The sequence below is a fragment of the Tiliqua scincoides genome, chromosome 3 (assembly GCF_035046505.1).
Source record: "Tiliqua scincoides isolate rTilSci1 chromosome 3, rTilSci1.hap2, whole genome shotgun sequence".
Classification (NCBI taxonomy): Eukaryota; Metazoa; Chordata; class Lepidosauria; order Squamata; family Scincidae; genus Tiliqua; species Tiliqua scincoides.
In genome coordinates, this window is record NC_089823.1 from 178,844,839 (window position 1) to 178,916,927 (window position 72,089).

The following is a 72,089-nucleotide window of genomic DNA, read 5'->3' on the forward strand; positions in this document are numbered from 1 at the left end:
TAAAGGGTGACTCAGCAACTCAGAAAGTGCCCCCGTTATGACTCTTTTTCAAGTTGGGTTGCAGGGGGGTGGTGACTCTAGACTTGAGTCAAGCCCCACTGGATTTTCCCATCCCTGCTCCCAACCTCCAAAGGGAAAGGGACGGGGCACACAAAGCCACAGCAGTGAGTTTCCCACCTTCCAGGGAGGACTTGGAAGTGATGTCACAGCGTTGCATGATGTTGTGACATCACTGCCCTGGTTGCCAGGACGGTATGTTACACCTCTGGGAGCAGATATACACACATGTATGTGTGCATAGGAACCTGCTCCATATACTGCACATGCGTCTGGAATCCAGATTTCTTCCCTAATGTGCTCCAATGCGCTTGCATCTATGGACGAATAAGCCTCTGCTCTGCTTGGGTCCTTCACTCAGACAAAAGGGCTTTTGCTTTTACAAGTCAATTTTAGATCATTCCTTTCACTTCATAGAGTAGTGCCCATAGAAAGTAATAAATAAGCAGATAATGACTACCAGGGCTTAGAAACGGCGCAATAGAGCATTGTGACACTTTTATTAAGTTGGGCATCTGAGCCTTTGCATATAATTTGCCTTTTGTTAGCACGGTGTAAGAGTTTGCAGAACTTCTTCTCTCACAGTTTCGCTGCCACAGAAATTGAATCTGAGAATGAAAAAAAAAAAACACCATTAACGTACAACAGTTTTAATGTTGATTTTATATCACAATTCTGATTTTTACTGTGATGGAAGTTATAGCTTTTTATTTTTGCATCACAGAGTCTCAGAAAACATAAATGAACACTCACTTTCTTTGTATTTCTTATTTTTCTTTGATTTTGTATCATTATTTCACACAGTGGTGTTTCTCTTACATTAGTTCATCCCAGCGTAGAAGCAGTGTGATGTAGTGAATTTTGAACTTTAAACAGAAAGACTTGGGTTCAGATCTCACCCCATCCACCATAAAGCTTATTGGGTGACCTTGGGTCAGTTACTCTCTCTCAATTTTAACCTCCCTCACAGGTTTGTTGTGAAGGGAGGAACCAGGTACTCCCTTCAAGTGAGGATAGTATATTCAAGTGAAAAATATTATCCAGGGCTGTTTGCTGCTGTATTTTTTAATAAGTTTTAAAAAACAATTATGACCCTGTTTGGGACATAGAACCATCTTTTCTTTATTTCGCCACTTTGAGAACTTTTTGTTGAAAAGCAGTGTATCAATACTCTAAATATAATTGTTAGAAAGAGGTTGGTTAGCTTTCTTAAAATGATATTAAAAGAACATTCAGGGATTTGTGAACCAGTTTGGGTGGAAGAGGAGACTTTACCACCCTTAGCCCACGATTTCTTGGGTCGTGGAGATGTCTGAGAATTCTCACATTTAGCAATGCTTGCTCCCCTCCTTTCAAAGCTTAATCTGCACGTTCTGTTTACTCATGCAGATTTCCAAGGAAATCAACAGGGCTGTCCATGTCTGCTTTAACGCTTTCATCCTACTTCTCACAAAAAAACCACTTTCAAAGTGGATACAAATATCTGTTAAATTGCATCTAGAGTATTCAACAATCAAACTATCAATTTGTAACGGAACCTCCGAACTGTAGATAATTACCAAAAAAAAATCCTCTAATAATATTTCTTTAAAATACATATCTCAGAAGAGACTGGGACAAATAGGGGAATGCTTTTCTGGGAAGAAAGGAACAGCCTGGTGAGCTGGCCAGCCTGGTTTTCTTTTGGAGAGGACTCCTCAGGGATGCTGCCTCTACAAAGAAGGTCTTGGCTTGGATCACTGCTCACCAAGCTTCAGATGGCACAAACACTCAAAATAGTTCTGCTTCTGATGTTTCAAGGCACAGATTGTACATATGCCCTTTCTCTGCACAGAACAGTGAGCATGGGAGCATATGGTCTTATTCAACTCAGTAAACTGTACAGAGATGTAATTTTTTTGTGTGTTTTGGTAGTAAGTCCTACAGGTGCTTGCTGCCACAATCAGTCATTTATTTATTTAAGCAATATTTATCCTGCCTTTTGCTCTGAAAAATACCCTAACAGGTGCCTTGAAGCTCAGGAAAAAATGTTGGTATTTCATAAAGTGTGATAATTCCCCATTAAAAACTACTCTTCACATAATAAGTCTTTCAACTGAATTGCAAGCTTTGGTGCACTTATACAGTGGAATCATATCTTACACGGGGCGGGGGGGGTGAGATTCTGAAGTCAGTGCATAAGGTAAAAATCACATATAGACAATTACCCTTGAAAAGCCCTTAAATCTGAGAAGTATGTCGGAATCATACTATGAGAGGCATGCAGGAACTCTGACTGACTGAGGGAACAGCAGATTCACATCTTTGGTCTTACACTTGCTCTGGGGTATTAGACTCACTGTGGAATGGCAGGTGGAACTGCATTATTTTAAAACTGTGTTTTTCTCTCTCCCCTCCAACTTTATTTTTTTGTATTTGCAAAGTGCATATACTTGAATCCATGCAAGTTAAATGTGTGTATGATGTGATTCCACTGTATTGTCATTTATGTACTTCAAAGTATTTATTTATAAGATAATTTTAATATTAGGTGAAAAGATGTTAAAGAAGTATTCATAATGTGCTAAAACATCAGTATCTTTCTGTTCAAAGAAATGAGGAATGTTTTTAATAGCTCTGTAAAACTGCATTGCCTCCCTATTTAGTAAAACAAGATAGGTGTATATATAATATTATTGTATTGTAATAATTAAGACTTGGTGCTTTTAAAAATGTATACATACACGGTCCCATCTTCTCCATCTTGTACTGTAATCCTGGCTGCTCCCAGTTTGGGCAAAGTTGGGTTAATGATATTGTTGTTCCAAAGAAATTTAACCTTAGTAACTGTTCCAACATTAAGTTCTACATCAATTAATTCAGTATAAGTCTCATCAGGGTGAAGCTTCCCCCTTGGAAAGAAAACAAATTTATAATTTTTTGGGGGGTGACCTCTTTTGTTTCAATTAGTATACATACATATGTCCATCTTCTCCAGCTTGCACCAGAATCTTTGCTGCTCCCAGTTTGGGAAAGGTTGGGTTTATGACATCATTATTCCAAAGGAATTTAACTTTAGTAACTGTTCCAACATTAAGTTCTACATCAATTAATTCAGTATAAGTCTCATCAGGGTGGAGCTTCCCCCTTGGAAGAAAAAATATGATATAATTTGTTCTAAGTTCATGCATATATGATATATATGACATTTATTCTGCAACAGCCTGCTCTGCACCAGTCTGCTTTTGGTTTCAAATACACTAGAAATATGGAATAGTTTTATATTATTGAGAGTTTGAGATATATTTCAGCATCTACAGCAAATGCAATGACAGGCTGTACCGTGAGCATACTATTTTCATGTGCATATGTTTACTAGGAATAAGATGCATCCACCACCACTCACAGGTTTAACTTTAAAAATTGGAGCTGGGGTTGAAACCTGAAGAATGAGGACATCAGGAACTCACTCTGACATTTTTAATAATGCCCCCCCCCTCCCAGCAAAAATAGGGATAATACATAAGAACATAAGTAGAGTCTTGCTGGATCAGACCAAATTCGCCCATCAGATGCCTCAGGGAGCACACAAGACAACAAGATAGCTGCATCCTGGTACCACTCTCTTGCCTCTGGCACTCTGAGGTTTACTTCTACACAGTGATGCATCAGGGTTACATATGTACCAAAAAATAGGAACTGTTTGTTGTAAATGGGGATAAGTGGAGCACATAGGAACACGGGAGCTGCTTTATCCTGAGTCAGCCCATTGGTACATCAAACTCAAAAGTGCCTAATCTGACTGACAGCAGTTCGCCAAGACTGCAGACAAGACCCTGTCCCAATCCTACCAGCAGAAGCCAGGAACTGAACCAGGGGTCTTCTGCATGCCAAGGCCCTCTTATGTAGCTACGGCATGGATTTTCAACCTTGTTAATCTCAGAGCACACTGACAAGGTGCTAAAATTGCCAAGGCATAACATCAGCTTTTTGATAATTGACAAGGCACACCTGCTACTGGTGGGGGGGCTAACACCCTCCAATGGCCCTAATAATAAGTGACCCTCTTCTTAATTCCCACAGCACATCTGCAGACCATTTGTGGCACACCAGTGGTTACACCAGTGGCACACCAGGGGCCACAGCACACTGGCTGAAAATAGCTGAGCTCGGGTAATATCAAGGCCATGTTGCAGAAGCTCTCCATCCAAAGGCTTGTCAGGAATAAGAAGAGAGATATATAACTGTGCAAAGTGATGTACAGATTTGCATATTACTGTGTTTCAGGGTCTCTCCCCCCCTCCCATAATTCTGTTTGAGAGCCATAATACATTCAGCCTGGTTAAAAATGATTTAGTGTCAGAGTCCTGTAACAATTCCCTGCTATTAAAGCTACTTTCCAGCACTAAAACATGTTGCTGGCTGGACTAAATAAATAGCAGGCTGGAAGTGACATGTTTATACAGCTATAGTATAACAAGGCTTTTAGCTCAGGCAGTCTCTGCAAACAAAAAGTGGGAGCTGAAAATCACAACTGTTTGGAAAACAGAAGGCTTTCCCCTTGAAGCAGATGACATTTGAAAAGAGAGAGCTGCCAGCTTAAAAGGGTTGGTACTATGTGTTTATTTATGAGAGGCCATATGTGAGTGGGATAACATTTAAAAATTCCATGCAAGTCTTACCTTGAAACCAATGAAGCTGCACTAGATTTGAAGAGTGAAATCAGAATGCAGATCATATTATATTATTACCTAGAGCTAGAGTTCAACTCTTGCTTCCAAAATTGTCTACTCTTGTGGTGTTTTTAAGTGCTTAAGCAGAAGCACACAGAAAGCCTTGGTGCGATGGCAATTGCGGGCAAACCCTCCCTTGTTGGCAAACCGACAGGGATGCTAGTTCCCAGGCTGAAGTGTGACAATAGCTGATACAGCACTCTGTGAAGAAGCACCCATTGTTCTCACCCCTGTATGAGATTCTAATGTGGCTTTATCTGAGAACTGAATGTAGCTGTTAATGTTGCAAGTACAATAAAAACGCAGGAGGAGGCTAGTAGAATCAGCTTTTCTCTCTCTCTGCTTTGAATCTAAAAGTCTGTCTCTCGTCTCTTCCTTGGCTCCTTGATTCTTTCCTGCACTTATCCAGCAACCTAGCCCGGGGGCTTGGTTGCTCCCCCAAGGGTCACTGCAACATACTCTTTTTCCATGGCTGCATCCTTGTTAGGGCTATACTACTACATATAATATTCAATTCTATACCGGTTTAACCATCATGGTTTCCTCCAAAGGATCCGGGGAATTGTGGTTTGGTTGCAGCATTGAACATTATGTTAAGAGTTTTGTAGCATTCATCACAGAATTACAGTTCCTGCCAGGCCCAGTCTGAGCCCTGCTGCCACTTGAAGTGGGGCAAATTTCATGCCCCTTGTCACCTGCAGGAAAATGCTTTCTGTTTATATTCAAATAGAAGGAGGAAAAGGCAAAATGAAAGTAAGGGGGAAATCATCACACCTGCCCCCCTCTTGCCCCATCTGCTATTTTCTTAAGCAAGTAGGGGAGGGTGAGGGTAAAGAGGAGGAGATGGTGGCTTGATAAGCAGCAGGCTGGTAGGGGACAGGGCACACCCACCAGTTCAACACTCCCCCCCCCACCCCACTGCTCAATGCAATGTCAACACTTGCATCATGCACAAACCAGCCCTGGTTTCTCAGGTTCCCTAGGGAGAGGGAATGACTTTCTCCCTAGGGAAAGATCAGTCTGGTGTACATATGCCCTCAGAAAGGCAAAGAGATTTTTGTCAAAAATGTGTGCTCTGACATAATAGGGGTGATTCCTTGCATGCACATTCACACAATCACACAATTCTGAGTCACACACACTGCACTCTGCAACGTTAAGTTAATGCTGGCAAATGGAGATCAAGCATAAAGCAAGGGTATCAAGCAAAAGTATAAAGAAAAGCAACACAATAATTGGGAAAATGGGGTAAATGTCCCTAACACAGCTGTTGACCAACATCCAAAGACCCATGCAACCCATTCCATGTTCCCAAAGGGAGCATTGGTCTTGTGTTTACCAAACAGACTCTTATGCCACATGGCAAAACACTTTGGAAACTAAAGGGATGTGGGAACGTGTCCAATGAACACGTGTGTATAATTGGACATAATCCAGTGTGTGTAATTAGCTGGCATGCTCCCGTTTGCTTCTCCTATGCATCAGTTGTAAATGACAGAATGATGACTGGAGCATTGTAATGGGCATTTTTTTTTTACTGAGAATTATTAAGACATTGATTGAAAATGAACCACGGAGTATTGTAATTCCATTCTATAAATCTGTTGCTTAAGCATACTGAGAATACTGTACCAGTTCTGGTCAACCCATATTCAAAAAGAATACAACATCACCTTTGAGAATTGTAGGTGTGCTCAGGACAGTTTGATATTCTTTCTGAATATGAGGTGACCTGAACCACAATTTCCAAGTAGAAAAAGAAACAAAAAAAGGAAAAATACAAAAAAAAAAAATATTGAATAGAAACACACGTTTTAAAATGGGTAATTTTGCAAACACAGAATTTACCTGAAAATCTCATATTGCTTTGTGTTCCCTCCACTTCCGTACAGAGCAATATTTATGTATCCACGAATACTACTCTTTCCAGAGAGTGTGACTGACAATTTGTACCTCCATCCTATAAACCACAAATAGGGAGTTTGTTTTAAGTCAGGTGGTTTCCCATTGTTATTCAAAACTTATTGTTCCTACATGCACTTTATCATAGGTGCTGATACTTTTTTTCTATGAAGTCTTTAGACCACCTATAGATTAGGAATAGTATCAAATCAAACACATTGCAAAATATCTCTCTTCAGATTTATTCATTGCAATCATCCTGAGGCCAAGGGCCTAACTACCACTGATCTAGACATAGCTATATACACGAACTAAAACATAGAAAGTGACTATGATACAAGACAGTGTATATACATGAATGTTGCAGTGTGAATAGAGTGTATATGGCTCCAGAGGACACAATGAAATGTGGGTGTGTATTGAATGCTTATCTTTATGGATCTTCTTTCTGGATCAGTGTAGCTGTTGATGCAAAAAGTATAACCCATGGTAGTGCTCCAATGGATTTTGGAAGGATACTTCCTGACATGTGGCATACTTCTTGCTCCACATGCAATATGGAACTCCACCACAGTACAGAAAACTGTAACTTGCTTCAATTTCATGCAGTTCTCGGAGCTCTCAGTATCAGAAGTCAATCCTCAGTGTTTACTACAAACAAGACGTTTAAACATACACCGGAAACTTACTGCTAAAGTTCTTTGCATCTGCTGTGTTCAGATAAAGCTTCTGAAATTCAGAGGTGATCTTGTTTTTAAATTCAATGGCAAAGTGACCCATTTTAGGACATCCACCACTGGGACATGGAAAGCAGCTCTACGAAAACAGACACAGGAAAAACTCATACCTTTTCATTAGTGCAGTAATTTCTATCATGCACATTGCACCAATGGAAAAGCTGTACCTAAAAATGCTGCACAGCATAATTCCCCGCAACAATGACATTTTCTTTGTTTAAGAGCAGACTGGAGACCCCCTGTCATGTTATCAAGACAGTTTTAAAAAACTAATTATTAGGTTTCTACCAGTTTAGTTCTTAGGCAACCTTGAATACCCTCCCTTCTTTTGGGGTTCTATTGTCTTCAAATCTATTATGAAAGGTTTTTTTGGGGGGGTGGTTTTTTTTAAAGCAACATCATTACAGACTCTGTTATCTGAGCCTTGCTTCCACAATGCTCGGGATTTATATGAGTTAATTGTGTGTCTCCTTCACACATGTTCTTATGGAAACAGTGCTTGCGTGTCTTCTAATGGTCAATATTATCTGAAAGTTTTGCACGTTCTATAAGCCAGAAATATAAAGTTACATTGTACATGTTATGTACAATGCTCTTTGGGCAAAATCCTAACCAGGTCTACTCAGAAGTAAGTCCTACTTTGTTCAATGGGGCTTAATCTCAGGAAAGTATGGTTAGGATTGCAACCTTTGTCATGGAAAAATAATATCCTATAATTTGATTATTTTAAACTTTTATGTTCTTTGGTGGTAGGGTAGTTACACTACATATTTCAATTTTACAACAGTATAACCACCATGATTTCCAGAAATGATCCTGGAAATAGTCCCTAGAATGTATAGTCCTTTTTCCAAAGATAATGCCAAAATTAAGGTAAGTATTGAAAAACTATCTGCAGTATTCACAGGGTCTGCTCAGCATTATGACAGTGACCCTCCCCACAAGATTTCAGTAACCACTAATGGACTTGTCCAATCATATGAGTATCACTGCCTTTAAATGCCAGAACACACAGGATCAGTTCGCACATAATACTAAACCATGGTTTGACATTATATAATTGAGCCTTAGCTCACTCTTTTCCTTTCCCCTTGCATACTGCACTTAATTAGCCACTTCATGGTTTACCACAATATCAAAACCAGCAACCTACAGCTCGCACTTAACATGCAAACAAATGTCAAACTGTGACTTGCAATCAGGAAGCAAGCACAAACCATAGTTTGCTAGTTCAGAGGCAATAAACCGGGAAGTAACTATCTGGGGTATGTGAGCACTTGTCTCTCTATGGCAGGGGTGTCCAAACTTTTTAGCAGGAGGGCCACATCATCTCTCTGACACTGTGTTGGGGTCCGGGGGAAAAAGAATTAATTTACATTTCAAATTTGAATAAATTTACATAAATGAATATATTAGAGATGGATCATATGAATGAATGAAGGTCTTGCAATAGCCTATAAAAGGCCTTGCACAAATCAAGGCCAGCCTTTCCGTCACTGCCGCTGCTGCATCACAGACATGAAACCAAAGGCTCATTGGAGATTGGGGGCTCCCTGAGGGCCAGATTGGGAGTCCTCAAGGACCACAAATGGCCCCAGTGCCGGGGTTTGGGCACCCCTGCTCTATGCCAAATGATGATTTGGCGTTATACATGAACCAATCTTCAGTCTTATTTCTCAAACATACAGAACAGCAAAGGATCCTTGTGAATCCTTTATGTGGATAAAGAGGCAATAGCCCAGTATTTCCAGGACACCTAAATAACTTACTGTTTCAAATAAGTTGTATGCAGCACAGGGATAGCCCAAAAATCCATCCGGAAATATAATGCTGTCAGAATAATATTTGTAGCTGCGCAAATGGTTACAGGCCACAAAGTCACGGGTTCCTATGAAAAAGAAACAGATGCTATGTGTTGTAGATTATCTTTTGACTGTTTTCTTTGTATGATGTGGGTTGGCCAAGGCTATGCGCACACCATAAGGATCACTTTTCAGTTCTTGGACTGAATGGAATGGAATACTGTCTGATCGCTCATCATTATCACATGAAAAATTGACTTGAACTAAATCACTGCTTCCCATCCACTTGTGAGGTTGGGGTATGTATCAGCATTAAGGGATGAACAAAAATAAATTTGGAGAGAACTATGGCTAATAGCCTATTCTGGAGACTGCTGAGTCTTTAGACATGGGAAACATATTTATCTGAATTTAGAAATCTTCACACAGTGTTTTATTCATATTTTTGGTCATAAGAACATAAGAACAGCCCCACTGGATCAGACCATAGGCCCATCTAGTCCAGCTTCCTGTATCTCACAGCGGCCCACCAAATGCCCCAGGGAGCACACCAGATAACAAGAGACCTGCATCCTGCTGCCCTCCCTAGCATTGGCATTCTGACATAGCCCATTTCTAAAATCAGGAGGTTGCACGTACACGTCATGGCTTGTAACCCATAATGCATTTTTCCTCCAGAAACTTATCCAATCCCCTTTTAAAGGAATCCAGGCCAGATGCCGCCACCACATCCTGTGGCAAGGAGTTCCACAGACCGACCACACGCTGAGTAAAGAAATATTTTCTTTTGTCTGTCCTAACCCTCCCAACACTCAATTTTAGTGGTTGTCCCCTGCTTCTGGTGTTATGTGAGAGTGTAAAGAGCATCACTCTATCCACTTTATCGTTTCCATGCATAATTTTGTATGTCTCAATCATGTCCCCCCTCAGGCATTGCTTTTCTAGGCTGAAGAGGCCCAAATGCCTTAGCCTTTCCTCAGAAGGAAGGTGCCTCAGCCCAGTAATCATCTTAGTCGCTCTCTTTTGCACCTTTTCCATTTTCACTAAGTCTTTTTTGAGATGCAGCGACCAGAACTGGATACAATACTCCAGGTGTGGCCTTACCATTGATTTGTGCAACAGCATTATAATATTAGCTGTTTTGTTCTCAATACCTTTTCTAATGATCCCAAGCATAGAATTGGCCTTCTTCACTGCCGCCACACATTGAGTCGACACTTTCATCGACCTGTCCACCACCACCCCAAGATCTCTCTCCTGACCTGTCACAGACAGCTCAGAACCCATTAGCCTATACGTGAAGTTTTGATTTTTTGCCCCAATGTGCATGACTTTACACTTACTGACATTGAAATGCATCTGCCATTTTGCTGCCCATTCTGCCAGTTTGGAGAGATCCTTCTGGAGTGCCTCACAATCACGTCTGGTCTTCACCATTCAGAAAAGTTTGGTGTCGTCTGCAAACTTTGCCACCTCACTGCTCACCCCTGTCTCCAGGTCTTTTATAAAGAGGTTGAAAAGCACTGGTCCCAGGACAGATCCTTGGGGCACACCGCTTTTCACCTCTCTCCATTGTGAAAATTGCTCATTGACACCCACTCTCTGTTTCCTGGTCTTCAACCAGGTCTCAATCCATGAGAGGACCTGCCCTCTAATTCCCTGACTGTGGAATTTTTTCAGTAGCCTTTGGTGAGGGACTGTGTCGAACACCTTCTGAAAGTCCAGATATATAATGTCCACGGGTTCTCCCACATCCACATGCCTGTTGACCTTTTCAAAGAATTCTAAAAGTTTTGTGAGGCAAGACTTACCCTTACAGAAGCCATGCTGATTCTCCCTCAGCAAGGCCTGTTCGTCTATGTGTTTTGAGATTCTGGCTTTGATGAGGCATTCCACCATCTTACCTGGTATAGATGTTAGGCTGACCGGCCTATAGTTTCCCGGGTCCCCCCTCTTTCCCTTTTTAAAGATTGGTATGACATTTGCTGTCCTCCAATCTTCTGGCACTGTGGCCATTTTGAGGGACAAGCTGCATATTTCAGTCAGGAGATCAGCAACTTCATTCTTTAATTCCTTAATAACTCTTGGGTGGATGCCATCCGGGCCCGGTGACTTATTGATCTTTAATTTATCAATGAGGTCTGAAACCTCTTTACATACATAAATCAATAAATTTATGGTTAATAATGCAATTTCATAAGGCTCAATGAAACAATATTTGTTCATCAACTCACTAAACAATTACACTGAACAAACAGGCAAGTAGAGCGGAGTTGAAATAATTGTCATACCCCATACAGATCAAATTTGCAACAACAGGCATTCATACCTGGATGATGATAGTCAGCTATCTGATAGTATTTGAAATCTACTTTTGATGGTTGGTGTTTGGTAGCTGTATGTAGAGTGTGTCTTAAAAAAACCTACATACACTTTAATTCATTCATACTTCCTTGTAGAAAACCTGCAACACTTGAACATCTAAGGGTCACAATGGACAAGATGTGCAGAACCATCCCAGCCCATACATGTGGCTTAGTCACTGATGTCGGCCATGTATAGATGCCAGTGGAGAACATTTTTAAAGCTCTTTGTCTAACTTACTAAGGGCACAATCCTAAAAAGGAGATGGGCTGACAGAAGTTCCTTGCGCTAGCCCACCAGTGTTGTGAAAGTGCTGTAAAGTACTTTCACACCACTGGGAGAGGAGAGAAGCTGGCACAAGCTGGCACATGCCAGCCTCCCCACACCAATGGGGTAAGTTTGTGTTGCCTTAGCTGAACCAGTGCAGGGGTCTGGGGGGCAGGGGGAGGGTGGGGAAGGTGAGAGGGAGGTGTTTTGGGGCAGGGGAGGGCAGGCAGCGGGCATTCCCAGGGGCGAGAGGGAGGGGAGCAGGAGGCGGAGCCAGGACCTGGCTATTATGGCAGATCCTGACCCCGTTCCCAGGCGGACCAGGGCAGTCCCGGACTGCTCAGATTTGCACCACTTTTGAAGATGGCTTGGATCCAAGTAACCCCACTGGCTCTTCGTGGGGTAAGGGGAAACATTTATCCTTGCCCCTGGCTGAGCCTCTGTTTGCCTGAAAACGTGCACTGGATACAGCACAAGCACACTGGCCTACCTGCTCCAGTGCAAGTTAGGATTGGGCTGCCCCTAACTAACTAACTAACTAACTATGGGTCAAACATTTGTTTCTGTATACACCATAGGCAGTATGTACATAACATAAGAACATAAGAACATAAGAACAGCCCCACTGGATCAGGCCATAGGCCCATCTAGTCCAGCTTCCTGTATCTCACAGCGGCCCACCAAATGCCCCAGGGAGCACACCAGATAACAAGAGACCTCATCCTGGTGCTCTCCCCTACATCTGGCATTCTGACTTAACCCATTCCTAAAATCAGGAGGTTGCGCATACACATCATGGCTTGTACCCCATAATGGATTTTTCCTCCAGAAACCCGTCCAATCCCCTTTTAAAGGTGTCTAGGCTAGACGCCAGCACCACATCCTGTGGCAAGGAGTTCCACAGACCGACCACGCGCTGAGTAAAGAAATATTTTCTTTTGTCTGTCCTAACCCGCCCAACACTCAATTTTAGTGGATGTCCCCTGGTTCTGGTATTATGTGAGAGTGTAAAGAGCATCTCCCTATCCACTCTGTCCATCCCCTGCATAATTTTGTATGTCTCAATCATGTCCCCCCTCAAGCGTCTCTTTTCTAGGCTGAAGAGGCCCAAATGCCGTAGCCTTTCCTCATAAGGAAGGTGCCCCAGCCCCGTAATCATCTTAGTCGCTCTCTTTTGCACCTTTTCCATTTCCACTATGTCTTTTTTGAGATGCGGCGACCAGAACTGGACACAATACTCCAGGTGTGGCCTTACCATCGATTTGTACAACGGCATTATAATACTAACCGTTTTGTTCTCAATACCCTTCCTAATGATCCCAAGCATAGAATTGGCCTTCTTCACTGCCACCGCACATTGGGTCGACACTTTCATCGACCTGTCCACCACCACCCCAAGATCTCTCTCCTGATCTGTCACAGACAGCTCAGAACCCATCAGCCTATATCTAAAGTTTTGATTTTTTGCCCCAATGTGCATGTGTGTCAGTTATAGCATTATCAATTTGACACTATAAAGTGTGTGTACATTTTCTTGAGACACTCTGTATCTATCTCAGCCTGTTATTAATGTCACTATGGCTGCAATCCTAACCACATCCACATGAGAAAAAATTGAACAAAATAGGACTTACTTCTGAGTAGACCTGGTTAGGATTCTGCCCTATGATACTCAGTGAGGGCCCAATCCTATCCAGCTTTCCAGCACTGATGCAGCTGTACCAACAGGGTGTGCCCTGCATTCTGTGATGGGGGGACAGTCATGGAGTCCTCAAGGTAAGGGAAGACTTGTTCCCTTACCTTGAGGTTGCATTGCGGCTCCATCAGTGCTGGAAAATTGGATAGGATTGGGCCTTAAGTGATTTCCAGCACCTGACAGTGTTTTTTTCTACCTTTTGACATTCAGTGCTTGAAACTAAACCAGAGCTGAGTTCTTGTTCTGCAGCATTTGATACCCATACCAGAACTGGATGTCAGGGAAACTTCTTGTTAAAAGATGTAGAAACATTTGCACGCTAGAGTAGTTCCCTATATCTCTCTCAGTAGGCTGCACTCAATTGAAAATGCACACAACTTTCTGATCCGTTGGAATCAATACTAAGGAACTATCAGCAGTCAAATTTGCAAGTGAGGGGTGTACAATATCAAAAGTATAGGACCACTGATCTCTTTCAGTCCCATCTCACTGTGAGTACAATCCTAAAGGAGTGCTCCACCGGTGTAGCAGCTGCTGACACCAGCCTAGAGTGTCACAAAAGTGCTGTAAGGCATGTTTGCAACAACTTGAGAGTCAGCAGTGCTGGTACCAGATAGGATTTGCACAGACCAGCACAGGGACATGGAGAGGGTTGTGGGGAGGGGGTGCTTTGAGGGGGAGGGTAGAACAGGGTGGATTGGGCCCTGGAGGGTGAGGGATCAGCAAAGGCTTCCTCTCCGTATTCTGTCCTCCCTCCTGGGCTAGGCAAGCAGACACAGGGCCCGCTCAGATTTATGCCAGCTAAATAGCTGGCAGAAATCCAAGTAGCCCCATAGTGCAGGCTGGAGCATACTCAGGCTAAGGGGAAAAATATCCCCTTACCCCAAGGAGACCTCCACCTGGCTCCCAACTAGTGCTGGGTACAGCACAGGGCATGTGAACTGGCTGCACCAGTACAGGTTAGGATTGGGCTGCCCATCTGTTAGCAGAATTGAAAACACTTTGTTCTTTTTCAGTTCCATGATGACGAGTTAACTGCATAACAGAATATAATTATTTTAGCTGCCAATAACAGTAATTGCAAGTGCAATAACATAATCAAATATTAAGGTTATCCTTTCCCTCCATCCTACTGTTTCTGCCACAGATTTGACTGATTCAAGAGATTTGAATGATGTTCCTTCCTCAGTCTTCAAACTATTGGAACAGTTTAAGCAGTATTTACTTCCACCATTAATTGTCTGACAGCTTTTCTGGATGAGACACGCAATCAAATTCATTCCTGTTTGTTTCTATTCTGTAGGCTAATTGGAGAAAGCTTTGGATGCAATGGAACAACTATAATTAAGTTTGTTTCTTTTTTAGAAATCTGCCATCATGATGACATATCATTCAATGAAAATATGCTATGCCTATTAAGTTACTTTAAAAAAAAAGAGTTTCTGGTAAAACTGATCAGACAGGAGGCTCTGGGTTGGATGGAAATGATGCAGTCTGGAATATTTCAGTGACAAAATTCATAAGCACTCACTATATGCTTAGTATAACAACATCCTAATTTGTGGGGATGATGATAAAGCAGATGAGTAGTTCTATAACTGGATAGCCCTTAGCTATATTTGGTAGCTTTTTGTTTTCTAAAATTAAGTTAACAAAGATTAAAAACTGATTATATAATTTGAAATAAACTGACATGTTTAAGTAAGCTCCATAAGCTGCATTCTAGAGAACTCTCATAGAACTAAAACATTACATCAGAGTAAACCCATTCTTCCCTGTTCCTCATGAGGTTCTCTGAAGAAAACGTCTTTGTTAGAAATTGCATAGCAGACACACAGCACAGTCAGGCTTGGCCTATCCATGAGGCTAACAGGAGCAATCACCTCTGACCAGGATTACCCCTTCCCTGCATATAGAAACCTTCCCCCCCCCCCCCATCATTCTTACCTTGACAGAGTCTGAATGATCCATTAAGAAGTTCTGGAAGCAGCTGGTAGCTTTTGCAGCCAGTTCCCAGGCTCTGCTTAGCAGTGTACGTTTGCAGCATCACTACTGCAGTTATGACTGGGGAAGGCTATCATAATGGGCTCATAGGATAGGGTCATTAGTTGTTCCATTGGAATCAATTAGAATTGTCATATTCTAGTTCACAAAGTCCAGAGTAATTTGCATATAATGCAAATCAAATGCCAGTGGGGAAGGGGTTAAGTATCACCACAACATTCTCTTCCAAATTGGCCCCTCCCAGTGCTGCTCTGCAGCAAGGCAATGGGTCATTAAGCTTTTCTTGCATGCTGCTGCATGTACAATGTATTTGAAATCCACCTGGAGTGATGTATTCTGGGGTGACATTGATTGAAGGGAGGAGACACAGGAGACATCAAAACTCAGCAGTTTCACCATGTAAAGGTAGACTGAGCTATTTTCAGCTGTTTTCTTTCCCTACAATTTTTTAAGGGTGTCCCCAGTTTCTGCGGAACTGCAGATAACTGAAACTGTAGATAACAGGGTATGCCTATAAATGTTTTTAGGACTAAGGGTGCAATCCAAACTGCGCCCTATGCCAGGCTAGGATGGTTGCAAATGTACCGTAAAGCATGTTTGCGCCTCCTCAAGGGGAAGCCAGGCCAGAGCTCCAAGAAGCACCGGCCTGACATAAGTCTCTGCGCCGGCTTCCCCTCAGCCGCTTGTGTCTGCTCACCTGTGCTGCGCTGACACAAGCAGAAAAGGTAAGCATGGGGGGCGGGGAGGAGAAGGGAGGGAGGCGTTCCTGGGCAGGGGGAGGGCGGGCGATGGAGCGGGAGAGCGGACGGGCAGTTATGCTGGATCCCAACCCTGTTCCCAGGGGAACGGAGCGGCTTCAAGGCACTCTTCTCTCCTCGGATTTGTGCCACCTCCAGAGGTGGCGCAAGTCCAAGGAAACCCATTGTGGCCAGCAGTCCTTACCCAGGGGTAAGGGGAAACGTTTCCCCTTACCTCTGACTGAGCCACTTCTGGCCACAATCCTGTGCTAGATACAGCGCAAGCCTCCTGGCTTGCCTGTTCCAGCACAGGTTAGGATTGCATCCTAAGTGTTTTTAGGGTCTCTGAATGCAAGGGAGTGGCAACAAGATACAGGTATCTTGTTGTCTTGTGTGTTCCTGGAGGCATCTGGTGGGCCACTGTGAGATACAGAAAGCTGGAGTAGATGGGCCTTGGCTTGATCCAGCAGGGCTCTTCTTATGTTCTTATGACTACAGCCTCAGTCACTGGCATCTTTGCTATAGCTGTGTAAACACACCAGCTGAAGTTTTTCATCATGCTCTCTTGATACATACCTTCCCAGATTCCATCAATGTCCACTATTTGCGAAACTGGGTTTTTCTTACATCCAGGCATATATTCTCCTCCATTTGGATAAAAATCAAGGTGTCCCACAGCTTGGCTCATTCCAAAGCCTAGGATATTGAAAGCCTAGGATTAGCGTATGTTAAATTTGAATACTTCAAGCATACTATGGCATCTCCCTACAGGTGTTATGTAGAATATGTGCTTTTGGCTTCATATACTGGGAAGGAACCTACTACACTCTTTGCTCAAGAGTATAGTAGTATGTACAATATGTACATACTACTACAGTAGTATGTACATGTATATACTTACTACTGTAGTACTGTATGTACTACAGTAGTACATACAGTAGTATGTACAAAGAGTATGTACAATAAAAAAAATTTTTCTCTTATCTTTTTGACTGTTGATATAATCACACATTTTACACTTTTAAAACAAAATTCCAACCTGTGAGATCAACCTGAATGTGCATGTTGATGCTACAGGGCAAAAAGGACAGGGCAGAGGAAATAAAGAAGCGTTGTTGGAAGCCAGAGGTTGGTGGGGGTTGACAATAGTTTTTAGTCCAGTGGGAGTCTCCGTAACAAGACTGTTACCCATAGTGGAACCGAGGTATAAACAGGGAGTAATCTGGAAGTTCTGAATACTTCATAGTCTCGTAAGAGGGTAGTTGAAATATGCAGAGACATTTAATTAGGGGAAAAAACCCTCTTTTTTTCCTCTGCTGGTTGGCAACCTTCAGTCTCGAAAGACTATGGTATAAGCCTACAGCACCCAGTATTCCCAGGCGGTCTCCCATCCAAGTACTAACCAGGCCTGACCCTGCTTAGCTTCCAAGATCAGATGAGATCGGGCATGTGCAGGATAACAGTTGACAGCAGAAGTACTGTATGAGTCTTTTGTTAGTAATGAGGGAATAGGATGGAGGGAGGGAGGAAAACTCTCATTGAGATCTAGTAACTTAAATTGGCTGCCTGTCTGAAATTTCCCTAATCATGTTGAACTGGGTGCATACAACCTGTTGAACACACATATCATTGTACATTTTAGCTACTTACCCAGGTATGGAATAGTAGGTGCTGAATCAGTATGGATAACATCAACAAATTCAGCATCGGTTTTATCCAATCTGATTGAAGTTGGTGTGCCTTGAAAATATGGCTGAGCAGGATCCAGTCCTATAAAATCACACATTTTAATACATAACAACTTTCAGAGAGGGGTAACTGTATTAGTTAGTTGCAGAAAATCCAACCAAAATTCTTTTAATACATTAAAAATCAGTTGATTTAATGTTGCATAAGATTTCATGGATTAGAGTTTATTCATAAAATGGGTTAGCCACAGATGACACATACGTAGGATAAAATGTGTGATCGGTGGGGCCGAAAAGCCATGAAATGTATTCCAATATAGATTTGAAGAGCAGGCTTGCACAAATGCCGATAGCTCCAATTATCCTGAGGGCCTGTTGTCTGCCATGCTGGGGATGAATTACTCGCCCTACTCCTAGTTTTGTAGCACAAGTGCTTTTAGGCAGTATTGCTGTGATACATCAAGAAGAGAAGCAACCATTGTTGCACACCTAGGGCACAATCCTATCAATGACCCACTAGGGAAACCAGAAAAGGACCCCCCTTCTTAAGGGGAATCAGCAGCAACACAATCACTATGATCCCACTGCTGTCGGACAGGGAGTGGGTTTTCACATACTATGTCTCGCCTGAGGGTCTGGCGAGCCTGCAACCCCCTCTGCAGCCCTTCCCAAGGCTTAAAAATGTAGAAAAAAGGGAAAAGATCCAGTTTTTCTCCTGAAACAGGAAGTGTGTTTTTTCTTCTTCCTTTTTCTCCATTTTGAAGCCACAGGAAGGGCTGCAGAGAGGGGTCACAGGCTTCCCAGACCCTCTGGAAAGCCAGTGACCCCCAGGTAAGTGAAAACCCACTCCCTGCCTGGCAGCAGCATGATCGCAGTGATCACATTGCTCCCCCCCCCCCACACACACAAAGACTTACAGGGTTTCCAAAGTCCAAGTAGGACTTTGGGAACCACTGTACTAGATGATACTGAAGCATAAGATACAGGCCTATACACATTTTGTTGTCTTAAAAGTTAGACCTATTCTTGGGTATACTTAGGGTGCTGAATTCATAAATAGCATCGATTTGCCAGATTGGTTCAAGTTTGGGGGATGTGACATAGCCACCTTATTTGCTGATTCAAGCAGCTCCCTTATGAGGAAGCTATGATGTCAGCTTTCTTATGAGGAAGCTGCTTGAATTAGCATATAATCATGCTTGAATCAGCATGATGCATTCTTAAAACTGCAGCCAATCGGGCAAAACCAATGCCATTTTTTGATTTAGCACCCCCAAAAATATCCTAAATCTGTTCAAACTTCCTTGGCAACAAAAATGTTTTTGGGTTTTTTTGCCTGTGATTCATTAGTTTCAATAGGATAAATGAGGAGCAAGTAGGCTAAGGTTTCCAAATAGCTTGATTATATTATGCTTGGGACCTAAAGTCTGAAATGTGTGTCCACATTTTCTAAAGACTTTCACATGATTAATTTTCCCCTTTCCTCCAGTACTGATTTTTCTCTTTGTTTTTATTTACATAATTTTGAAATTGATTTACTTGATTTTTTTTTTTTTACTGAAAGCTGAAATTGATATGCAGCAGCTTAAATATTTGGCAAGCCCTTAGAGTAACAAGCAACATTTTTCCTTTCCCAGCAGCATATGTAAAGTTGGTGTTAAGTTGACTATGTCAGACTTTTGATTCAAGGGGCATCAAGCCCAAGACCTTCGAAAAAATTATCTAGTGGAAAACTACTAAGTAATTTGAATTTGAAATTAGTTTATGGTATGTAAAAAATTCATTGTGTTACGAATGAGAAGTCAAAATAGGTAACTGATAAAATGTATAACGTAGTCAAACCTGCTGTTATGTAACATGGAATAATCAACATTTTAAAATAAATCTTATTAATGTGATTTAGGGCTCAATCCTATCCAACTTCCCAGTGCCATTGCAGCCCTGAGGCAAGGGAACAAACACTCCCTTACCTTGGGGGGGGGGGCTCTGTGACTCCCCCACTCCCTGCAGGAAGCATGTCCTACATGCCCCACATGGGACACATGTCTATCAGCATGGCTGCAGCAGCACTAGAAAGTTGGATAGGTGGCGGTTCTAGCTGCAAAAACAGCAAGCTGTCTCCAGTGGCGCCACTAGCATTCGCGTCACCCGGCGCGGGAGACCTGCGCGTCACCCCATACGGTGGAAAGGGCAACGCCCCAGGTGGTGGGCATGGTGATGTACCATCGCCCCATCCCCACTGGTTTTTTGGCTGTACCTTTTGTTAGAACACAGATATTTCAATGTGGTTTGTTTCATTGCATTCTGCATGAAATTACGCATTGATTGATATATAACATGATGGTATTATTCCTCCAAATTCTGATTTTGGTGATTTTGAAAATTTGTAGTGTCTCACCCACGCGCACACACACACACCCCTATGTCAACTTACTAACACATTATTGCAGCAGTTCTCTTACTTCTCACTGGGACCCACTTTTTAGAATGACGGTCTGTCTAGGACCCATTGGAAGTGATGTCATGGCCAGAAGTGACATCATCAAGCAAATTAAAATAAATAATTATAAATAATTAAATTAAAATAAAAGAAATAATTAAATAAGGGGGAGCCAGTCCTGTTCCACCAAGTGAATCTACTCTGAAGTAAGTCCTATTGTGGTCAATGGGGCTTACTCTGAGGAAAGTGTGGGTAGGATTGCGGCCTGTGAGCCCAATCTTATGCATGTCTACTCTGAAGTAAGTCCCATAGTGGTCAATGAAGCTTACTCTGTAGTCTGCCTGCAATAACAACCCCCCCAAAAAGAATCAGTGAGATTTCCAGCCCTCCCCAGTGCCCAGTTTAAAGTTCTTCTATTTCAGGCATATCAAGATAAAGCCCCACCTGGCTTTGCAAGTGCAAAATAGAAAACATTCCCTTTACCGGTTCAAGCCACTTTTTGTCCTTTTTAGTGGGGAGGGAGAGGCTGCCTTCTGGAGCATTTGTTGCACTCCAGCTCCATCAAATTGGGACCCTTCTGGTGGCCTCACATTCCCCTTTGCCTGGCCTGACCACCAGTCAAGGCACATCTGCCTACTCATGAATAACGCGACCATGTGGCTGAGTTTGCTTTCCATAGGGCTCCATAGACTCGCAGCTGGGAGGGAGGAACCTCCTTGGGTGTTTTTGGGGGCTGATTCATTGGATGAGGACCATTCTGATGTCCTTAGAGTCCTCTCAGCCTACCCTTTCTGACAGACTAAGGCAAGTTCACCTACTTGCGAGTAAACGTGGCCACGTGGCTTCATTTCAGGCTCAATAGACGCAGCTGGGAGGGAGGCAGGGACCTCCTCGGGTGTTTTTTTGGGCTGCATTAATTGGATCAAGACCATTCTGGTGTCGTTGGAGTCCTCTCGCCTGCCCTTTCCGATGGACTAAGGCAAGTACACCTACTCATGCGTAAATGCGCAATACGGCTCACTTTCACTTTCCATAGGGCTCCATAAATTTTTTCTTTCTGGCTTTTTGGCCATAACTTTTGAATGAAAGGAGCGATTTCAATTCGGTTTTTTGCACTGCACTCCGCTGGACATTCCGCATCCAAAGGTATGTGGCATGACAAGGTAGCTCCTAATGCTGAGATTTTAGCACGTCACCCCGCAAGCGCGTCACCCCCCAGTGTGTCACCCGGTGCGGCCCGCACCCCCTTAGCGACGCCACTGGCTGTCTCTTAGTTCCAAGCTTTTTCTTCCCCCGCCTTGCTTGTCAAAGATTGCTGTTCATTATATGGCCGAAATGCTCAAGCAACCTGATCCCCATGTGGTTATTACAGTCCCATGTGCAGTATTCCAAAGCAGCAACCACCTAGTATGTGGTCTTCACCAAACATAATAATATAATTGACCGTTGCAGCCAAAATCACTTTTACAGCAAGCAGGTACCTGTTTGAGAGCTAAAAGATAGAATCTCCATCCATTGCCACCCACTGCTGAGCCAGGCAAGAATCTCTCTTTGCAACTTCTGTGAATTTTACAATAGCAAAAAAGCTTTCTAGAAGGTTCAGGATGGCTTTGCAGCTAATAGATCTGTGCAGCTAGTCAAGTGTTCCGCTATTGGTTTATCAGCAGATTGTATAAAAATTTCGTAAGAGCATGTCCCCATGGGAATTGCCAATGCTGGATCATGAGAAATGTATGTTGTAATATGAAAATTTTGCACATCAATTGTGTAGTCTTCTTCATGCATTTGAAATGTATTTCTATAGAGACTTGTTTCCATTTGATTTTCTCAGAACCATTTGGCTTGGCTGAAACCCCCAGCCTACTTCGTTCTAAGCATCAACCAAAATGACTGCTTGATAGGGGACATTTTCAGCTCATCCCCATCAAAAACTATTGTGCAACACTGACAGGCTGCTTTACTCCCAGGTTCTTCACAATTGATCTGTTTATACCTGATGGCAATTGCCAAAAGTTCCCCCTTCTTGGAGACAGGAGACTGGGAGCCCAATCCTATGCACGTCTACTCAGAAGTAAGTTCCATTATAGTCAATGGGGCTTACTTCCAAGTAAGTGTGGATAGGATTGTAGCCTGTGTTACCCTGCTGGGTTCTCAAATGTCACTCTATAGAAGACAAGGAATATGCAACAGATATTCATGCTTATGTGTTTTAACATTTGTTGGTTCTTATGCTCTTAATTTGGTATAATTGGCCACTATTATTACAGCACTGCAACATGCAAGATAAGATTCAACAATTCTTGGTTTCATATTGATTTGTGACATATTGCATTAACCTACCAGTTATTCTTCCAACTCCTGGTACTCTTTGCCCCATCTCAGCAGCTGCATGTGCCCCAAGGCTGTGGCCTATGAAATGTACCATGGAAGGAGAGTATCCATATTTTGTCTAATGGGGGAAAACAGAATGTATGCATGGGTTGAGGGAGACCAGACCGCATGTGGTATAGGTGAAGGAGTTTCGTGTGTTCTTCACCATTTGTTCAGCTATTTTCAGTCCATGTTTTCAAAACTACATTCAATCTCACACTTGACAGTTTTGCAATTGCAGTCTGAGTCGATTGTAAGCAAATTACGAGGCAAAGCAAACACACAGCTACTGTTTGCCACATACTGAATTCAGCTCCAATCCACTGCAGGCACAAACTTGTCACACTTGTTTTGGGTGACTTGATGCTCAGCCCAAGGGTATTCAAGTATGTCACAAAGTCACCATGGCACAGGCCTCTAATTTCATATTTTACAGGTTTCACCATGTTATATGTCAGCCCACTTATATCTTACATCCTAAGCTCTCACTCATTTATCAATAGGAATTCAATGAACATTTTTTTCAGAGCTGGGGATGAGTACTGTACCCATGAAAAGAATAATTGTTGGATTTGGACGTCAGTGTCTGAACCAGCTGTCTATCGATGGGCTGCTTAGAAGTCTTGGGCAAGTACCGTAATTATCTTTTAGCCTCTATTAAATGAACTAGACTTGACTTCAATATGCTGTTCAGTATTGACAGCAGTGCATTTGCACTGGAAGCAAACTATCATATACCTATCCCCTTCTCCATTGTTACCCACACATGTGCAAAAGGGTTTGGCTTGTGCAATGCCCAGTTTTCTAAAACTGGTAATTTAATAACTCTACATTCACTTTGCCTAACAATTCTTTCTCATATCAAATGTTGCTTGGAAAGTTATTAGATTTCATTTTTGTCTAGGCTTCATCAAGTTCACATATCTTGGCCTGGAAATATTCCAGTAGCTGTAAGATCCATAACTATGGTATAGTGAATGTAAGTTCCCTTACCTTGAGGATATTGATAAAATAAGCCACTTCAGCTCCCACCACGCGGACATTGTTTGCTGCCTGGGTATATGCACATCTGGAACCACTACTCCAGTCTATGCAGATACAGTTCACATCTTCCACTTGAAACATTCTCTAATGCAACAGCAGAAAAACAAACATCAAGGCAGGGTTTCTGCCACCACACATCTACCTGGCTCTACATGTTACAGTTTCACCTAGGTCTCAACAAACAGGAGCATGTTCACCTTGGTCACTCTCTTGCTTGTACTAGATGGTCTATCTGAGAATATTCTGTGCCCTAAATATAAATAATAACCCTGCTTCATCCCTTTCAGTGTTTAGAGGCATACTCGGGCTGAATAGAGAATGCATATATGTTGCAATCCACTTTGGGAGATGTTACCCCAACTCCATGGAACCTGTCTCTTAGTGAATTCTGCTTTCTGCAGTGCTGCTGAAGTATTAAGAGTGTGGGAAACTCCCACAAGGATAAGCTCTTAGAACTGGGGCTCTCAAGACATATCGTAGTGTATCAAGTTACCTCTGATATCAATCAAACTTATTGAACCTCCTCAGGAATAACTATCATCAATAGGTTGTTTTGCTTGCTAACTTGCTTAAATAAGTACATCAATTCTTAACATCAAGGAAGTCAGCAGGGGCCCTTGAAGTTCTCTGAGGAACACACAGAACCTTTGGGATGAGGGAAATTCCATGCAAACTAGAAGACTTGCCTTATTGGCTCTTCTTTTGCACTCTCTTCCAAGCAAGTTCCTCATGTTGCCCTGATTGGGAAAAAACAGCCCAATCCTACAGGCTGTTTACACTGCTGGAACAAGCATTCTAGCTGTGTAAATGGCTTTACAGCTGTCACAAAAGCAGCAGCACCCACAAGCACAGCCTGGCCACTGGTGCAAGCAGTGAGCAGCCGGGTCCACATGACAACAGACAGCTGATGCCTGCCATTGACAGGAAGATTGTGCTGGGGTCAGGAGGGAGATGGGGAAGGGGTAGAATGGGATGGGGAGTAAGCGGAGCGGGGAGGCAATGGGGCAGTGGGGAGGATGGATCAGACCCAGAAAGAGTGTAGGTTTGGCGGCAATATTGCTGGCACAGGTCCAAGTTGACACATGACAGCAATGCGGACTTACCCCAAGGAGGCCTCAACATACTGAAACTCCCCTCTGGGATACAGTGGAAGCCAAATTGGTGCATCTGCATCACCACGTAGGGAGCTAGGTAGGACTGGGCTGCATGGCAAGGATATCTCATAACCCAATCAAACAATTTTACAACTGGTTGAGTGAGAATTTGTAGTCCTCCTAGGACGTCCCTGCATTTTCTTAGGATAAGGTCACATTTTCAGAATAAGGATGTTAAACATCTGGAGGTGGCAAGTCTGAGTTCATTGTAGTTTGTTGGACTCCATGACCTTTTAGTCCCTCTCAAAATACATTTTGATTGTTCTTAGAAAACATAAGTCTGAATGTCATAATTAAAGGCAAGTTCTTTTGTTGTTGTTGTTGCTGCACCATATCTTAAAAGTGACAAATTTATTACTGAGAAAGAGAAGTGATAATTATCTGAAACACCTCTCGAGATAAGAATTGATTTCACAGTTACTGCATGAATATTACAGTGTATTGTACCCTGCACATGTCTGACAGCCAGTTTTCTTCACCCTGGTCTATAAATCCATGGGTAATAAAGCGAGTCATCTTGCTGGCATCAAAGTTTGAGTAATCAATAGTTTCTGGATTGATCGCAGATATTTCCTGTGAATAATATAAAAACATATAAGCACTAAGCTTATTATGAAAACAAAAAAATTTCTACCCTCCCCCTTTTTCCCTTGGGGGACACAAGATGGCTTACCATGTCAATTGAAAAACATTATTGATACAACAGCACAATAAAACACAGCGGCCATTAAAATAAGATCAAGCTGAAGAACAAAAAAGTTTAAAAGGCTAAGAAAAACCCTATGAAAAAATCCAGATCTTCAACTTCTGGTGAAATACTAGCAGGGATGGAGATAGCAGCACAGAACGCGACAGAGAATTTGACATTTTGCGGATGCATAGTTCATCTCACATGTTACTGCCAACTGAAAGACTAGCAGGACTTGCAAGAAAGCCTCCCTCCCTGAGTTTAACGGATGGGTAGATTTACAGCGCAATCCTATACTTCTCTTCTGCCGGCCTAGAGTGTTACAAATGTAGCTTGTGACACTCTAGTAGCTTGCGACTACTCTAGCCTGCTGGCACTGTATTCCAATCTTTAACCACCAGCAGACGTGAGTACTCTGCCAAGCGGTTTGAGAGAGGAGAGTGGCAGGAGGGAGGAACAGAGGTGAAGAGAAGGTGTAAGGGGGTGGGGAAGGTGGAATGGTAGTGGGATAGGCCTGAGAGGGGTGAGATTGGTGGAGGAGGCCTCCACAATATCCTAACCCCCTTCCTATCCAAACAGCTTTACATAGAGCTGCTCAGATTGATGGCGCAATTCTAACTTGCGCTGGAAGCAGGCAGGCCAGCAGGACTGCACTGCATCCAGTACAAGTTTGGGGCCAAAAACAGTGCAGCCTCCACAAAGGGTAACTTTTCCCTTACCCCATGTCACCCTGCAGTGGCCCCAATGGGTCTACTCAGATTTGTGTTACCTGATGAGGTGGCACAAATCTGAGCAGCCTGGAACTGCCACCAGTTCATAACCACCCAGGACATAACCACCGGATCCTGGGCCTACCTTCTGCTCCCTCTCTGCCCATCCTGGGAACTCTCACCACCTGCCCTCCCCTGTCCTGAAATCCCTCCCTCCCGCCTATTCCCCACCCTCCCCACGCACCCCCCCCAGACCCCTGTGTTGGCCAAACTCGGCCAATGCAATTAATCCATCCTCCAGGCCCTGTGTCGGTGTGGAGAGGCCAGCACACATCCGTGCGCTGGCCTGTCTCCCCAGAAAGGGGCGCAAAATTACCTTATGGCACTTTTGTGACACTTTTGGGCCTGCGCAAGGTCCAAGTGAAGGGCTGGATTGTGACCTTAGTGATTTAGCTGGCACAGATCAGAGTAATCCCATTGGGCAGGCTGGAGCTTTACACAGGGTAACGGAGGAAATATTCCCATACCTCAAGTACACCTCCAGCCTCCCCTTAATTGGTGCTGGATACAGCATAAACCACTCAGGCCTGTTGCACTAGTGCAGGTTAGGACTGGGCTGCCCTTTAGAGAAAGGCAGGCCTTCTGGTATCTTGGTCCTAAGCCATGCAGATCTTTAATGGCAACAAGCAGCACTTTTGAATCATACCTGGAATCAAACATTAGTCAAGGTAGCTGAAACAACAATGGCTAGACATGATTGAATTCACTTTGCACTGGTCAACAACTGAGCGGCTGCATTTTTCACAAGCATTTTCTCTCATTTGCTAAAAAATGAATCAAAAGAGCATCATGATTGAAAATGACACAGGAATGTCTTCCTTGTGTTGTGTCTATTCCTAGCCCCATCAAACAGATTCAGAACTGAAGCATGGGATATCAGCTGATGGGTTTCCAAACAAAGTGAAGCTATGTATATCTGCTAATTAATAAATCATTATTGGAACATCCTTATATTTTTCCCTTCTGTGCTTGCTGTGACATCTGATGTGCCACTGTGAGATACAGGAAGCTGGACTAGATGGGCCTATGGCCTGAAGAGCGGGGCTCTTCTTATGTTCTTAACATATGGGAAAGCAATGCAATATTTATCTTGGAATGGGTTTTACCTGAAAGTTATTTGGGTTCTTTTGTGTGTAGAGAAGGAAACGAGTATTTATCCGCTCTGGAGTCCAGGGTAACTTTGCAATTGGTCGTTCTACAGTTCCTGCATATGGAATGTCATCTGTAAAGCAGCCCAGACGGGGATAGCAGACTTCTTTTCCTGTTATATGTGAACCAAATAATCAGGCCGTGAATGACCAAAAAAATGGTTGAATTTACATTCCATCCTTTTATTGCACCTATGGCTATAAAATGACCAAATGACTGCTGCAAAAGCCCATAATTATTCACTCAGGCAGCCCAATAGTCCTAAGCTTCCCAGCGCTGCCAGGTGCAGCAGTACCAAAATGGCTACCGCTGCATCCAGTGGGGCCAGGGAGGCCGCCAGAGGTCTCCTCAGGGGAAGGGGACTTTTGTCCCCTACTCCCGAGGAAAGACCCAGGCCCTGCAATGGGGCTACTCGAGTCCCCACAAACTATTTTGCCAGTGTAGATTTGAGAAGTCCCATGTCAGGGTTTACAGTTGGTCCTTCCCCCTGTTCCCCTGTTCCCTGTTGACAATAGCAAACTAGGTGGATGAACGGTCTGACTCTGTAGCAGCTTCCTATATGCTCAGGTGCAGTCTTTCTTCCACAGACTTGGGAGCACCCATTTGAAACCCCATGGTGAAAAAGTGGTTCAGTGGGTAATTCTGCCTGAAGAAGGGGCATCTGAGGTTTCTCTATTCCAAATTGCTCCATTCCAAAGCTGCTTTTTCTTTTGAAAAAAATGGCTGCCGCATTCCTGCAATGCACGTGTGTGCGTGATGTGTAACTAGACCCTAAAGCACAGAGTTGACAGGCCTCTGACAAATATTCCCACATTCTCACTTCTGATGAGGAACTCCTCTACTGAGACACCTTGCTTTTTTTTTACTACCCCATTACTTCTGTCTGGCTTTTCTTTTCCCTCAGCACACTTGACACATTCAGCTCCCTTTCTCTGTTATAGACCCATTTCACAAAGCAACATTTTTGCCAGCCAACATTATTGTGGGTGGGGGGTGCTACAGAATTCTGTGATAAAAATGATGGCCAATTTCAAGTCTTACCTCTAGCTGCATTGATCAGGAGAAGTGCAATGCTCCACAAGGCAAGCATCTAAAATGGATTAAAAAAAACAACACACATACACAGAAAAGATGGATGACAGGAAGTCTTGTCCATTTATATTGATTTTAGGTTTACCTCCTTGTGCCATTACAACAGCTATAACACACAATGAAAGTGCATCTGCTGCAAAAGGGATTTGATGAGATAGGACGTGACTCACCGTGCAGTCTCTGCTTTCTTCTCTGCACAAAGCTCAGCAAACTAGACCTGACCTTTTTATAAACTGGCATATCCTTGAGGCTTGTTCACGAAAGCAAAAAGGGCATATAAACATAGCAACTGATGTGTATATTTCAGATTAAGACTATCATAAATACACAAAGCAGGAGCCACATATTGATATATAAAATGGAGATGGAAAGAGGAGTTTTTGTTGATGAATTGTGTGTTGCTATAACAGCAAAGAAACTTGCTGAGGAACATGATTGATTAATAGCCCAGTCCTAATCCATGCTGGGAGGCTGGCTGGCCTACCATGTATCCAGAGCGGGCCAGTGGCAGCTCAGCCAGGGAACCATTACCTCAGATAAAATCACAGCAGCCTCAATGGGGCTACTCGGATCTGCACCACCTAAAGATGTGATGCAAATCCAAGCAGCCCGGAGCTGTTCTGGGCTGCCTGGGATTGAAGTTAGGATCCTGCACAAGTGTCAGATCCTGGCCCCACCCCCACTCAGTCGCTGCCTGCCCACATGCCTACTCGCCACCTGCCCTCCCCCTGACTGAAACACCTCTGTCCTGCCCTCCCCATGCCCCCCACAGACCCCCACATCAGCCTGACTCAGCCAGCATGGACTTACCTTTCTGACCGCCCAACAGGGCTTGGGTCTGCCTCCCTCCCTCCCGCCACTGTTAGGCCAGCTCAAGGGACTTGCACAGGTGCAAGCCTGTGCCCTAAAAGTTATATTTCAATGTATGATCATTTTAAAGATAACTGAGTTCTTCAAATTGGTTATAGCTCAGTAGTAATGCACATGCATTGGAAGCAGAAGGTGCCAAGTTCAATCTCTGGCATCTTTGGGTAGGGCTGGGACACACCCTTGCCCAAAAGTCTGAAGAGTCACTACCATTCAGGGTATACAATGCTGCAGAAGGTGAGAGTGACTACTAGCTCTCCCTGGAGATGCAGGAGCCCACCACTTCTCTTCCTCTTTCATTCTATTTTCCTCCTTTTCCAATTCAGCCTCGGGCCTGTGCCTGCATTTGTGATGGTTTCCAGTCGAACTAAACAGGATGTAAATGCTATACTTATAGAGTTAAGCTGGAAGATTGTTTTAAAAAGCAATGATGGCAGAATTCTGAACAAGAATTCTGAACAAGAATTCTGATTTAGTGTGCCCTTCTGTTTCACTGGAAAACTATTCATCGCCCATTTGGAGGCACTATGCAAGGGGAAGGTATTCTCACGTCCTTCTTAAATACTGGACTGTGCTTGGAATATGGTGATGTATACAGTTAATTTCTTTCCCTTCCTCAGAAGATTCTAGTTCACCTTGAGGTTTATCAGATCTCTCTCTGCATCTATAAAAAGAACTCCTAGGGCCACATGACACACGAAGGCTTGGGTATGTCCCAGTCTATAGCAGTGTGAAGAAAAAAAGGGTCACCACCTGTACACACAAAGATGAAATTGCCAAATAATATCAAAGAGTTTCCATTAAACACACACACACACACACACACACACACACACACACACAAACACACTCTGTTTTTAGCTCACTCGGGGCCTTATTCTATCTTTGAGCAAGTATAGAAGAGCCTCAAAGGTCTTAAATACAAAACAGGTCTATCATCTTATTAATTAGCTTTGGACTGCAATCCTATGCACAATCTTCTGGGAGCAGAGCCATTCAACATGGTGAGATTTACTTCTGAATACAGATACCCAATCAAGGAGGAACTACCGCTAGGAGACCAATCCCTAAAGAATGGCCCAAACCTATTCCCATCCCACATCAGCATAACTAGTGTTGCAGTGGTGAAGGCTGCTTTACGGCAGTCGCGAAGCACCCTTTGCTAACATGCACAGCAGGCCCACTGACAGGGAGACCAAAGTGGCCTCCCATATTCCAGCAGACCCACAGAGATCCACTGGAGCAGGAAAGCACACACAGGGGATTGGAGGAAAGTGGAAAGGGGTTGAACAGGGTGGGGTGGGCAGAACAGGGGAGGGGTGTACAGAATGAGGTGGTGACAGGGCAGGGAGGAGGGCAGATCAGGCCTGGGAGGTGGGGGCAGGTTAAACAATGATGGGACATTGGTTGGCAACCTTCAGTGTCGAAAGACTATGGTATAAGGCTACAGCTCTCCCAAGCGGTCTCTTATCCAAGTACCAACCAGGCCTGACCCTGCTTAGCTTCTGAGATCAGATGAGATCGGGCATGTGCAGGGTAACATTATTATTATTATTATTATTCATTGTTGGCAACCTTCAGTCTTGAAAGACTATGGTATTGCGCTCTGAATGGTGGTTCTGGAACAGCGTCTATTATTATTACTATTAACAGTATTTATATACTGCTTTTCAGCAAAAAGTTCACAAAGCAGTTTACAGACAGTCAAGCAACTAAAAACATATGACCCCCAACCCCCTTCCTGGGCCTGATCCATCTTCCCAGGTCAACATGGACTTGTGCCCAGTGATTAAGATGACACAGGTTTGAGTTGACCCATAATGGCAGCTGGGGCTTACCCTGAGACAAGGGAACAAATGTCCTCTTACCCAAAGGAGACTTCCAGTAGCTGAAAATTCCCTTCGATATACACTAGTATCCACACCGGCACTGCTGCACTTACTGCACAAGGGTTTAAATAGGATTGAGCTGCCTGAGCCTTTTCACATCTAGCAACAGATCCAGGTTTGCCACCATCACTCAGCAGGAGCCCCAGCCAATACTGGGAACTCCAACCCAAGGCAGACATTGTATCTGCTATGTAGAGCCAACACGTGACAAGGTCAACAAGAGTGTGCAGGACAGGGCCTCTGAGAGGAATTTTATCAGGGGTACAAAGTTTCTTTTGGGCCCCTTTGCAAAGGGGAAGGGGTGAGAAAGCAGGGGAGGGCAGTGACGGGTGAGCAGAATAGGGGCAGGGAGGGGTGAAACGGTGGGGGGAGGGTAGAGACAGCTGGAAAAGTCTTTGGAGCCCAGATCTACCAACCCATGTGGCATCAGTACCGTCCCCAGCATCCCCAGTCATGGTAGTGTCTCTAGCATCCTGTGTGGGCAACAAGTCTGGATAGGAAAACGTAAGATCTCAGGAAACCTCTGGGCCCCCTCCTTTGGATCCTGGGCCCCCCTTTTGACCCTGGGCCCAGGTACAAATTACCTGCTTTACCCCCCCCTCTCCTAGGCCCTGGTGCAGGGCACTCACCCTCCCTCCACCATGCTGCTCACTGCCCATGCCCTGGTAGGGCTGAATGCAGGCCATTTCCTTAATGGAATGTGGAAACCCAGAACCCCTAAGTTTGTCATGTACAATTTAGATTTAAAATTAAAAGAATCTTCAAAGTACCTAAAAATGCAATATGTGAAGAAGCCTCTTTGAGGCAGCAGCATGATTTTATGGGTCAGTGCATATTACTGTTTCCTTGGTATATAAATATCACATCATGTTTAAAGGGCTAAATTTAGTGAGCTGTCTCAAAGCAAAGCAGGAGTTTTCTGAGGTGTTTGGGGTTTATGAGGCAATATTCTATTTTCCTAGTATCATATCTGAAATGGGCTGATTTCCAAATGTCCATGTGTCTTTGTGCAATTTACAGACTGAAGGAAAAATAATGGTTTTACCTCCTGTCAACTGTCTCATGAAACAGAAGACAAACGAAGGTCATTTTTAACTTCTGCAGAGTCTACATTATTGAATAGAAATTGGTTTTTTGGGGACAGTTGTGTCAAGCAAATGGTAACTCCAAACATGGCTTATTTTGATAAGCAGGGCATGCACAATAATGCTGCATCGCTCAGCAATTCAATCTTGGCCAAGGCTAAAGTCGTCGTCCCCATTCCGTTTCCTGTGCTGCCATGCTACACCTCCCCGTGTATAATGCTTCAACCTGTATACAGGTATTATCCAGGCACACTAGCGCCTGTATATTCTGCTGAGGAGAACTAGGCATGGAGAATTAGGTGACAGCCTCCAACACCCTACTATATTTTGTGCGAATTCTTTGGAACATTAAGAACATAAGAACATAAGAACATAAGAACAGCCCCACTGGATCAGGCCATAGGCCCATCTAGTCCAGCTTCCTGTATCTCACAGCGGCCCACCAAATGCCCCAGGGAGCACACCAGATAACAAGAGACCTCATCCTGGTGCCCTCCCTTGCATCTGGCATTCTGACTTAACCCATTCCTAAAATCAGGAGGTTGCGCATACACATCATGGCTTGTACCCCATAATGGATTTTTCCTCCAGAAACTCGTCCAATCCCCTTTTAAAGGCGTCTAGGCTAGACGCCAGCACCACATCCTGTGGCAAGGAGTTCCACAGACCGACCACGCGCTGAGTAAAGAAATATTTTCTTTTGTCTGTCCTAACCCGCCCAACACTCAATTTTAGTGGATGTCCCCTGGTTCTGGTATTATGTGAGAGTGTAAAGAGCATCTCCCTATCCACTCTGTCCATCCCCTGCATAATTTTGTATGTCTCAATCATGTCCCCCCTCAAGCGTCTCTTTTCTAGGCTGAAGAGGCCCAAATGCCGTAGCCTTTCCTCATAAGGAAGGTGCCCCAGCCCCGTAATCATCTTAGTCGCTCTCTTTTGCACCTTTTCCATTTCCACTATGTCTTTTTTGAGATGCGGCGACCAGAACTGGACACAATACTCCAGGTGTGGCCTTACCATCGATTTGTACAACGGCATTATAATACTAACCGTTTTGTTCTCAATACCCTTCCTAATGATCCCAAGCATAGAATTGGCCTTCTTCACTGCCACCGCACATTGGGTCGACACTTTCATCGACCTGTCCACCACCACCCCAAGATCTCTCTCCTGATCTGTCACAGACAGCTCAGAACCCATCAGCCTATATGTGAAGTTTTGATTTTTTGCCCCAATGTGCATGACTTTACACTTACTGACATTGAAGCGCATCTGCCATTTTGCTGCCCATTCTGCCAGTCTGGAGAGATCCTTCTGGAGCTCCTCACAATCACTTCTGGTCTTTACCACTCGGAAAAGTTTGGTGTCGTCTGCAAACTTAGCCACTTCACTGCTCAACCCTGTCTCCAGGTCATTTATGAAGAGGTTGAAAAGCACCGGTCCCAGGACAGATCCTTGGGGCACACCGCTTTTCACCTCTCTCCATTGTGAAAATTGCCCATTGACACCCACTCTCTGCTTCCTGGCCTCCAACCAGTTCTCAATCCACGAGAGGACCTGTCCTCTAATTCCCTGACTGTGGAGTTTTTTCAGTAGCCTTTGGTGAGGGACCGTGTCAAACGCCTTCTGAAAGTCCAGATATATAATGTCCACGGGTTCTCCCGCATCCACATGCCTGTTGACCTTTTCAAAGAATTCTATAAGGTTTGTGAGGCAAGACTTACCCTTACAGAAGCCATGCTGACTCTCCCTCAGCAAGGCCTGTTCGTCTATGTGTTTTGAGATCCTATCTTTGATGAGGCATTCCACCATCTTACCCGGTATGGATGTTAGGCTGACCGGCCTATAGTTTCCCGGGTCCCCCCTCTTTCCCTTTTTAAAAATAGGCGTGACATTTGCTATCCTCCAATCTTCTGGCACTGTGGCCGTTTTGAGGGACAAGTTGCATACCTTAGTCAAGAGATCTGCAACTTCATTCTTCAATTCCTTAATAACCCTTGGGTGTATGCCATCAGGGCCCGGTGACTTATTGATCTTTAATTTATCAATGAGGTCTGAAACATCTTCTCTTTTAACCTCTATCTGACTTAACTCCTCGGTCAGGAGGGGCCGTTCGGGCAGCGGTAACTGCCCGAGGTCTTCTGCCGTGAAGACAGATGCAAAGAACTCATTTAATTTCTCTGCCATCTCTAAGTCTCCTTTTATCTCCCCTTTCCCTCCCTCACCATCCAGAGGGCCAACCGCTTCTCTGGCGGGTTTCCTGCTTCTAACATATTTGAAGAAGCTTTTATTATTCCCCTTAATGTTGCTGGCCATGCGTTCCTCATAGTCTCGCTTGGCCTCCCCTATCACCTTCTTACATTTCTTTTGCCACAGTTTATGTTCCTTTTTATTCTCCTCATTAGGGCAAGACTTCCATTTACGGAGGGAAGCTTCCTTGCCCTTCACAGCCTCTCCAACTTGGCTGGTTAGCCATGCAGGCACTCTCCTGGATTTAGTGGAACCCTTCTTTCTTTGCGGTATACACCTCTGCTGGGCCTCTATTACTGTTGTTTTAAGCAGCCTCCATGCACTCTGGAGAGACTGGACTCTTTTTACCCTCCCTTTCAACCTCCTTCTAACCAGCCTCCTCATTTGAGGGAAGTCCGCCCGTCGGAAGTCAAGGGTTTTTGTTAGAGATTTGCCTGGTATTCTTCCCCCAACGTGCACGTCAAAACGGATCGCAGCATGATCACTGTTCCCCAATGGCTCAGTAACGTTTACATCTCTAACCAGGTCCTGCGTACCGCACAAAATTAAATCCAGAGTCACCTGTCCTCTGGTGGGCTCCGTGACTAGCTGATCTAAGCCACAGTCATTTAGCACGTCAAGAAATCCGGTTTCCTTATCGTGTCCAGAACACAAATTGACCCAGTCAATATGAGGATAATTGAAGTCCCCCATGATTACAACCCTGTCCTTCCTTGTCACCTCCCTGATCTGTTTCCTCATTTCAAGGTCCCCATCAGATTTCTGGTCTGGAGGACGATAGCACGCCCCCAGTATTACATTGCTGCACAAGCCTGGTAATTTAACCCACAGAGATTCTACGGTGGAGTCTGACCCACCTTCAATCTCTACTTTGCTGGATTCTATCCCTTCCTTAACATAAAGGGCCACCCCACCTCCAACACGCCCCTGCCTGTCCCTCCTGTAGAGTTTATAGCCCGGGATTGCGGTATCCCACTGATTCTCCGCATTCCACCAGGTTTCCGTTATGCCCACTATGTCAATATTTTCCCTTGTCACCAGACATTCCAGTTCTCCCATCTTTGCTCGTAGACTTCGGGCATTCGCATAAAAGCATTTATACACGGAATGCCCCAGGATGGGCTGCTTATTCGCTCCTTTGTCCCCGCATCCTCTCATTGTGCCAAACCGTCTATCACATCCCATCACCCTACCTTTCCCAATTTCTTCTCCTACCCTGCCTTTGTCTTGTTGTTCTCTAACCTCCCCATCCTCATCCCATAGGGATGAGGAGTCCCGAACCGGATGCCCCTCGGCTCCTGTCGGCCTTCCCCCAGGGATCAGTTTAAAAGCTGCTCTGCCACCTTTTTAATGTTATGCGCCAGCAGTCTGGTTCCATTCTGGTTCAAATGGAGCCCGTCCCTCTTGTACAGGCCCCGCTTGTCCCAGAACGTTCCCCAGTGCCTAACGAATCTAAACCCCTCCTCCCTACACCACCGTCTCATCCACGCATTGAGACCCCTGATCTCCGCCTGCCTAGCTGGCCCTGCGCGTGGAACAGGTAGCACTTCAGAGAACGCTACCTTTGAGGTCCTGGCTTTCAGCTTCCTGCCTAAAAGCCTAAATTTGGCCTCCAGGACCTCCCAGCTACACTTGCCCACATCGTTGGTGCCGATATGCACCACAGCCGCTACCTCTCCCCCAGCACTGCCTACTAGCCTGTCTAGACGAGAAGTGATGTCCGCAACCTTCGCACCAGGCAGGCAAGTCACCATGCGGTCCTCACATCCGTCGCAAACCCCCCTCTCTATGTTTCTAATAATCGAATCCCCCACTACAAGAAGCCCCCGACCCCCCTCCCGCCGAGGAGTATCCCGAGTGCGTTCAGATACGGGCCCATCCCCTGGAGAAGGGGTCCCCCCTAGGGGATTGTTTCCCTCCTCTCCAGGATGACGTCCTCCAGTCCCGAGACTTCCCACCCGGGCAGCCGAGGAGCTGCACGCCTGAGGTTGGGACGAAGCCTGATCGTCCCCAGAAGTCTCCCCACGGTCCTCCTCTGGCTGCCTGCGCTTCTCCAGGTCGGCCACCAAGGCTTCAAGGGAGCGGACGTGTTCCCTGAGAGCCTGGAGCTCCTTGCATCGAGGACACACCCATGACTTATGCCCCAGAGGCATATAATCATACATGTGGCACTCGATGCAGAACACTGGATAGCCCCCACCCTGCTGCTGGCTGTCTGACTGCATAGCTTTTTTGTTGTTGTTGTTGTTGTTGTTTTATTTAGGGGTCCTTTTAAAAACCATACACTGGATAGCAACCCTTTTCTCTAGGGAAGAGGAAGGGCAGTGTATGGGGCCCTGGCCTCCTCGCCCTGCTGCTGAACTCGCCCAGATGCTAAACTCTCGTGCCTTACCTGGCACTTGGTTCCCAGAGGCCACACGCGTCTGCAGAGAGCCTCACGCGATGGCCTGCCTAGCTTTATACTCCTGGCTGGCTCCTCCCCCCTCCTTCCTTCCTGATTGAAAGGGGGCTGGCCTTCCCAGGTGAGTTTACAAAAGCTCAGGAAGGCAAATGGCTGCTGATGGGCGTGACCTACTCTGCAGGCTCCTGAATGGACTGCTTGGATTAGCCTAATGGGGCTCTTAATGGGTTGGGAAGTGCCCCTTCCTAGGTCCTTTCCCTCCTAGTTCTGTTCTCTTAGGCTGGACTGTTTTTGTAACCTCAAGCTAGTTTTTATTTGGGTTTGTTTAAGTATTTATTGCTCTCTAGATCCTGTGTCCCAATTTACTGACCTGTTTAGGTTATGTTCTAACTTAGATTAGGTTTAACCTGGGTTAAGTATAGGTTTAATTTAAACAGTAGAAAAACCTGCTTTTCACTTTATCCTCCTCCCTTCCTTCGATTAAGTGCTACCTTAGGTGCAGCTAACTTTCAACTTTGATTTAAATGCCTGACCCTTGGGCACTTACTCACGAGTAGGACTCTGCTCCTACTCAGAGTAGCCCTATGTACCTCCCTTAGGTGCTAACTTTCAATTTTGATTTAAGGTTGCTTTAAAGGTAAGGTTAAGGTTAGAAGACAGGGAGTTAGAAAGACAAAGCGTTAGAATGAGTACACTTACCTCCTCCTCCTGCTCCTCCTCCTCTCCTTCTCCAAAACTCAGAGGTCTCCTCGCCTTCTCCTCGCCCAGATGCTAAACTCTCGTGCCTTACCTGGCACTTAGTTCCCAGAGGCACTTGGTTCCCAGAGGCCACACGCGTCTGCAGGGAGGTAACTAGTTAGGGGGGTAACTAGTTAGGGGGGTAACATTAGGGAGGTAACTAGTTTGGGGGATCACAGTGATGGTTTATGTCCAGTTTCTGGTCAAATTTTTCTTTGTGCTTTTTGTTCCTGAAAGGTTTTCCCCAGAAATTCTTGATTAATATGAACTGTAATGGGGGGGGGGAGGTGTCCAACAAGTGAACTTGGTGATTACCCATTGTCAGTGAAATACCAAGGTCTTTTGGCACCCAGACCTATAAATTTTTGGCAACCCCCCCTGACAAAATTATTCCCAGTAACACTCGACATGAAATGAATAATAATGATGGCTAGAGAAGATGCATTGACAGTGAACATTTTCTTTTATTGAAATTTGTGTGGCAGTTGTGTTTTTATCTAAGTTATCTAACACTTCCAGCTATAGCAGGGGTGCCCAAACCCTGGCCCGGGGGCCATTTGCGGCCCTCAGGGGCTCCCAATCAGGCCCTCAGGGAGCCCCCAGTCTCCAATGAGCCTCTGGCCCTCCAGAGTCTAGTTGGAGTTGCTGGCCCGATGCAACTGCTCTCAGCATGAGGACGACTGTTTGACTTCTCACCTGAGCTGTGGGACAAGGGCTCCCTCCACTACTTGCTGTTTCACATCTGTGATGCAGCAGTGGCAGAGAAGGAAAGGCTGGCCTTGCATTGTGCAAGGCCTTTTAGAGACCTTGAGGTACTGCAAGACTTTCATTCATTCATATAAGTTACATATCTAATAAATTCATTTATGTAAATTTATTCAAATTTTAAATGTAAATTAATTCTTTTTTTCCCCCGGCCCCCCACAGTGTCAGAGAGATGATGTGGCCCTCCTGCCAAAATGTTTGGACACCCCTGAGCTATAGCATCACTTCCAGTGGGTCCCGGCAGATTGTCATTCTAAAAAGTGGATCCCAGTGCTAAAAAGTTTGAGAACCACTGTCTTAACCTATACAGTCCCAATCTGTGACAAACATACGTTAGAGCACAATCCTATTCATTACTACTCAGAAGTTAGCCCCTTTGAGCTGAATGGAACTCACTCCCATGCATGTATGTATAAGACTGCAACCCAAATCAGTCTATTTCTCTCATAGCTGGGTTGATTCAGAAAATTTGTTTTATGACATAGCAAGATTTGCTGTGGCAAACGTCAAAAAACCCATTCCAAAATCTACTTCCATGTGTTAAGTACATAGAACTTAGTACAAAAAATACTGCGATTTCACTTTCAAATGCAATGGTTTTGCACAAAGCTGAAATGGTGCAGGAAACCATTACACATCTTGCTTTAAAACAGAAGTGCTTCAACAATCCCAGCTATTTCAGTGGTGAAGTGGAGGAAGCTGTTGTTCTATGATCTTCTTCCATTAATGTTCAACATGGTGTAAGTGTTTGAGGAATCCCATATAGAACTGTTCCATTGCCACAGAGAAGAAACCTGGGGATGGAGGGGAAAACTTAAGTGAATATGTAGCTCATTTTAACTAGTTTCTCTCCCTGCAAGATGTTTTCACCCCATCCTGCAAGACAATTGCTAAAAGGGAAGAGCGTGACCATCAGCCTATTAGATATATTCTTGATTGTTCTAGGTGGCCCACAGCAATACCCTACCAGCCACAAAATCTGCAAAGGATGTACTGGAGATGCTAAGGAACCTGGAACTTTCTGTAACAAAGGTGCCCAGCTGAGCTATAGTAGAGGACAGGACAGAGTACTGAGCTATAACCCCAGCCCCTAGTAAGGAAGAAGTTCCACGCATTGCAGAGTTTCCTTCTATTACCTTTTGGTTTTCTTTATATTCATGCAGTCTTAAAGCTAAATGCACTGAAGCTCCACTCCCCCCACCACCACCTCCCAATCAATGGGCTATAAGCATACATGACTGTCAACGTTTCCCAAATTGGTACTTGTTGTTAATAATGAAATCAAAACATCAAAATGCCTGTACTTACTCATGCCCATCCTGTCCACGAATTAGACTCACTCTTTCTGCTCCCAGTCGAGCCCAAATGAAAGTTGAAAACTTCTTATGCCAAAGAAATTCAATTTTTGTAGCCCTTGCAGGATTGATCTCTACATCAGTAAGCTTTGGGTAGATGTGGGCATTCTGAAGGCTGCCACTGTGAATCGACAAATGAAGAAAATAATCAGAGAGATCTGTACATCAGTGGCTTCATTTTAGAACCACTATTGTACAGTATTTCGTATTGTGTTGTTACATAAGGGAAAGGTGGGATATAAATGTTTAAAATTAATGAATAAATTCTGGTCAACCTGTCTGTGATGTTACTGATAATCATAAACATTTTTTTGTCACTCATAAACGAAGCTGGATGAAGACCAATAGCCCAATCCTGAGCTGCCCAGGGCATGGGACTGCAGTGGCGCAGAAAATGGCTGCTGCCACATCCTGCACACTTCGGGCAGCCGCTATTATAGCTTCTATTCATCTAGCAGAGCAAGAAAGCCCAGAATTTCCTCAGTACCAACAGCTACAGTACCAATTGCTACTTATAAGGGTGTATCGCAAGTCACTGTTGTTATTTTGTGATTTTTGATAGCCATCTTGAAGCTTAAGTGAAAAGTTGGGTATAAATCCCTAGAATTAATAAACACTAAATTGTGTGTTCATGCATGCATGCATATGTGTGTGTAACAGGAACACTTTTCTTAATTTAAACCTGATTTCATAAAAATGCATTTACCGTACTCTTTCCTCCTTTCTATTGGACCAAAATGCTTCCTCCAACCTCAAAGTTTGCCCCGTTTATTTCAGTGGTGGAAGCAGAACTGTATGCTTATGTCCCTGAGAGAACGGACAAGCTTCCTCCATTTAAATAAGATCATTGCCCATGTGCAAAGTAACTCTAGACATGTCTCAGCGTGTACATACAGGCAGTGGCGTAGCTAACCAAGTTGCTGCCTGGTGCAAAGAAGATTCCGTAGCCCCCCTCCACTGCAGTGATAGCAAATTTAATTGATTGATTGATTGATTGATTAATTATATTGGGTCTTTTTATTTGTTAGAGTGAGCAATGTTAGCTAATATTTTGAAATAGCAAGCACTTGTTGAAAGTACTTGTTGCACTTTTATAGCGCAATCTATTCATGTCTACTCAAAATTAAGTTCCATTGTGTTCAATGGGGCTTACTCTCTGGCTAATGATTGTGTAGCTAATGATTGTGTAGCCCGGTGCCAAGCTCAAAATGTTGCCCCGGAAGTGATGTCACAACCGGAAGTGATGTCACAACCGGGCTTTTTAAAATGTGAAAATTGCGGGAAACCCACCTCCTCCCTCCAGTCAGTGGCATAGCTAAGGCAACTAACTGCTACCCAGGGTCAAAGAAGATTTTGTAGCCCCCTGCATGATAAAATTAAATTTAATTAAATAAATAAATAAAAAGTTATTGGTTCCATGCTGTATCATAATAACATCTCATTGGCACTCAGAACAATCAGTCTCATAGGTCGGTTTGGAGTTAAGCAAATCCACTTTTTGTTCCACAAGACAGTTGTGTTTTCATTTTCTGGTTAATTGGGCATAACTTTTGACAGAATACATATATTCCAGTGTAGTTTGTTTCATTGCACTCTGCATTAAATTACCTTTCCATTGATATATAACATGATGGTATTATTCATACATACTAAGATTTTCACAATTTTGGTCACTAGTGTCAAGCTCAGCTTGTTGCCCCCCTAAAGGTTGATGCCTGGTGCAACTGCTACCCCCTGCACCCCCTTAGCTATGTCACTGCATACAGGATACTTTGAACTGAAGCTCCATTTAGCTCTAGACTGTCATAGTTTAATGTTGTTCACATTTACCTTAGAAAGTATACAGTCCTGTATACAACTAGAAATTCTCATGGAGTATTATTATATCACTTTTCAACCAAAAAAAAAAAAAAATCAGTACATTTTGTACATCAGTACAAAAAAATAAGATAAACAAAAACATGCTTTAACTGGATCTAATTATATCCTCAAAATTGCAAACCTGCAAAACCTGCTGTTCTACTGTAGTAAACATTCATACCTGGCAATTTGGTACTCCTTTGTGTTTCCATCTTTGCTATTGAAAACGATGTTTATTTCTCCCTTTGTTTTTGTCATTCCAGATAGTTTCACAGATATATTATACCTCCAGCCTACATGATAAATGTATAATGAATCCAGAGGTTCGATAAAGTAAGAAATGCAAGAACTTCAAACAGATGGGGAAAGCAAATTGAGGATGGGCATTCATGTCTAAGGGAAAGGAAAACAAAGAAGAGGAAAAACCAGTATTTATTGCTTTAAAAAGAAGCAATTTTAAAGTATCTTAAACAATCTGGATAGGAATGAATGGGACTTTTAGCGCCCAATCCTATCCATTTTTCCAAGATAGGTACAGCGGTGCCAGTGGGGCTTGTGCTGCATCCTTTGGTGGTGTGGCAGTCACAGAGGCCTCCTCAAGGTAAGGAAATATTTGTTCCCTTACCTCCAGGCTGCATTGCAGCTGCACCAGTGCTGGAAAGTTGGATAGGATTGGGTCCTCAATCTTTGAATTGATTCAAAAATTTGAATAAGAGTGCTGTTGTTATGTTGGTTCTGACACTGAGAACCCAGTCCTATTCGTTTCCCCCCACAAATGCAATGGTGCCAAAATAGCTACCACTGCATCCTGCAAGGGGCAATTGCAGATAGGGCCCATGAAAGGGGGGTAAAGGGTATCATTTGTACCCAGGCCTAGGGTCGAAAAGGGGGCCCAGGAGCCAAAGGAGGGGGCCCAGAAATTTCCTGGGATCCTACATTTTCCTATCTCACGGACTTGCAGCCCATGTGGGATGCTGGAGGTGGAACCACAGCCATGCAGCAGTATCTGCTGCCCCAAGCCATATGTGCTGGGCCAAGGAATGCGTACATGACACTCCTTAACACAGTGTCCAATCTGGGAGGAAACTGGTCTGTTACAGGCTCTTTGGCATGTAGACCCACTCATCCCATTTCTGCCTAGCACTCAGGTGTACACGTTTGATCCCTGTTGCATATATACCATGTTGGGCAGAAATGGCTTAAGCACACTTTTCTGTGAGTAAGCCCCATTGAACACAGTGGGACTTACTTTTGAGTAAACATGAGTAGGATTCTGCAGTTTATTGACTGCAAAGGTAGAAGAACCTTGATTTCTCTAATTGTTCTTTCCCTCCTCTTCAGTTTAAAACCACACATACCCAATTATTAAATGCAGTAGTTTGCTTCTCATTATAATAATTGAAATATGAAATATCCAAATGCATCTTAAATTTATTTTCCATATTTGTTCATTTATCTCATATACAATAACGTTCCTCTGGACATTGTTTATTAAATAGACAAATTGTCCAATCAGGTAGTCCTATTCAGAATTAGAATTTTTCTTGGGAAGCCTCTTAAAATCAATAGGATGTACTTCCTGTAAGTGATATTAGGATTGCAACCTAAAGGTGTGTGTGTATCTGTTTGCCTTTGTGATTTCTGAGTTGTGACCTTTAATGAAAATGTTTATAATTGAAACAATACTTATTACTAGTTATAAGCGACTTCTGCAAAGATGGACAAGAGCCAAGCCCCCCTCCACTGGTATGGGTATCTTCAAACACCCACTCTATATCCTTGTCGGTCGAAAATAAATTCATATACACAAAAAAGTGTATTAATTCCTAAATGTCAAGGAAGTCACAGTTATGTGTACAGTTTTGATCCTCAGAATCACAGCTTCTGCATAGGCCTCCAAAACAGAAAAGTTACCAGCAGATTGTGCAGCAATTCCATCCATATACATATACATGCAAGTTATTGTAATTTCTGCACTCACTAGTAAATGGTTCTGTAGGTCCTGTGTTTAAATAATACTTTGGGTTGTTCTTCCTCAGTTTATAGCGAAACCGGTCAGCATATTGGCCCATCATTGGGCAGCCTTCTCTGGGGCATGGGAAGCAGTTTCCCTAGGAGAAAACTAATGCATTGGTCATCAAAGCATGTTGTCTAGTTCTGTCCTAACAGTTGTAACTTCAGTTCACAAACACATTTCTGCAGTCAACACCTTGGACTATACAGTTTAAGCCCACTACTTTTTTAAAATGTGAAGTACTGTTTGATGGTCACTTTCTGTCAGGAAGCCCTTGCTCCTAATCCCTGAGATTGTGGCGCTTACTGGTGACATCTTAAAAGAAATGCCCTGGCATTGACAACTGAGCACTGATAACAGTCCTAAGCGAAACTCTTTTGTATATCCTGAGAAAAATGTGGATAGGTTCCATAGTCACCACAAACAATACTGACAATCTGACATCCTTCTTGATGTAACATTTTCACCCTGCTTCTTGTGCCCCACCAATATGCCTAGAGTAACATAAACAATAAAATAACCAACTAAGAAAATACAATAACATTAAATTAAGAACGAAAACCACCAATGAAGGAGCAGCCATGGGAAAGCCATCAACGAAATGGCATCAACAAAAACAAGTTACCAACAAAAATTGTCTCGAATCAGCAATGTGAAAAGTACAGTAAAACTACACAGTTCACAGCTTACTCTCTTCTAAAATACATTCAACAAGGTGACAAAACAGGCTTCTCTGTTCAGTGGGTTCCAACAAAATAAATAAGCGCACATAAGAGCCTGTTGTCAGTCTTGTGTTACAAGTGCACAAAGAAAGCCAGGCTGCTTCAATATAAGTAGGCCATAGCAACATGCTTACCTCTTTGAAGGCTGTGTATGATTCACATGGATAGCCAAGGAATCCATCAGGATAGAGAAGACTGTACCTGTAATACTGATAGCTTCGTGCATGGTGGCAGTTTGCTACTCCACGACGCGCTGCAAGAAGAAAGATGTCAGCTTCAGTGAGAAAACTGTTCCTCTGGAAAAGTTGACTCTTTATATTATAACTCCATAAGGCTTTACTTGTGATATAACAGAAACCTTGTTTTGCAAAATGTAATATTTAAAATCTGGAGGAAGTGCGTAGCATGTTGTCTGTTGGACTTTGACTACCAAATTCTAGTTCCATTGAGGCAGCAATAACTGGACTGGTTTATTAAGGTCCAGTGGAGTATTCTGGCAAGGCTCTAAACCAGGGGTGTGAAACCTGTTTCATACCAAGGGCCGAACAGCATTCATAATGCCTGCTGAGGGCCAGAAGTGATGTCATTAAGCAGAAAGTGATGTCATTATTCAAGATATGGAAGAGCCCATTTTCATGTGGGCTGCCCTTACAGCAGTAACATCTCAGTACTGCTCAGTTGCTGAGAGCCTGAGGGCTGGATAAAAAGCTTCCGCGGGCCGCATCTGGCCCCCGGGCCTTATGTTTGACACCCCTGCTCTAAACGCATGCCTACAAAGAGGATTTCTCTTGGTTAATTCATTGCATGTGACATAGTCTGAACAGGCATTTGCTACATTTTGAGATGTGTTTTCTCTGGTCACACCCTTGGGACTGCACATGTTCAACACTTGTTTGAAAGGGGCAATGCCAAATGAAGACAATCCCCCTCCTCACCAGTTGTCTTTAACTTGTCAAGATCTATCTCAAATCCCAATTTGCACATGGGACCCATTTACAAGAACCCAGTGGGTGGGTTAGTGGGGTGAGAGCATAATTACAATTCTTTTTCCCATCCAATGACTGATGGATGGTGCAGTCGGCAGGTGCTACTTCTGAATCAGTCTGGCTTTTTGTTTTTTCCAGGCCATTTTAAAGGAGACAAGGGGCATGGCAACAGAGAGCACAATAAAATGGAGGGAGATAAAATGGAGGGAGTCAAAGAAGAAATCAGGCAAGGCAGGCAGAGACCAGAGGGAATGCCACAGCAGGAGACAGTAGGTAAATGGCCCCACAGAAGATTTACTTTATTTATTTAAAGATTTATTCTGTGCTCACTACCCCCCTTCCATAATGGGGTATTCAGGAAGCCTTACAATATTTATTAAAATACAAAGATTTGGGGGGGGGTTGTTGAAACTAACCAATGCGTCCAGCAGGATTAACCTCATCTAGAATCTCTAGGCCTGTGTACTCTTCAAACTGGGTAGGCCTGAACCTCAAAAGAAAATGTCAGCAGAAGCAGCTTTGCCATGACCCACCTAAGGTTGGGTTGCAACCAGTGGCGTATGAAGGTCATTTGGCACCAGGGGCCCAATGAATTTTTGACATCCCCTCCATATGACAAAATTAATTAATCTGGACTGCAAGTCTGGGTGGGAGTCCAGGTCTACCTGCCTAGCAAACCTTGGCCATGGAGGCCAAAGCTCAACCAGGAGCCCACGTCTACCTACCTGGAAGAAGTAGCTCCAGAGGGCAATCATAATGGAGCTCAAGTCTACCCAGCAGGTAGATTTAGGCTCCAACTCCGGACGGGACCCCAAGTCTACCCACCCAGCAAACCTCAGCCACAGAAACACAAATTCAACGGGAGCCCAGGTCTACCTGCCTGGTTAACCTGGGCTCTGAAGTTAAGATAGTGCTCATGCCCCATCCCCCAACACAAGCTCTGGATCTGTCCCTGACTCAGTGGCATACTGCCCCTGCATCTGGAGGTTCAGTGTAGCTATCATGGTTAATAAGCACTGATAGAACTATAGTCCATCATCAGTGTTTAGAATTCACTTTAAAAGTCATCTAGGCCAGTGTACTACAACAACACCCAGCCTTTCCACCAATGGCATCACTAAGGTTGGTGTCACTCGGTCCAATAACTCATGGTGTCACTCCTATTAACTTTATTTATTTTACTATAGAACAGTACGGACTACCCAACCAATCAGTAACCAACAAAAAAAGGTGGCCAACTTGATGACAGTCACACATTAGTATTGTTCTAGTATTAGCTCTAGTATAGTTCTAGTATTAGCTGTACTACATGGAAAATGAAGCTAACTCATGGTAATATCTTATTGGTTCCATGCTGTGTCATAACACTTTGTTAGCTCTCAGAACACTCAGATTCATTGGTTAGGTTTGAGTTAAGAAAATCCACTTTTTGTGGCATAAGGCAGTTGTGTTTTTCTTTTCTGGTTATTTGGCTATAGCTTTTGATAGAACACAGATATTTCAATGTGTAGTAGTAACTTTATTGTCATTGTGCTACAGCACAACGAAATTTATGCACCTTAGAGATACAAGCATAAATATATACTACAGTTCCAACAATCACACTCTACACACTCACCCACACATTCTATACAACATGCATCATAATATAAACACAGTATAACAGACCATAATGCCCAGGAGCATGGTAACAACTATATCGCCTTATTCAACGTAATTATGGCTGTGGGATAAAAACTGTTCAGGAATCGGGTGGTGCTGCTCTAATAGTTCTGTATCGTCTACCCAAAGGCAACAATTCAAAGAACTTATGAGCTGGATGGAAGGGGTCTCTCAGAATACTATGTGACTTCTGCAGACAGCAAGATGTATAGATGTCCTCCAAAACTGGTAGATGATGTGCTGCGCGATCTTAATAATTCTTTGCAGAGCTTTTTTGTCCCCTGCAGAGCAATTTCCGTACCACACCAAGATATCATAGGTTAGGACACTCTCAGTGGTGCAACGATAGTAAGACACAAGCAGCTGCTGTGACAAATTTAACTTCCCAAGCTTCCTCAGAAAATATAACCGCTTTTGTGCCTTTTTTATCAACATGTTGGTGTTAATAGTCCATGAGAGGTCCTCTGTGATGTAAATACCTAGGAATTTGAAACTAGCAACCCTCTCCACCTCCTCACCATTTATGTATAATGGTGTGTGTACATCCCTCTTTTTCTGGAAGTCAATTATAAGTTCTTTAGTTTTTTGATGTTAAGTGAGAGATTATTTTCTTTGCACCACAATAACTCCTGTACCTCCTTCCTATAAGCAGACTCATCATTCCCGCTAACAAGCCCCACCACTGTAGTATCATCTGCAAATGTTATAATTTCATTGGTGTTATGTGTTGGGGTACCATCATGTGTATACAGGGAATAGAGGAAGGGGCTCAGCACACAGCCTTGGGGAGCTCCTGTATTTAATATCAGAGTGGAAGAATGATAAGAGCCCATCCTAACTGACTGTGGCCTATTTGTCAAAAAGTCCTTTATCCACAGACAAATGTCTTGCTGTATGCCCAAACTAGTCATTTGAAAAAACTGTGCCTTGTTTCATTGCATTCTGCTGTAAATTACATATTGAATGATATATAACATGATGGTATTATTCCTAAAAATTACAATTTCCACAACTTTGGTCACTGGTAGTATCATCCCTCCTGAGGGTGTCACCTTACTAACACCTTATTGGTTCCATGCTGTGTCATAATAGCATCTCATTAGCTCTTCAAACACTCAGTCTCATTGATCCATTTTGAATTAAGGAAATGTACTTTTTGTTACATAAGACAGTTGCATTTTTGTTCTCTGATTTTTTGGCCATAACTTTTGATAGAATGGAGATACAGGTTGAGTCTCATTATTCGCGAGAGTTCTGTTCCAAGAACTCACTGGATGGCAAAAAATGCACTATAGTAAATCAATTTAAAAATCAAAGTCTCTTTGCTCTGGTAATTTAAAAACAGCCTTGCTGACCTTTTGAAATGCACACAGAGGCAATCAATCTCTCTCCAGGCGCTTAGGCTTCACTAGGAGCCAGTGAGGGGAAAGAATTGAGGAGGTGATAAGAGGTGATAATCACTGCCATTTAGCCTTCTTTCACATGCTCAGGGGGAAGGGAGGAGTGAAGCCTTCAGAGAGACTGATTGATGGATGGTCAGCCAGCTGTCCTCTCTCTCATTATTAAACAACTGTTTTCCTTTAATTTAAAGGGCCCTTCTCATCAGCTTTGAGTTAGAAAAATCTGTGGATAGTTAGGTTATACCTGTAATCACTTGCATGACTATCTCTCTGCAACAGTAAAAAGCAGTTTTTTTAAAACTGTTATTTTAAAGGGATGCATTTTTCCCCTTCTCCAGGGATCAGCACATTCCTTCTCATTTGCAGGGACCATTCGTGTTGAATCAAGTACATAAATAAAAAATCAGTGTATAACAAGCTTGAACCTTTATTTCACTCCGGTTTTTTTCATTGCCTTCTGCTGTAAATTACATATCGCATGGTTTAACATGATGATATTATTGCTACAAATCATGATTTTAGCGATTTTGGTCACTAGTGGTGTCACCCCCCAACAACTTGGCACCCAAAGCCCATGGCCCCCCCCATTTGTACACCAGTGGACACAACACACTTCTAACTCCCAGCCCACGTGCTGACTGGATCTGTTCTATGCAGTGTATCACCTTTCCTATAATACTGTACTCATGCTAGCTTGATTATCACCTGACCTTCTGCTTTTTTAACCTCTTTCTAGTTTATACTAGGACATTAATAATAGGTTTGAAATCTATCACTGTTGTCTTCTCAATATTGGCATAAAGACAATTATGCTTCTCACTCAGACAACTTACCTATGTCCCATTTTCCCTGAACTCTCCATCCTATGTTCACTTTGCAAGGCACAGAGTGCCTTTGTGGAACTCAAAATGCAAACCCTAACTCCCAGAAGGTGTACAGAACTTTGGCTGGTTTGCTATTCTACAGTATATAGTCCAAGCAGTATAACTGGAGATTTCACACTAGGAAGCACCAAGAATGCACAGCATGTAAATACCATAGAAGATACAGACAGGGAAGGCTTACCTTTAACCAAGGTTTCAAGGTCATTTTCTGACAGTAGTGTTTCGCTAGCATCACATCCACTCATAAAAGTTCCACCATTGGGATAAAAGTCAAGATCACCACATGGAGAAAGCATTCCAAATCCTGAAATACATTCATTATGCACTAAATGAACAGATCAGCTCTGCATGCTTTTGACACAAAATTCATTTGTGTTTGGCAGTTACCTATAGTGGGAAACCGGGCACCATTGGTATGTATGACATCCACAAATATAGCATCAGTTGGATCCAGCCTGACCATGGCAGGGAACCCTTCAAAACAGAATCCAGCCGGGTCCAAGCCTGAAAAAAACAAATAATCCCATTAGAAATATAAATTGGGAAATGCTGACTTTTCAGGCTGAGAATCTAGCTTCTCTGACAAAAAATTGGTGAACTGTATTGTAAATAACTCCAAAGACAGAATGTATTGGTAAAAGCAATGCTAAAGTATCATAGAATCCTATTATACCATATTGCAAACAAATTCAATTAATCGTAAGGATAAATTATGGAATCTCTGAGACATGCTGATATTTAAAACTATATAGTAAGAATTCTCCCTGGTTACACTTTACACAGAATGCAGTGAAGTCAAGTATATGCAATCCAGAACTTCAGGAGAAGCTTTGGAACAGTGCTGCAAGCCCACACACTCCCAATTCGCTTCTTGAACTCAGATAATCCCTTCCCTTCCTTGATTTTCTTTAATGACAGTATAACATTCGTATTGGCAACCTTCAGTCTCAAAAGACTATGGTATCGCGCTCTGAAAGGTGGTTCTGGAACAGCGTCTAGTGTGGCTGAAAAGGCCAATCCGGGAGTGACAATCCCTTCCACACCAGGAGCAAGTGCAGTCTGTCCCTGGTCTGTCTCCCTGGCTATGGGCCTTCCTTCTTTGCCTCTTTGCCTCAGATTGCTGGCCAAGTGTCTCTTCAAACTGGGAAAGGCCATACTGCACAGCCTGCCTCCAAGCGAACCGCTCAGAGGCCAAGGTTTCCCACTTGTTGAGGTCCATCCCTAAGGCCTTCAGATCCCTCTTGCAGATGTCCTTGTATCGCAGCTGTGGTCTACCTGTAGGGCACTTTCCTTGCACGAGTTCTCCATAGAGGAGATCCTTTGGAATCCGGCCATCATCCATTCTCACGACATGACCGAGCCAACGCAGGCGTCTCTGTTTCAGCAGTGCATACATGCTAGGGATTCCAGCACGTTCCAGGACTGTGTTGTTAGGAAATTTGTCCTGCCAGGTGATGTCGAGAATGTGCCAGAGGCAGCGCATGTGGAAAGCGTTCAGTTTCCTCTCCTGTTGTGAGCGGAGAGTCCATGACTCGCTGCAGTACAGAAGTGTACTCAGGACGCAAGCTCTGTAGACCTGGATCTTGGTATGTTCTGTCAGCTTCTTGTTGGACCAGACTCTCTTTGTGAGTCTGGAAAACGTGGTAGCTGCTTTACCGATGCGTTTGTTTAGCTCAGTATCGAGAGAAAGAGTGTCGGAGATCGTTGAGCCAAGGTACACAAAGTCATGGACAACCTCCAGTTCATGCTCAGAGATTGTAATGCAGGGAGGTGAGTCCACATCCTGAACCATGACCTGTGTTTTCTTTAGGCTGATCGTCAGTCCAAAATCTTGGCAGGCCTTGCTAAAACGATCCATGAGCTGCTGGAGATCTTTGGCAGAGTGGGTAGTGACAGCTGCATCGTCGGCAAAGAGGAAGTCACGAAGACATTTCAGCTGGACTTTGGACTTTGCTCTCATTCTGGAGAGGTTGAAGAGCTTTCCATCTGATCTGGTCCGGAGATAGATGCCTTCTGTTGCAGTTCCAAAGGCATGCTTCAGCAGGACAGCGAAGAAAATCCCAAACAAGGTTGGTGCAAGAACACAGCCCTGCTTCACGCCGCTTCGGATGTCAAAGAGGCATATACAATGTCAGTATAACATTACACCACCGTCATCTTGAACCATGGTTAACAGTGACCTGGATTGACTTTGTAACTGTGGTTTGAAACTGTAGTTTCAAGGCAGTTTGCAAACCATGGTTATGGGATTATCCTGATTGGTTACAACAGAGATGTAATGCTATAACATAGTTCAAACAAACTAGAGGAATTTGCATTAGAGATGGAGAGGAAGCGAACGGTCAAGCTGGTAGCCTACTCTCAAGAATACCATGGCTGGGTTGGGTCAAGTTTCATCATGTGAAATGGTTGGGTTTCGGATCATTATGTCTGCACCCAGCTTCTGTGTCGGCGAATTGGAAGGTTAAAATAACGGAGTTACAACATAATCCTATAGAGCCCAATCCTATACTGGATTATACTGTGCAGAGGGGTATATGACATTTCCACTGTTGTAAAATGACTGCTGATGGAGTGTGCAGTATGATGGAATGGAGCAGTGAAATGAGTGGAATGGGGGGCATGAAAGAGGTGGGAGGAGGTGTGTTCTGGCATGTGTGACCCGCATCAGTATTCTATCCCCTTCCTCACCTCCTGACATGCCCCCTTTCTCTCCTCGGACTTGCACCAGCTCAAGAGCTGGCACAGGTCTGAGGAGACCCATTGGTGACCAGAGTTAAGGGAAAATATTTTCCCTGACCTCTCCCAAGCCTCTCAATCCCCCCTTCTTGCAGGATGCAGTGCATCCTTTGTGGCACAGCTGCATCCGCAGGCAAGGGGGAGAGAGAAAGCATAGGATTGTGCTCTTCCTATAGCAAGGAACTATAGTAGCTGTTTCATTGAAAATCAGGATCAGGCACATTTACTCCCTCTTCCTGACTCCACTCCTGAACATTTTCCTCTTTTTGATAAATACCAACATGGTGAAGCTTTTACCAGCTAGCCAGCCATGCTGATATGAATTAAGCTGGGGCCAGGCAGGATAAGTGTGCTTTGCAAGCTATGCAAATGCTTGCTCAGTTGAGGCAGTGTCTCTTTGGCCGGCCTGGCATAGCGCTACCTGGATGAGATTGCTCAGATTCCAGCAAGTGCCGTGATCTGCTGGCCGAGCATCGGGCACCCTTAGGAATGGGACCCAATTTGGCCAAATTGGCCTAAAGCTGGCCCTGATTGCTTGCCATCACAACAGGGACTGGGTATGTGGGTGGGCATTTTACTCCGTGGATTGTCACCATTTCCAGCTTTCAGCAAGGCTGATGTGAACTGATTTTGTGACCTCTGAAAGAAATGGCATCGCATTTGCCTTCTACTTCTTGATAAGGAAATTTCTTCAGATGGCATAATACCAGTCTACATTAGTCTTACTGAACAGTGGCAAATTTGTTTACAGGTAAACCTTTCTTGTGCCACATCGTCCCAGACTGTTATAGTGCTTGTCGCACTGAATAGCCTACCAGTTATTCTGCCGATGCCCTGAAACGTTTTGCCAACCCCACGAAGGCGTCTTCCTGCTTCTCCAGCCGTATGAGCGCCAAGACTATGCCCAATGAGGTGGACATGAGCAGGGCAGTACAGGTACATTTTCTAATAATTCATGCATAAGAAACAATGATTAACACTTAAATGATTAGCAAGGACACAATTTTTAAAATGTTGAATCATGAAAAAGTTTAAATCAAGAACAACTCATCCATTAGGTGAGGTGATGTGGGTTGCATCAGCAGCAGTTTACAGGGTAACGAGGGGTTGCAGATTGGGGTGCCCTTCACTCTGCCATCACCACCACCTCCCTCCAGTCATTCATGGATGCAACCCACACTCATCCACGCTCTGCATGTTAAAAGCAAGCAGAAATTGGATCACACGTCTCCTTACCTTGTTCCTGGAGCAGTTTCTTCAGATATGGAAATGCAGGACTTCCAGTTTGATTTACAGGGACTCAGTGAACAGAACTCCTTCATGTGGTCCCTTTAAATGATCCCAGAAGTCCTGCACTTCTGCAACTGAATAAATTGCATGAGAAGCACAGTAAGCAGCTGCTCTTTAATTTTCTTAGAATTCTGCAGAAGCAGTGGACTCAAGGCAGTGTCAAGCTGTGTGTTCCAAGTTGTGCAACGGCTGATTTGAATAATGATTTAAATGCAGAAGAATTGTTCTCAGGACTAATGTCGTAGGTCACAGGCTGGGCCAGAATTATCTAACATGATATTCTTCTACTGTTGCAGTTTTCCAGATGTACAGAATTTATTGACTATCTTCTAGTTTTCCAGTATGTCTGCCAGCCAATGTCCACATCAGCTTTTCTGCTAGTCTGTTTGTTGACCTCCATCCATATGATCATTTGTAAGTCCTCCAATATATTACTGGAGCTCAAGAATAGCATTTATGGAAATAGGTTTTGTTGAGGAGAATGGGCAACATCTTACAGAATATGAACAGACCCATTTGATGTACAGTATGCATAAATATGTGCAAAAGTCTAATTTCTTCTTCCTTTTTAACCAATAAAGTTTAGAGATCTATGTGCTTTACTGAGATTATGTATCCTCTGATAATGCCTGTACAATCTGACCTGGGCATCCACAGGGGGTCTGCAGGGAACCCCCCGCAGATGACGAAATCTGCAGATAGTGGAATCCACAGGTGGGCCATACAGGTTCTCCAGATGTGACTGGAGTGGTTCTCCAGTCATGTCTGGAGGTGCTTTGAGGCTCGCTAAGCCTCAAAACCAGAAGTGCCTTTCCGACACCTCCAGAAGGCTTTCTGAGGCCTGCAGATGTAACCAGAGATGTTCTCCTGTCATGTCCAGGAGCTCAGGTTTGGCCTTCCATCACGGTTTCGGAACCTGCAGTGAGTTAAATACACATCTCCTGAATCTGCAGATGACGGACCTGTATCTCCTTTTCAGAAAACTCATATACAGCGACAGGAAACAATTGCTGTGGGCAAAGTCTTGTTTCAAAATTCTAGTTTACAAATATGAAATATATGGAAAATTAGAGACTGGTGCATTATGAGTGGACATAACAGGCTGCATGGATGGGGGGAAGAAATGAATTGAAAGCCTAAGACTTGGTCTGCGCAATAATTTCCATAGTTTTTTTCTGCAGCAGATGCCTATCAGTAGTTGAAGTCCCAACTACTTTGGCACTCATGTCCCAAATTTCCCCTATACTGTGAGTGCCCATTGTGGCTAACAAAATATATAAATATATAATCTCATAATTTAAAAAAAAACTATATAAAAGGAATGAAGCTACTGAAAGGCATCTGCCTATAAATAAGGGCCCAATCTTATCCAGTTTTCCAGTGCCAGTGCCTCTATGCCAATAGGGTGTGCACTGCACCCTGTGGTGGGGAGGCAGTCACAGAGGCCTCCTTTATTCCCTTACCTTGGAGCTGCATTGCGGCTGCACCAGTCTGGAAATTTGGATAGGATTGAGCCCTAAAAAAGCAAGCAAGCAAGCATTTTTTGCATGGGATCTCGTGCTTTGTTGACGTCATAGGAAAATTGGCTCGTTTAGTATCAATCTGTCCTGTTTGAATGTTTGAAACTTAGTACGGACCTTAAATCAAAATCATTCTTACCGTGAAAGTATTGATAAGATAAGCTATCTCAGCCCCCAGAACACGGATATTGCTTGCAGCTATGAAGTATGTGCATTTAGCGCCATCTTCCCAATCTACAGCAACACAGTTGATATCTTCCACCTTCACCAATAGCTACAATGTACATTTGATGCATCAAAAGAAATACATTGGGAAGTTATTGACACATTAAAAGGCAATCCTATAAGTGCTTACTCAGAAGTAAGTCTCACTGTGTTCAATGGGGCTTATTCCTGGCTAATGACCCAATCCAATTCGCTGGCTATGCCGATTACTAGTGTCTGTACCTCAAATAGGAAATTAGACCATAGAAATCATACCAAACACAGCTCCACAACCCATCCATATTTTCCAGTGCTGGTAAATCCATGGATAATAAAACTTGTTTTCCTCAGTGGAGAGAAATAAGAATTTTGGATAGTTGATGTATTGATGGCTGATATTTTCTGTTTGGAATATAAGAACAGCGATAGTCAGATGATTCAACACTTCAAAGAACTTCAAAATAGAGAAAGTGTTTTCACATGTGTGCTTGTGTTTACACACACACACACACACACACACACAGAGAGAGAGAGAGAGAGAGAGAGAGAGAGAGAGAGAGAGTCCAAAATGCTTCACAGTCTTTCTCATTATCTGCATAGCATTCCTGCCAGTTGCATTCTCGTTTCCCAGTATACAAATGATGATGAAAAGGGTGAGATGCTGCCTTATCTGCTTATACAGAGGCCAGAGCTAGCACACCGTCTATTAGACAACTGTCTAGGATTCCGATTCTAGGGAATCAGATAGGATTCCGAATAAACAACTATAGGATTGCACTGTTAAATAGCTATGCATGCTTACCTAGGAGTAAGCCCCGTCCCTTAGTGAGACTTACTTCTGCATAACATGCATAGGCTTCTTATGCTAATAAACAACTGGACCTTAGCTCTGGCCCCTGACAAGATGGGAAGAAGTAACAAACATGACAGAAATTAAATAGCAATAGCTTTTAAATAGATAGCAAAAAAAAAAAAAAAAAAGGAGATCTCACTTGTGATATATTTCCAGTCTCTCTGGTGAAAAGAGAAAAGGTGATATTCATACTCTCAGGAGACCGAGGTAAGCCCAACAGGTGCCTCCCATGAATTCCTGCCCAAGGGGGTTTATCAGAAAAACAGCCAATCCTTTTATAGCAGACTTCATTAGCTAGAGCAGACGCAAAGGAAATGGTTAATATATGAAGCAATATCACCAATATTGCTGGTGCCACGTTGCTGGGACAGAGCTCTCTACTAGGCCACCCATAGTTCCCTCTTGCCTGCCCCCCAATGACACAGTGGGCACAACCACATCCAACAGTACTAAGAGCTCAAGAGTCAGTCCAGCTAGATGAGCCCATTGCTGGGTATAGGGCCTCAGGCTCAGCCAATGCCCCACTTGGCCAACCCCTGATGTCCCTCTGATCATCACTGTTCTTCATTGTCAGAGGATAACATGCCCTATTATCATTTGAAATGGTGTTTCAGACTTTTCATGTGACTATTGGAACTTGATGAACCATAAATGTGTCAAGTTTTGTCATAGGTATTTATTGATTGGGTTATATGTATAACGGCTCAATCCTATGCATGTCTACTCAGAAGTCCCATTTATTTCAAAAGGACTTGCTCCCAGGTGTGTACAGGCTTGCTGCCTGAACCACTATCAAGATATACAAGTGTAAAAAAGGAATATAGTATGCAGTGTGAAAGAACCAAAAAAAAAAAAAAAGCTGCAAAAAACTCAAGTCAGAAACAAACATAATATTGACACAATAAAACCAGGACTATTCCAAAGCAAAGAGCTGACAAAACATGATTTTGTAGTCAGAATGCCCTAAAATGGAGGCCAGATGGGTGCCCTGAGGGAGGGCTCCAAACTTCAGTGCTGCTAACAGGAGGCTCTTGTTCCAGATTCCCTTCCCCTCTTGTGTGACCAGAACTTTTTCAGTTCATGAAAGTACCACTTAGGATCCAACCCAGAGTGCACAAATCTAGAAGATCTGGATTATCCCAAATATTGAAGCACTGTCCTTTTCAAAATCTAAACTCATAAAATGTCTCTTCAAAAGAGTGCTGCTAAAATAGTAATACATTACATGTAAAGACATATACTTTTATGAATATCAATATGGTACATTAAAACTTTGTACTGTATACACTAGTGCAGCAGTTCTCAAACGGTGGGTCTAGGACCCGTCAGTGGGTTGTGACCCAGTTTTTTGTGAGTCACAAAACTGACAGGGCAAATTAGGCTATGTGCACCATTATAGCCACGCCTCTTGGCATTTATAAATCAGGCAGAAGTCTCTAAGGCTTCTAAAAAGTTAGAGAACCACTGCACTAGTGGAAATTGATTTATAAGGAAGTTGGTCCCATATGATTTTAATGGAACTTCCATTATTTCCAAATAAGGCTACTTGAGATAAGAGGTCAGTATCTATTTTCATATCATAATTTGTTTGAACGTTAAATGGTTGAATATCTCTGGAAGGACACAATGTATAAAATATTGCCTCACCTTCTACTGTACCAAAGTAAAAAAGGGCAGCAATCCAAATCCCAGTAATCTACAATGAACATAAATACACATGTTAAGTCTACTTCAGCAACATAATTATATCATTATTGGTCTCCTCAACAGTGGTGGAATTGAACAGGGTCGGGGCAGAGTGCAGATCTAGAATTTTGCTTATAGCAGGAGCTGTGGCATCATCAGCAGGATCACAAAGGTACTTCCTTTGAAACTTTTTTCAAAGGACCCTTAGCTGAAGAGTGTAGGCTTAGGAGGAGACAAACTGAGAAACTGCTTAGGGGCATAACTGTCAATCCATCATACCACAAGAGGCAGACGGATTATGGGTAATTCCTGAACTTCAAAATGTAGCACTATGCCACTGGTTCTCAATGCAGAGAAAGTGAAAGCCTAAAGTTCACTTGAAATCAATTGAGTCTGTGGTCGTGACCTATATCTCATTAACCCAGTAGCATTCCTAGAGGGCTGGGCACAGCACTACATTTTGTAGGTGCCTCAACACACTGTGTAAGTGGTCCCTCCCTTTCACCATTGGAGCCATTCTGGGTGGTGAGAGCAATTGGGTGGGGATGCCTCCACCTGCTCTTGCCACCCAGAATGGCTCTGAAGGCATGGGAGATGGCCCATTTATACAGTGTTGTGGCATCAGCAAAACATGCTGTGCCCGTCCCCTGGGAACACAACTGCCTTCGCCCTCTTCTCATATAACCTCCATTGAACATGGTCCCTTTCTTATAAAAGCCAGACACAGGTGGCCAGCAGGTGTGTTGGCTTCATGACAATGTGGGAATTCTCCCAGGTCTTCAGCACTGCATCAGGGAGTGCCTCTGTGCAGCAGAGTGTGGGTTTCCAGCATGCTTTCGCTAACCCCACCGTGTGCTTTCTACACTTCATGACAACTTTCTACACTTCATAGCAATCACTAAAAAAAACTTGTGACTGTGTAGAAACAACCAACAAATGTATAAACCTCAATTCTGTGACAGGCTCTGCTTCCCTAGCTGTAATTTCCTGCTGACAGGTCCAAAGCTGGGGAGGTGGGGGGGGGAAGGAAGTGTACCAGGACAGCTCAATTCTGTGACAGTCTCTGCTTCCCTAGCTGTAATTTCCTGCTGACAGGTCCAAAACTCTGGCAAAAAAAATCCAAACCCTTTTGCTTCAGAAACCTGAGGTCTGCTCATCCCTTCCTTTGAGCACTAGTGTACCTGAGGGGGGTAAGAGGGGGCAAGTATACCCGGGCAGCTCACCAGGGGGGTGACAGTGCCATCGACTGCCTCCCCCCACGCAGCCTCTCAGAGCAGTTGCACATTGCTTGGAGCGGCTGCCCACTTTTATCGCTTTGAAAAGCGAAAAAAGTGGGTGGCCACTCTGAGCAGTGTGCAACAGCTTGGAGTGTTCCAGAAGTAACTGTGGTGGCATCATCACACCACCACAATTACTTCTGGGTCAGGATGGGGGTGGCATTTCATGGGATGGCCCCAGGGCAGCAGAACAACCAGGAACCATAGAGGACAATTTTTTCTTCACTGAATCCGTACAAAACCACTACAGTCATACTGTCTCCAATTCACAGATGATAAGAAATGTTAATCAAAGTCAATTCAATGATAACCAATACAGTACAAGGGACACATTATCCAAACACTTTTCTAGCCTTTCCAGTTATATGAAAACTGCCCTAGATCCTTGCTTATCTCTTCTCTTTGTGCTCTGTGGTAAATACCCCGGAAATGACTTTGGCTTCCAGTGACCCAAGAAATCAGCATTTGACAAAACATTCCCCTTTATTGCACAAGTCTTTGGACTCCATCACTCATTAAAACAATAATAGGTCAAGTCATATATCCAAGCTACCTATTCTAGCTATCTAAACTATGGAAATGCTTCTGGGAATGGAATCTGAGGTAGCAATTTAGGATGTGGTGGGTGTGGACATTTTCTATTATTAACTTGATGTGAATCTGACACCACAAGTGTTGGAGTTGCCAACAGTTCTTTCATCCTTGCCACTAGAGGGTGTTTTTCATTGCCTTCCGTAACTCAGAATTTGTCTTGTCAGACTCATCCTTTGGTACTCTTCAGACAATCCTCTACACAGTATCCTGTGTTATATTCCTAGTGATGGTTAAATAATACACTGTGTCCCAGATGCATTTCCATTCTGTTTAAACTCAATAGTTCATCTTGCTTCCTTACATCAAATAAATTCCCCCAAGCATCCGTATGTCTTATCAGCCACTTACCATTGTAAAGTCAACTTCTATTAATGCTGTGAAAATCCCAATCAAATTGTGTTCCTGCTGGTACTGTGCTGTTCTCTCTTTCACATGCCCACACCTGAGAAGCACAATGACAAGATGATGAAGTTCTTAGTGAAGGGATCTGAGTAGAACTCCAAGTTGGTGGGTGTGGACTCGATCCAGAGAACCTAATTATCCACTTATGAGTGTGTGGGTTGGACAGGCATCTTGTAATTGTCAGGTTCATGTTATCCTTGCTAGTGATATCCTTGTATCTCTGGGTTTTTTGTTTTATTTGTGTATGTTTCTCTTATAACCACTGAAATTTTGTCATTTGTTTAAATTTTAAAAAAATCAGTATCTTTTGTTTGTAACTTGTTGAAGTCACAGACTATGCAAAAGAGAATCTAATACGCAGCATATATTTTCATTTTAAACAATGCATGAGGAAAGAATTTGGAGTTATTTTCTCAAGGCAGGAGGTCTGGCTCAGTTGGTAGAGTTGCCGCCTTATATGCCTGAAGATCTGAGGCTGCTAGTTCAAAACAACCAGAAGTACCCAAGAACTGACGACACACTGATATACTGATATACTGATGAGCTGACCCTAGGTGGCAGAGAGGAGTTGCCGTCAAGTGGAGCATGGGAGGCGAAGGGCCAAAGAGAGGCCAGACCAGGAAGGAATCCAGCTGGAATGAGGAGTTCTAAGAAAGACTAGAACTATTCAATTGTAAAAATCCCTATGGGGGATTTAGAACAGCCTGCCTATGTAAAAGTCTGAGGAGAAATCTGACGACCAAAGAAAGGCGGTATAGAAATACCTGTATAAAATAAATAAATAAATCATATTGAAAGAAGACGTATATATATTTAAATATACAACATCCTGGGCTTTGGCAACTTCTCCTTTAATTTATGAGGTCTTTCCTAAATTATGTAATGTTTTATAAGTTTCAGAACTTTATTCACACCCTTCTGATTACAGTGCTGAAGCAACCCCAAGCCCAAATGACAGGAAATGTGTCATCATTCTCACAATCATGGATTAGCAGGCCAATTTGTTGGGTTCTGTGTTCAACACATAGAAGCTGTTTTACCAGGAAAAATTTGTCCTAATTGGCAGAAAGATAACCAGACAGAAGATTCCCTGCTCTTTCCCTTCTCCTCAACTACTCAATTCCCTTCTTCTGCATCCTTCAGGAAACCTCCAGAATACAGGTAGAACCTGTATCGCATGCACTTCTGGTCTGAGAGGCAGGTTTCTTGAGTAACCTAGCCACAGACACACTCATAGCCACCTGTCCTCAAAAGTTAAGGTTCCACCTTCCAATTGGTGGAATTTGCCCAATATTAAGGGCAAACCTCTGCTACCAAGATGTTTAAAGGAGCCATTGGTTGGTTGGTTTGAGGGCTGTACCATGTGGGCTGTTGTTTTCTGTCATGCCCAACTGAAGTTTCTGTGATGGAATGTTAGATGGAATGTTAGATGAAATGTGGTGTCATTTCACAACATTCACAAATAACACTTTGACTCGCTAACCTAAATCATCCAAGAGGAGACCAGAACATGGTTTGGGCTCATAGCAGAGTGCACAGATGACGACTTTGCTATGGGTGCCCAGATAGAAAATTAGTCAGTCAGTCAGTCAGTCAGAGACCCCTCAAGCAACCATGCATTTGGTGTGCTTGCAGGTCTTTAAAGAAATGTCCTTTCCTTTCAGATATGATGGTTTCTACCTAGGCGTAAACAATGGGTAAGTGGAAAACTAAAGGCGCAATCCTAACTCCCAGGTTAGGCCAGCACAAGTCACTTGCTCTAAACTGAGGGTGTCGCAAACGTGCTGTAAGGGTGCTGTAACATTATGGAACTCCCTTCCCCTTGATTTGAGAATGGCTCCCTCTCTTGAGAGTTTTCGGCGAGGCCTGAAAACACTGTTGTTTAAACAAGCCTTCTGATTTCTGGCCTTCTTAACTTTTTTATACATCTTTTAGTTTTACAGGCTTGATTCCTCGGTGATCTGCTCTTTTACTCTTTTAATCTGACTACTGTTTTTATGGCCTCTGTAGTGTGTTTTTAAATGTTTTTATCTGCTTGTATTAATGTTTTTAAAATCTGTTTTTTTATATGTTGTTAGCCGCCCTGGGTCCCGTTAGGGAGAAGGGCGGGATAAAAATAAAGTTTTATTATTTATTATTATTTAAGGGTTACGAGTTGGAGAGGCCTCCCTGTGCCGGATCCAGGCCTGGTACAGTAAGATTGCATCAGCGGGAGGCAGGAGGGGGGTGTTCCAGGACAGGGGGGAGGGCCAGTGGCAGGAATTCTTGGGGCAGGCAGGTGGGGAGTGGGAGGCGGGGCCAGGTCCTGGCAGTTATGCCATATCCTAGCCCTGTTCCCTGGGCAGTGCGGAGCGGCTCCAGGCTGCTCTGCTCTGCTTGTATCTACACCACCTCCCAAGGTGGCACAGATCTGAGTAGACCCATCGAGGCCACTTTGGCTCTCTCTGGGGTAAGGGGACTTGCCTCGGGCTGCACCACAGTTGGCCCCAAACTTGCGCTGGATGCAGTGCAGGCCTGCTGGCCTGCCTGTTCCAGCAGAAGTAACATTGGGTTGCCCAAAAAGTCCAATGTGATGCAACAGGCTGGTTTCCCTGTGTTGTCCTTTGCAGACAAGCTGTTTTAATATGAATGATTGGTAGATTGGTGAATGAATGATGGGTGCTGAAATAAAGGACATGCAAGACATATGATGAGAGACCATCTGATGATATCCACATTTGTGGAGAGGGTAAGCATTCATTTTCCTTGTATTCTGCAAATGAAATACTTGGTCTTCAGGGTAGACTTCTGGCATCCGAAAGAGTCCAATTTTATTGTGGTATTACTTTGCTGGGCCAGAGCTAACATTATCAGATTCGCAAAATTAAAAAACACACACACATGTAAATAATTTTCATCTGCAATATGACATTTTCAATAACATTTTAATATTCATATTTTAGCAAGCTGTACATGTTTGCCAAACTTCAGATTGGACAACTTTAATGTCTCAAAGTACAGAACTGGTGAGGGAGGCAACTAATCAGTTAATATTTTCTGAAACAAATAAAACATTTCAAACCCAGAGTAAAGTTTATTAAAATGGAACGCTTGCCTTCCCTCCCTTTCTTCAACATGCGGGTTGCACAGACTGAAAACCTTTCCAGTGTTTCCAAATCCCTCTTAATCCAAACCGCTTCAACAGGGTGTGTCATGTCCATTCTCAAAAAGCTGATGGTGTGCCTTGACAATTTTAAGGCCGTCTCAGTGTGCCATGAGATGAAAAAGGTTGAAATCTCTGTTGCCTTCCCCCTTCCTACTTCTCAGCCTTCATATCCATTAATAATAGAGCAGATAAAATTTTAAAACCCTTAAAAAAACTACTGTCAAACAATTCTAGCAGTAAGACAAAACATTCCCATTACCTTGTTACACAACTGAGTGATGGCTAAATTTACCTACAATTACTCACACTAGTCCCTGCGTGTGATGCACCAGCGATAACACGGCATGTGCTGAATCCTGCAGGGGAGTTTTGGCTTCCACCGGTCCCCTCATGGTAAGGGAATATTTGTAACCTTGCCCTAGTAGGTTGAGTGGGTCAACTCAGACCTACACCAATGATATCACTTGTTCAAGTCCGTGTTGGCCTATGAAGACGAATCAGGCCCATGAAGGGGGTCATGTTTTGGTGGGTGCTGTCTCCACCAAACTCACCACATTCCTGGGCCCGATCCCCATCCCAGTGCCACCTGCCACCAGCTGTGCCTTGTGCTGTCAGTTGCTACTATCCTTTAGGAGCCTGGTCTGTTCACATTCATTGTATATCTTTTGGTTGTGATCTTACTACACCTGCCTGCCTGGTGTGGTTTATTACTTTGTTTTGTCTTACTGCTAGAATTGTTTGACAGTAGTTTTTTTAAGGGTTTTAAAATTTTATCTGCTCTATTATTAATGGATATGAAGGCTGAGAAGTAGGAAGGGGGAAGGCAACAGAGATTTTCAACCTTTTTCATCTCATGGCACACTGAGACGGCCTTAAAATTGTCAAGGCGTACCATCAGCTTTTTGAGAATGGACATGACACACCCTGATGCTGGTGGGGGGCTCACATTCCCCAATGGCCCAACTAATAAATGACCTTCCCCCAAACTCCTGAGGCACACCAATGTGCCATGGCACACTAGTTGAAAATCACTGCAGTAGAAGGCTTTGAAGGTGAAGATAAGGAGCTTGTGGGCCCAATCCTATCCAATTTTCCAGCACCGGTGCAACCGCAATGCAGCCCCAAAGTAAGGGAACAAATGTTCCCATACCTTAAGGAGACCTCTGTGACTGCTGCCCCACCACAAGATGCAGTGCATGCCCCATTGGCACAGTTGCACTGGCATTGGAAAATTGGTTAGGATTGGGCCCTGTGTTGGATCTAAGAGCAGACAGGGAGCCAATGCAAGGAACTGAGGAGAGACTTGTTGATGTGTAAAGCGAAATGAATGGCTGCTTAGGAATTTTTGCTTCTCTTATGCTTGTTTTGATATTTTTATGAATGGTTCTTAAGCTGTGTTGAATGCCATTTATGGGGAAAAGGCAGTACAGCATTTATTAAGCTACATAAATACCAATCCAGTCAGGAAATGGGAAAAATATATATCAAGATGGATACTTAAAGAGGCTCCTGTCCATGAAAAATAGGGTTGAATACTCAGAAGCAGTCCTGAAATAAATTCATGGCTTTATTCCAGAGTTTCTCAACAGTTCCGAAAACAGCCAGCTATTCAGAAGAATGCAAAAGTAGTTTAAATACTTATTCCTTGCAAATACAGTACTGTTTGTAAAATACTGTTCTGAAAGTAGCATGGAAATCTCAAAGTAATGAAGGTTTTCATTCCAGCATATTAATTTTTTACCCCACTACTTTTCATTAAGCTCTTGTTAGCAAAGTAGTAACATCATTCCAGTTTGACAGCTGAAAAATCTTAAAAGAAATATGAGTTAGGGCGCAATCCAGTCCTTGACTTGGGCTGGCACAAGTCCCTTGCACTGGCCCAGTAGAGTCGCAAACGTGTCATAAGGTACGTTTGCGCCTCGTCAGGCGTTGGCTAGGCCGGCACGCAGTGGTGCACTGGCCTGCAGAGGCTGGAACAAGCTTCCACACTGGCAGAGGCACCAAGGCTTGTGTTGGCCCAACTGGGCCGATGCAAGGCTCTGAGGTAGGCGGGAGGGGGCAGGAGGAAGGCATTCCTGGGCAGGAAGAGGGCAAGTGGATGGTGGGCGGCCCTGGGGGAGGGTGGGCGGGGTGCGGGAGGTGGGGCTGGGATCCGGCAGTTATGCCAGATCCCAACCTCTGTTCCCAGGGAGAATGGAGCAGCTTCAATCTGCTCCGCTCTCCTCGGACTTGCGTCACCTCAAGTGGTGGCACAAGTCCAAGGTGACTCATAGGGGTGCCTTTCCCAGAGGAAAGGGTACCTTTTCCAAAGGTAAGGGGAAAGGTTTCCCCTTGCCTCTGGCAGAGCCGCTTTTGGCCCCTATCCTGCACTGGATACAAGCCTCCTGGCTTGCCTGTTCCAGCACAGGGTAGGATTGTGCCCTTAGTAAGATGTACCAGATCTTGTGCTGCATTTATTTTCTTTAACAAATTACACATTGCCTTTTGTGTCTTAAAAAGCATCTCATAACAATATAAGCAATATACAGAATATAAAGCATTGAATAACTACATCTTGTCAGTCCATTTCTGGGCACAATTCAAAGTGTGGGTTGTTACCCATAAATTCCTGAATGGCTTGGAATGTGGTCACCTGAAAGCAGCAAATAATATAGAACACATCAGTCATAACTAGGAGCCTGATGGCACTGTGGGTGCAATCCTAATTAGTAGGATTCCTGAGAGGGTCGCAAATGTGCCATAAAGCATGTTTGCACCTCCTCGAGGGGAAACCGGGCAGGCGCTCTGAGAAGCGCTGGCCTGCAGAGGCTGACATAAGCCTCTGCGCCAGCTTCCCCTCAGATGCTTGCGTTGGCCCTGCTATCCTATCCACTATCCTGTGCTGGATACAGCGCAAGCCTTTCTTTCTTTCTTTCTTTCTTTCTTTCTTTCTTTCTTTCTTTCTTTCTTTCTTTCTTTCTTTCTTTCTTTCTTTCTTTCTTTCTTTCTTTCTCCCTAGCCTTTTAATCTGGAATTGCCATCCTTTTTCTGGAGCATCCAGGTGGTGCCATCATCTGATTTTTTCTGTGTTATCCTCCCATTACTCGTTCAGCTCTGATTTGTGATAACTTTTTGTGCAATGAAATGCAGGTGCAGTACCAGTCTGTTCAGTGTGACTAGGCAAAGTTCTAGCGAGATTTTTCAGGGTTTCTGTGCCTTCAGCTAAGATACTTCTTGTTTGTGGGTCTTGCCTGTTTTATGGCTTCGTATTTAGCACAGCTAGGGAATTTATCACAAATTACCCCTTACCTGCCTGTAAATAGCTGTGCTTAATTGCTCCAATGTCAGCTTCTGTTCCTGTGATGTGGAGTGGGGGTATACTTTAGTTACTGATTAACCCATCTTTAAAAAATAATAATAATCATACAGCACCATTATGCTACCATTATGACTTGATTTGTGATTGGGCAATGGTCTTGCCAAGGCCAAACTCAGAGCAAATGGGTCATCTGATTTGTTCATCACTAAACCTCCATTTTGCATGACATTCAACTCTTCCAGATGTCAGTTCAGCTTCATCTTGCAGTGAATGATTCAGAACATTCAGATTAAGAGCCCAACTCTATGCATGTCTACTCAGAAGTAAGTCCTATTAGAGTCAATAGGGCTTACTCCCAGGAAAGTGTGGATAGGATTGGGCTGTAAGTCACGTGGCTGATTCTGGGCAGGAAAAGGACCATCACTTTACCAGAAGCAGACTATAATTGAACTGTTTGTAAATGTTCAGTTTATGCTGAACCAAGGAATTAGGGAATTAAGGAATTAAGTTTATGCTGAACCAAGGAATTAAGGACCAAGGAATTAAGTCAGATAGAGGTTAAAAGAGAAGATGTTTCAGACCTAATTGATAAATTAGAGATCAATAGGTCACTGGGCCCTGATGGCATCCACCCAAGAGTTATTAAGGAATTGAAGAATGAAGTTGCTGATCTCTTGACTAAATTATGCAACTTGTCCCTCAAAACAGCCATGGTGCCAGAGGATTGGAGGATAGCAAATGTCACACCGATTTTTAAAAAGGGAAAGAGGGGGGACCCAGGAAACTATAGGCCAGTCAGCATAACATCTATACCGGGTAAGATGGTGGAACGCCTCATCAAAGATAGAATCTCAAAACACATAGACGAACAAGCCTTACTGAGAGAGAATCAGCATGGCTTCTGTAAGGGTAAGTCTTACCTCACAAACCTTTTAGAATTCTTTGAAAAGGTCAACAGGCATGTGGATGTGGGAGAACCCATGGACCTTATATATCTGCACTTTCAGAAGGCATTCGACACAGTCCCTCACTAATGGCTACTGAGAAAATTCCACAGTCAGGGAATTAGAGGACAGGTCCTCTCCTGGATTGAGATCTGGTTGAAGACCAGGAAACAGAGAGTGGGTGTCAATGGACAATTTTCACAATGGAGAGATGTGAAAAGCGGTGTGCCCCAAGGATCTGTCCTGGGACCGGTGCTTTTCAACCTCTTCATAAATGACCTGGAGACAGGGGTGAGCAGTGAGGTGACTAAGTTTGCGGATGACACCAAACTTTTCCAGGTGGTGAAGACCAGAAGTGATTGTGAATAGCCCCAGAAGGAAGTCTCCAAACTGGCAGAATGGGCAGCAAAATGGCAGATGCGCTTCAATGTCAGTAAGTGTAAAGTCATGCACATTGGGACAAAAAATCAAAACTTCACATATAGGCTGATGGTTTCTGAGCTGTCTGTGACAGATCAGGAGAGAGATCTTGGGGTGGTGGTGGACAGGTCGATGAAAGTGTCGACCCAATGTGTGGCAGCAGTGAAGAAGGCCAATTCTATGCTTGGGATCATTAGAAAAGGTATTGAGAACAAAACGGCTAATATTACATTGCCGTTGTACAAATCGACGGTAAGGCCACAACTGGAGTATTGTGTCATTCTGGTCACCACATCTCAAAAGGGATATAGTGGAAATTGAAAAGGTGCAAAAGAGAGCGACTAAGATGATTTCGGGGCTGGGGCACCTTCCTTATGAGGAAAGGCTACGGCGTTTGGGCCTCTTCAGCCTAGAAAAGAGGCACCTGAGGGGGGACTTGATTGAGACATACAAAATTATGCATGGGAAAGATAAAGTGGATAGAGAAATGCTTTTTACACTCTCACATAACACCAGAACCAGGGGACATCCACTAAAATTGAGTGTTGGGAGGGTTAGGACAGACAAAAGAAAATATTTCTTTACTCAGCGTATGGTTGGTCTGTGGAACTCCTTGCTGCAGGATGTGGTGATGGCATCTGGCCTAGATGCCTTTAAAAGGGGATTGGACAAGTTTCTGGAGGAAAAATCCATTACAGGTTACAAGCCATGATGTGCATGTACAATCTCCTGATTTTCTAAATGGGCTATGTCAAATGCAAGGGAAGGCACCAGGATGCAGGTCTCTTGTTATCTGGTGTGCTCCCTGGGGCATTTGGTGGGCCGCTGTGAGATACAGGAAGCTGGACTTGATGGGCCTATGGCCTGATCCAGTGGGGCTGTTCTTAGGTTCTTATGCCTGACACTCTTCTTGCTCAGCCTGGTCAGTGAGATTCAGGGTCAATCCTTTTTATTATTATTATTATTATTATTATTATTATTGTTGTTGTTGTTGTTGTTGTTGTTGTTGTTGTTGTTGTTGTTGTTACTATTAACACACACAAACATACAAACCTATACATTTAGGAGTGCTAAATACCATATACCATTACTAATTAATCATACTATATCTCCTAATCTACTTACTCATCTATTTCTACCTCTTATTGATTTATCCATTTATTTATATAATATACAATAAAATTTCCCTAATGCCCTATACTATATTTTCTAAATATTCACTTTCTACAAAGCGTAAATTAACTTCAATTGCTCATTAATATTAAAACAAAATAATCTAATTACCAAAATTATCACCTCAGCTATTTCAACTCCAGTCTAATTCTTCAATCTAATTACACTTTTTTTCTTTGACATAATAACCACATATAAAACAATTCTTCCACACGTTTACATTTCCAGCTATATTTTTTAATACATTCTAATTCATATTTATCAATTTCATACGTATTCTTTTTTTTCCCCTTCAAATAAATTTGGACCATTGTTATTAGCTGAATAAATCCTCCAATTTTCTTTAACCCTCAGATTACCCCTCAGGGTTCTTTTTCTTTCTTACTTTCCATTTTTTCTCCTGTAATATTTTTAATAATTTATCTCTATAACAGAATTTGATAAATCCACACTTTCTTATATAGGGTGTGTTCATTCTTCCAGTTAACTGGGATATATTTTCTCCTTCTTGTTCCAACAGATTTTGTGATTTGTGCACTCCTGTTACTCTGTCCATCTTATCTTTCTTAATCTCCATCAGTGCCTCTTCTTCGTCCTGTTGATCATCCTGTTGATTTTCCTCCTTGTTTGCTTTTTCACTCCCTTGTTTATCTTCTGCTTGTTTCTTCACATCTTCCAATTGTTCCTTACAGACATCTATCTGTTGGGAAAGAGTCTACAGACCAGCTTGAATCTGCGAGGACCAATTCAGCTGTTGTCGCTCCATAACAAGCAATCTCTCCGTATTCATCAAGATTTTCTGTATCCACATTTCTGGAACAGAGTTCATTTTGCAATTTCGCTCTAGTCCACTAGATGTCCACAACATATTATTCTCCTCACTTCCACCACGTCATTACTACTCTGCCATCCACATTCCTTACATACCTCTTGCAGATAACAGTTCAGTGCGGTTGACGGAGAGAAAAACAAAAAGAAAGAAAACAGTCTCACCAACTCTGCTCTTTCAAATCTAATGAGAATTATATTTATATCCAATTATGTCCAAGAATAATTCTGGATTTTAGTTCACACCCAAGTTATAGTTGTAATTATAATTCACGACCAATTTATTCCATGACAGAGAAAAAGAGCACTTTCAACCTCCTTAAAAAGTCTCTTGTTAACGCCTCCAATTTATCCAGGGCTTTTAGACAAATCAGTCAATCAGAGCCGGGGACAATATTAACACTTGCTTATCTTAAATTTCCAGCTTAAACTTTACACTTCACGCTTCCCCCCCCCCCCAATATGGCATCTCAGCACGGAGCCAGCAGCTTGATTGCAGATCACTGCACCTCCCCCAATACTGTCACAAATGGTTAGATTCCTCTGAGAAGAAAGCCCCCCCCCCCCGGTCGGGCTTTCAGTTTCCCAGATACCTGCACTGATGAAGATCTTGTCTCTCCTAAAAAAGATCTTCAGGTCCTCTTCAGACCTGCAGTATTTGGGGGAAAACAAACTGTCTCCCAGGAGCTCCTGGGGACATGTCTGTTCGTCCACTGTTGGCTCCTCCTCCTCCAGATTCAGGGCCAATCCTGAACTCCCGCAGCACCGGTGCTGAGCTCCAGCGCTAGTTCTGCAAATGTGCAATAAAGCACATCTGCAGTACCTGGAGAGAACATAAGAACATAAGAACAGCCCCACTGGAACAGGCCATAGGCCCATCTAGTCCAGCTTCCTGTATCTCACAGCGGCCCACCAAATGCCCCAGGGAGCACACCAGATCACAAGAGACCTCATCCTGGTGCCCTCCCCTACATCTGGCATTCTGACTTAACCCATTTCTAAAATCAGGAGGTTGCGCATACACATCATGGCTTGTACCCCATAATGGATTTTTCCTCCAGAAACTCGTCCAATCCCCTTTTAAAGGCGTCTAGGCTAGACGCCAGCACCACATCCTGTGGCAAGGAGTTCCACAGACCGACCACACGCTGAGTAAAGAAATATTTTCTTTTGTCTGTCCTAACCCGCCCAACACTCAATTTTAGTGGATGTCCCCTGGTTCTGGTATTATGTGAGAGTGTAAAGAGCATCTCCCTATCCACTCTGTCCATCCCCTGCATAATTTTGTATGTTTCAATCATGTCCCCCCTCAGGCGGCTCTTTTCTAGGCTGAAGAGGCCCAAACGCCGTAGCCTTTCCTCATAAGGAAGGTGCCCCAGCCCCGTAATCAGCTTAGTCGCTCTCTTTTGCACCTTTTCCATTTCCACTATGTCTTTTTTGAGATGCGGCGACCAGAACTGGACACAATACTCCAGGTGTGGCCTTACCATAGATTTGTACAACGGCATTATAATACTAGCCGTTTTGTTCTCAATACCCTTCCTAATGATCCCAAGCATAGAATTGGCCTTCTTCACTGCTGCCGCACATTGGGTCGACACTTTCATCGACCTGTCCACCACCACCCCAAGATCTCTCCTGATCTGTCACAGACAGCTCAGAACCCATCAGCCTATATGTGAAGTTTTGATTTTTTGCCCCAATGTGCATGACTTTACACTTACTGACATTGAAGCGCATCTGCCATTTTGCTGCCCATCTGCCAGTCTGGAGAGATCCTTCTGGAGCTCCTCACAATTACTTCTGGTCTTCACCACTCGGAAAAGTTTGGTGTCGTCTGCAAACTTAGCCACTTCACTGCTCACCCCTGTCTCCAGGTCATTTATGAAGAGGTTGAAAAGCACCGGTCCCAGGACAGATCCTTGGGGCTGGCAGAGAGAAGGGCTGGCAGTGCTGGGCCAGCATCAGTTGGCACTGAGGCTCAGCACCATGTGGAGGGCTGACCAGTGCTCCAGCAGCACCAGCTGGCAGTAAGTAGTTTTGAGGTGGAGGGAGGCAGGGATTGGTGGAACAGTGCAGGGGACAGTGGAGTCAAACCAGGGTGGGAGAGGGGTGGGAACAGAGGAGTTCTGCTTAGCTGGATCTTGAACTCCATGTCAGGCCAG

General features: G+C 43.6%; 2 protein-coding genes and 1 pseudogene across 3 annotated transcripts; all 3 read right to left on the bottom strand.

Annotated features, from left to right (window-relative positions):
• Positions 1-601: 601 nt before the first annotated feature.
• Positions 602-28,671, bottom strand: LOC136644498 (inactive pancreatic lipase-related protein 1-like). Of its 2 annotated transcripts, XM_066620425.1 has the most exons (13): positions 28,623-28,671; positions 27,539-27,693; positions 25,422-25,547; positions 23,770-23,904; positions 22,747-22,855; positions 17,929-18,048; positions 16,855-16,974; positions 9,178-9,296; positions 7,951-7,953; positions 7,361-7,487; positions 6,618-6,729; positions 2,781-2,948; positions 602-665 (listed from the first exon to the last, which is right to left on the bottom strand). In XM_066620425.1, exons 1-13 carry the CDS (start codon positions 28,669-28,671, stop codon positions 602-604), a joined length of 1,407 nt encoding a protein of 468 aa, XP_066476522.1. The 2 variants fall into 2 exon arrangements, with proteins under 2 accessions (XP_066476522.1, XP_066476523.1); XM_066620426.1 differs by lacking the exon at positions 7,951-7,953.
• Positions 17,633-17,753, bottom strand: LOC136647254 (5S ribosomal RNA; annotated as a pseudogene).
• Positions 28,672-39,398: 10,727 nt separating the features above from the next.
• Positions 39,399-56,347, bottom strand: LOC136643621 (pancreatic lipase-related protein 2-like). Its single transcript, XM_066618788.1, has 11 exons — positions 56,297-56,347; positions 55,581-55,706; positions 55,240-55,374; positions 53,106-53,235; positions 49,939-50,055; positions 49,733-49,855; positions 44,754-44,872; positions 43,865-43,994; positions 42,065-42,176; positions 39,977-40,144; positions 39,399-39,462 (listed from the first exon to the last, which is right to left on the bottom strand). The coding sequence occupies exons 1-11, from the start codon at positions 56,345-56,347 to the stop codon at positions 39,399-39,401; spliced, it is 1,275 nt and encodes a 424-aa protein (XP_066474885.1).
• Positions 56,348-72,089: the final 15,742 nt, after the last annotated feature.

Coding starts and splice junctions, on each gene's coding strand:
- LOC136644498 (XM_066620425.1), bottom strand. CDS start 28,671: ATGCTTGCCTTGTGGAGCATTGCACTTCTCCTGATCAATGCAGCTAGA. Junction 22,856..23,769: donor ATTTTATCAATATCCTCAAG/GTAAGGGAACTT, acceptor TTCCCCCATTAG/ACAAAATATGGATACTCTCC. Junction 18,049..22,746: donor AGGAGTTGGAAGAATAACTG/GTAGGTTAATGC, acceptor GTGATTTTATAG/GACTGGATCCTGCTCAGCCA.
- LOC136643621 (XM_066618788.1), bottom strand. CDS start 56,347: ATGAATATCACCTTTTCTCTTTTCACCAGAGAGACTGGAAATATATCA. Junction 40,145..42,064: donor AAGGAGTACCAAATTGCCAG/GTATGAATGTTT, acceptor GTCGATTCACAG/TGGCAGCCTTCAGAATGCCC. Junction 39,463..39,976: donor CGTGGACAGGATGGGCATGA/GTAAGTACAGGC, acceptor CTCCATCCCCAG/GTTTCTTCTCTGTGGCAATG.